Genomic DNA, 72089 nt, shown 5'->3' with positions numbered 1-72089 from the left:
CGGTGTCAAGACTGTTGTTGTTGTTGTTCTCTTCCGGAAAAGGGTCACGTGGTAAGGGGGTGACGAATCAGGGAACGACACGTCATAACTGCTAAGAACCAATCAAATAGTGAACGCCGGTGCCTACGTCATCGTTTTCGGACTTCTTCGTTTTCCGTCATCCACACTATCAGGAAAACGCAGCGTTTTCAAACTTCTCCGTCCTCGGGAGCGTTTTCAAACGTATTCGTTTTCGGTGCCCTAAAACGCTGTGTAGTGTGGACGCTCGGTGCAAACGCAGAAAAAGATATGCGGATTCATTTGCAAACGGGTTAGTGTGGACGTGGCCTGAGACAATAGAACCAGGTCGTCAGCGTAAAACAGACACTACACCTCTCTATGTGGGAGGGAGAGGCGAGGAACTGAACACGAGTTCATTTATATACACAGATTTAAATTACCCTGATGAACACTTCAGTTTGTTTGTCTGAACAGCACACTTATTTTTTAAATACATTGATTTAACCAGATCATACACTTTGCCTCCTTTACCACAATGTAGAAGTATTTCATAGAGCCCTTCACACTAAATAGAGTCCAAAGCTTTCTTGAAATCAATAAAACAAGTTGCTTGTTTGGTGTACGTGTTTGTTAATTAAAGCCTGAAGGGTATACATGGTTGGTGGTGCAGTTATTTGGGAGGGTGCCAATTACATTTTTGCAAGATGGAGTGTTCCTTTCCATCCTCTGTCAATCTCTCTCGCTGCAGAAATGCAGTATTAAACATTATCAGCAACAATGACCTCAGTTACATCACTTTGTCTGATGTTTTCTTCAGTACACTGCTGTTTGACCTTTGTCTCGTCATTTTTACCCTCTGATGCCTCACTTGCTGCTCTCTTTTCATCCAGTCTTTCAAGCTCCAGCCTCAGTTGCTCTTTCTCGTTCAGTATCATCTCTTCTTTGATGGCATTTTTCTGCTTTTCACTTTCTTCCCTATCTTTCTCAGCCTTTTCCTTTTTCTCCTGCTTCTTCAGCTTCCAGAAGAAGCGCAGGTTTTTCTCAGGGTAGGCGACTTCGGCCAGCGGCAGTTTGAAGATCTTGTTGGTCCCCGTGGTTAAGAGGAGGAAAGTGAGGGCAGAGAGACAGAACGGCCAAGTGCACGCTGGCAGACCAAACTGTAGATAAAAAAAAAAAATACCATTGCTGTATATAACTTGTGTTTATTATCGGCTGATTTAAAAATACGAGTGAGAAAAACCTTACCGTGGACATGATATTTGCAATGGCTGAGCCGAGGTATGCACAGAAAAAAGCTGTTCAGGATGAGAAGAGAGATAGTTAGATGACATTGATATATCTATACCTGCCATTGCTGCACGTGTCACATATCATCCTGTCTAAATAGATTTGTTTTTATAGATAGTGTTTTAACTTCCGGGTGTCTACTAACCACATGTGATGGCAAGCAGATGCACCTGCCAGGTGAGGGCGTAAAACATTCCTCCGATGGCAATGCAGGCTAACACACAGTTGTATCCCCAGAGGCCAAAGTAAATGTCTCCAAAAGGTGCTGCCAGTGCCAAGCCTGCAAAATGTTAAATCAGAGCAATCAAAGAAATTACACATTATGTTTAAGGTTGGATTATCTTAATAAATGATGACCCTCCTGGTAATATTTGCACGGATTTTGGGGGGATTTCATCTTGTGGTTGGAACATATTGATTGTGGCGTGAATTCATTCTGAAAGCACGCAAGGAAGCAAAATAAGTTGTTTTGAAGTTGTAAGCTGTTTAGGTGTATGGACAGAAGAACTTATGCATTCTTCTGCCGGGGTGTCGTTCTCTCACCTGAAACCATGCCCACGGCAGATCCAATGACAGCATGGGCGCAGGTGACAGGGGAGGAGATGAAGAGTGAGATAATGAAGATTCCTCCCGTCAACGGGTTGTCACAGCCGTAGACTTGGCCAATTCCCACAGGCACTGACATGAAGAGCTGTAGAGGTAAAGACAGAAAGGTTACATGCTTGGTCCATGATTTACAACCTAGGTGTTTTCACTAATTTTTTGATTGATTTCTGTCACTCTCCTGTCAGCTTTGATTCCCCTATACAACTCACACATGCACTTCATTATTGTACGATTGTAATTACACATGCTCCATAGAAAATTCTGATCAGATACCTTTTTAATTATATAATGTTGAAATGCCATCTGAACAAAGGTAATAAATCTGATCTTAAGGAACACAGTGTCTACAGTGTACCAGCCCACAAAGAGGTGTGTAGTGTGTATAAATAAATCCTGGCCTGTCACAGACCTGGCCTATGTCGATTTCAGCCCAGGTGATGTTGGGCAGCTCTGAGCGAGGCTGAATGAGGACCTGGGGGAAGTAGTGGTTGTAGTGTCCAGTGGCAACCATGTGGAGACACACCAGGATGTTGAAGGGCAGGGTGAACACTGGCAGATCCCATCGACTGTTGATGGATGCCAGGGCACTGGACACAATCGGGCTAATACACAAGGATACAACATCACCTGTACAAGATTTAATCCACATTTAACTCACATGATTATTTAAGTTTATTTATTTAAATGTCTGCTTGTATCTCAATCACCTTCATAGCTGCTTCAGCACATTTTGAGCATGACTGTAATACTGTCTACATGATCTCTCCACATAATATATCATCATTGGTTTGCTGCTTTATGGAATCAGCAATGTTTGACTGAGATCAGGTTAATGAAACCTGGATCTAGAGACACAAATGGAAGTGCTGGGACCTCAGGACATGTATACGGTCATATTACAGTAAATGATCAGTTTTGACATTTGAGATGTCATGTTTTGGTTCATTTATCTACTTTCTTACATCTACCTCTCATTTCTTATACAATGAAAACACGGCATCATTTTATAGTCACTATGGTTGCTCACCACATCATGGACATGAAGATGTTTGGTAGCAGGAGCCACCAGTACCAGTCTCCTTTGTTGGAGAACACCGCCATCAGCAGACCCACCAGGATCCCGTTGTAACCGTACAGTCCTGCAGCTATTGCACCCCTGAATGAAAAGTTAATTGAATTGATTAATTCAACATATCTTGCTATACAAAACTGTGTAAAATTGTCCTACACACTCATTCCACCTTCCTCTACCAAGAGAAAGGATCATCCAGTTGTGTTTATATTATTTTGCAAGATCTCATTTATTAATGTCTGAAGCATCAGTTTGTTCAAACCTGTTCTGTTGCAGAATAAGGGCAGAAATGGTGGCAAAGAGTGTGCCCACAAAGCCGTTGAGAGCCCACCAGTAGTTTTGCAGGATGAGGCCAGCAAAAATGATGAGGCCGCTAAGAGGGTTGTTGACGAACATCACCTGAGCAGCTCCACGCAAAACCCAGTCCAGCAACTGCAGCAAGATAAACTGCTCTGGAGGACACAAAGAAAGAACAGACAGACAGCGTTGACATTTGCCCAGAGCTGCTTGATAGATTTCCCACATTGAATGTTGTGCAAGCTTTAGTTCTCTAAGGCTCACAGTCTGGGACTCTGACATAAGTTATGCCAGCTGGTTCATCTGTATCACAAAGTTATTGTTTTTGATAACAGAAGCCGTATTGTTTATGAACAACAGGTCTGTCGACTGAAACAAAGATCAAACTTGTTGCACATTGTGTACTGGCGGTACAATGTATAAGTGTCAAGTCATATGTAACATCCAGCAATTATTTTATTTTATATTGTATTTTTGTTGGCCAGGAGAGCAAGTAAAAGAAAAAGAGTATTGACTTACTTTCCATCCATTTTCCAAACACCTTCATGTCTCCAGAGAAGTAGGAGACTCCTTTGAGGAAGCGAGCCCTGGCCGTCCGCAGGTTTCTTGTCCCTGGCTGCTCAGGGTCCTTTTGGTCCACCTGGGAGTTGTCATGCTCAGAGGGCAGGTCAGGGTTAGCCATCAGGGGCTGGAGCTCCTGCAGCCAGACATTTTGGTTAGAAATGAATTAGAGAATCTCATTCCAAGACAGTTTGAAGCAAGTAAAATACACACAGCATGGAACTTGTGCTGTGCATCTAAACTGTGAACACTGACTTACAGTGGATATGGTGGCAGGAGAAGTGGAACAGTTGATATTCGGATGAATATCCTGTGAAGAGAGAAGAATAAGCAGCGATGAGTCTTCATCAGTACTTATTATAAGCAATTAAAAAATATACATAAATGTGTAATATTTCAAAACGAAAGAAAAAGAAAGAAATGTTAAATATCCATTTTAAATTCAGATTTTGCTTTATTGTCTGCATATAATACTGTTCCTTTGGTACTAACTTTGGTCAATGAATTCAGTTCACTGAATTTGAATTACCATCCATCAAAATCAATGCTCTCAGATGAGGGAATTATACCTACAATAATTTTATACCTATGATCTTAAAATATTAGTTAATTTGAAGACTTTGAAAAAAAACTCTTACAAGTGCTCCTACCTTTGTGCAGTGGGATCCAGGCATGTGTCCTAGAATAGATGCAGGTCAGCTACCCTCAAGCACTGCTACTGATGTTTCAACTGACAGCTTTTATAGCAACTAACCGCAGAGAAAACCCCACCTCCCTCTCTAGAGGAATCCTTCACACTGTGCTCTAAACATTTTTGCCACACCCAAAAACATTCTAGGACTATCACTTCAAAAAAAAAGACAAGAGGCAAACATTACAGGGGGTCTGTTGGTTCTCCCTGGGGTCTTTTTGTCTTTATTTCAGCTGCCAAATGCCAATTTTCAAGCAATTTCATATGCAAAATATATGTCTTTCTAGAACACATTAAGGATAACACACTGTTTATCCCATTCAACATGCCTCACAGCATGGGGGTCCCTGGTTCAATTGTGGGCTGGACTGCCCTTTTGTTTGGAGTTTGCAGGTTCTTCCTATGTCAGTGTGGGTTTTCTCGAGGTTCTACGTCTTCCTCTCACAGTCCAAAACTTAGGTTGGTTGTGGAAATTAAATTGCCCGTAGGTGTGAAGGGTTGTCTGTCTCTATGTGTCTCCCCTGCGATATTTTTGCGACCTGTCCTTCGCCCAGTGTCAGCTCGGATTGGCTACAGCCCAACCACGTCAATGAATAGGATAATCGGTTACAGAAGATGGATGGATTTAGCCTGCACTTTATCAGAGGTGTGGACAATAAGATTAACAATAGTGAGATTTATGCATGATCAGATTATGATTTTCAGTACTGAATGACAGAGAGTCTCTGCATTATGTTCTTGTGTGGCTATAACTGTTACAGCTCTCCCATTTTTGTATCTTGACATGAAAGACTTCCTTTTCTTTTTCTCTGATCCTCCATAATGTTACGGCAAATGATAAGCTCCACAATATATCCTAGAAACACGTGGGCATTCACATCAAGGTGCATCTCTAAGACCAGGCGTCTTTAAGACTAGTCTTAAATTTGGTTGGTCCATTCTAAAGACTGGTCTTAACAAATACTGATAAAACCATGGCTTACATTACAGTCATTTAGCAGACACTTTTATCCAAAGCGACTTACAATCAGTAGTATATTACATATCATTCACCCATTCACACACTGATGACAGGCTACCATGCAAGGTGCCACCATCAGACTCTAACTAACATTCATCATCCAGTCCACACCGATCCTCTGATTGGAGAACTACCTTGCTCTCCACTACGCCACAGCCGCCCAGCTTACCATTTCTCCAGATGCTGGAGGATGAAATGAAGGGCTATGTTGACTGAGTCGTCTACAGACCTGTTGGCTCTGTAGGTGAATCTGTCTTTTAAACAGCCTGTTGACGTCTCTCTCCAGAATAGAGAACCGAGCTACTGTTCCTCCCGGGGAAGGGCTGCCCGCAACGAGACCTGTCCATCACCATTGATGATGCCGTGGTGACGCCAACTCGGACTGTGAGGAATCTGGGTGTGACCCTGGACGACCAACTGTCGCTCTACCCTGAGCCTTCCTCGTAGCACTTATTTGCATTCGTATTAGTTGTTGCATTTACTGTATTCGTATCAGTTCGCTGCACTTATTGAATTCGTATTTGTTTACTGCACTTATCCTATTCCTAGTGGTTTGTAGCACTTACTATATTCGGATTAGTCTGTTGCAATTATTGTTTTCGTAGTAATTTGCCTCTGCACTGTACTTTTGCTCTGGTTTATGCTTTGAGATGCTTGTTTAAGAAAGGAGATGCACTTATGACTTCTGGTGACTAGTAGTTCTCTTGAATACCTATGTTGAATACACTTCCTGTAAGTCGCTTTGGATAAAAGCGTCTGCTAAATGACTGTAGTGTAATGTAATGGTGGGTGGTGGGCTGTGCACAAGAAGCTGAGTCACTTGCTGAGAGCTATTGTTCTCAGAGTACTGTCATTTAGCATCTCCACAGGTTTAGCATGTATTGCTGAACCTGTATTTTGACATTTAAAAGGAGGGGTCACTACGTCATCCAGACTGCAAATTATACATTTGCATTTGGGCCAGACTGTTTTATTAAATGAAATAGGGCTGGGTGTGATCTGTCCCAATACCTTTGTTTGATTGTCATGATTCTGCAAATGAATTTAATGCCTTTAGCATTTATCTAGTCGTTAACCACAATTACAGTAAAGTTACAGAGCTGATGAGCAGCATTGATTGCTGCTGCAGACATCTTGTCATCGCTGAAGAAGGAAAAGCCTGAAAAAGATTTCCAACATTTTTCTTAAACTCGTTAAAAAAGGAACGAAGGACAAACAGCTATGTGTTTTTGTCATTTTTCAAATCTTGAAGAGGAAACATGAAACAGAATTTGACAATTGGATGGTGATCTAAGAGACATTGTAGCTTTTTTTTAATTTTACTGTTTACTGTAATTTTACCGGAATCTTTGAAGTTAAGTGTTCATAGGCACCTATGGCAACTGTTGGGTGACAGAATGTTCATCATGTTCTTAATCAGCAGATATTTAACCTGTCCATCCAGTTACCTTAAGCAGTTAACTTTTAACCTTACTATTTTGCTGCTTTTTGAAACCTGTCTCCCTGTATATAGCTGTCCTACAAGCAGAAACTCACACAAAACACTGGAGCGGTATGCGTTTCTTGACAAGAAAATAGGAATTTATGGAATTCTGTTGTGGTAACATGCTAATTTCTCTACGCGTGTAACACAACAGAAATTAACAAAGTTGAGGAAGTTTTTGTACTCAGTGGGATGTCTAATTTTAACATGGTGAAGCAAATATCTGTCTTGTTGTGCATACAGTTTGACAATAAATATCTCAAAACTTGAAACCAAACCATTGTATTGTACTTAGATTTACCGTACTTCCAGCTTTAGTGACAAAGTGGTATGTTTCAAGTAGCTTTACATGGAAGTTGTGTAGGCTTTAAAGTCAATGGTACACATCGACTTTGGAAAATCTGAGCACTGATTTGTTTAACAGCCACTTGAGCATCAGTGAACTTGAAGAGTAAGTTGACAGTGACATCTAGTGGAAAGATACGAAATGACACATCAACTGTGTCTTTATTTCCTTCCTCTCCTCATGATCACTTGACCTGTAGACCTCACACTGGATCAAACCAATAAACTCCTCTGGATCCATTCGTCTTTAAGCAGCTTCTTCACTACAGAGTGCGAAGGTTTTCTCATAGATAATACACAAAGTCTTGCAAAATCAAACTAATCATACCAAGCTGCATGCAGGATCAGACCCTTCTGCCTTTTTACTTCTACAGAAAGATCTGACAAGATTAGAAAAGGTAGCAATTCAGTGTTTTCATGCAGCTAACTCAGCATCATGCAGACACTAAAAGGACGGGGCTATAGTGTGCCCCTATGCCTGTGTGTGTGTGTGTGTGTGTGTGTGTGTGTGTGTGTGTGTGTGTGTGTGTGTGTGTGTGTGTGGGTGGTGGGTTGTGAGGGGGCTCTCCACTCTCTGCCAGAGTCTATGGAACCTGATACTTGATGACTCCCCATCTCAAGAATGTGAGTTTCCTTCTCTCGGAGCATCTGGCCCGACGCCCGACCACATCTCCATCTGTGTGTGTGTGTGTGTGTGTGTGTGTGTGTGTTCTTACTATTTTCCCCTTTTTCAGAATGAGCGGCCTCTTCAGCGCATTGATACATTCTTTGTATGATGGTTGTCTGATTTGTTTTCTTAGTTTTCTGCTAACATGCTGTCACTTAGGCTTTGAGCTCCAGGGATCTACATACAGGGGACAGACACTAGAAAACAGCCTCTAAGTGTTTCTAGCACATTTTCAGATTGTGTAAAAATTTCCAACAATAAATGCTGATATTTCTTTTCATCAAAACATGCGCCAGGAAGAGTTATAACATGGTATAAACTAACCCTTATCAGAAAAAATAACATTTTATATCCTTCACTAGACAATATTGCCTCATCTGACACATTCATATCTTCTTTTTAAATGGCTCAAACTATACTTTTATGGATTCCTAAACATAGTACTTAAAGCTTAGTCATTCACAACGAGGTTGATATATAATGTAAGGTAGTACGACAGAAAAATGATTATTTTAGAACCCTATTCTGATAGAAGGAAATGCTTTACATTTATGCTAAAAAGCAGAATATATTTCTACTGCCCTAAGAGGTACCCATTGATTCCAATCTGCTCATGCAAACAACTTGTCACTTGATACTGTTCTTTATTGGGACCTTAGAAATACACCTGCCATGACATAGTTGCGTCTCCTAGCAATACTGGAGTAGCCCCGACAATGGATGTATAGAGAGAACAGATTATACTCTTCATTTGGGTGCAAAAGCTCACAAACTCGTACGGAAAGCAAGCTGTACCCAGCATGCTGTTCGGTTGTGTAACAGTTAATAGGGGCCCCCTCTCAATACACAACACAGTGTGTACATAATGTACTGTAGGCTATATCAGAGGTGCTCTAAAACAATGATGACACATTACAAGCCCCGCCGATGGTTTGAAACAGTGTACAATAACCGTCTGCTGAACATTGTGCGGATGGATGAAAGCAGATTGGGTTGTGTTTGCATAATGTCACGGTTGGTGTGTGGACCCAAGAGCAGTACGACGAGGAGACAGATAAAGTTCTGGAGCTTTATTTGAAGCTGAGAACACAGCAGACAGACAGGCAGGATATGACTCACAGTGGGAAACAGGCAAGGGATCAGGCAGACGGAAACCAGAGGAAGCGGAGGCTAATCTCGTGGTCTGGGACAGAAGGCTGAGACTTTGACCGGGGCAGAGGCAAGGCAGGGAAGTCCAGACAGGCAGGGTCGGCAACGGGAAATCAGTCCACGGGAAAATTGCTGGAAAGTGTAGCATGAAAACAACGAACGATCTGGCAGCGAGTGTGTGAATGAGTGGGGCATTTATACTGCAGGGTGTAGGTGCAGCAGAGTGAGCAGGTGAGAGGGATGGTGCTGATGAGGTGGGTGTGGCAGACAGGTGCACTGCATGAAGCTGATTAGATGAGTGAGGGAGAGTGTGGTGAGAGAGAGGGGGCTGGGCTGTGAGCTGGAAGTGGAACTGGGAGTGGCCGGAGTGAACTGAAAGAGAGTGACAGGCAGGTGAACCGTATGGAGGAAGAACTGTTACACATAATGTATATATATATTTTTTATGCTAACATTAGATATTTACACAGCTAACAGGCATATCTAGCATTACAAAAATGTGTTAGCTAGGGCGTTTGAGAACGTAAGTCGGCAGATGGCGAAAGTGTGTTGCTGAGACAGAGAAAGGTCTCCAACAAGTTCTTATACTTCTGATTTGTCCAAAATGTGTCCGAATATTCGGAAGATATGTGGCGAAAAAGTGGATCCTATGTTTACTTTGTTGACTATTGAGTGAAATATTCGGTCAAAATCTGTGTTCACATCACTTCCCATTGGAGTTAAAAGACTCAACCTGCTGCTAGTCTCCCAGAGGTACGGGCCTGTGGTGAAACCCACCTGTTAGATTCCGGAAACTCTCTGTGGGCTGTCTCCTTTCTGAACGGCCTCTGACTAGATCTCAAGAACTCACACTCAACACTGAACTTCCCTGGGTCCTCAGCAATACTCCCGCCAAGTGTGAAGTTGATCAAATTAATGAATGAATTGGAGGACGTGTACTTTTTGAGATATTAAAGCTAAAGTAATAATACATATGATAAAAAAATCTTAAGGACCTTCTCCATTGCTGCGTCCTCCCTGTGGAACTCTCTCACTCAGCACCTCAGAAATTCCTCATCACTCACCACAAAACTGCACCTAAAACTCATCGATTTAAATCTGCTTTCAACCGGTGATGCTAGTCGTGTGTGTCTTTTTTTCTTGTTGTTGTTTTGTTTATTTCTGTTATAATGTCATCTCTCTGCCTTGTTTACATTGTTATTTCTAAATAACAATGTATTATCCTTATTATTATTATTACTAATAAAAAAAATATTATTAATAAAACATTTTGTTTTTACAGTTTTCTTCCACTATTTGTTCTGCAGTAGAGAATATTGAGAGAAAACTCCCCTTTGGCATTACCAATTGAAAAACATTAAGTGTGTGTGTGTGTGTGTGTGTGTGTGTGTATGTGTGACAGCCGGGAGGCGAGTGAGAGCAGGTATGAGTGAAGACAAAGGCTCACTTGTTCACAGCGATGCTTTATACTCATTACACTCCTCATTTGTTGACACTGTTAACTCTCTCACTTCCTCTATCCTTCACTGCCTCTCTCTCTCTCTCTCTCTCTCTCTCTCTCCCTCTCTCTTGCTGGTGACAGTCATTTAGCACACGATCTGTAACCAGTGTTTATACTCTGGCCTCCCCTCACTCATGACATGAGTTGCAGCTCAAACATGTTACTGTAAATTGGGCCGTACGCCGCGTTGGCAGGACACTCCCGCTTACAAACATTTCACATCTGAATCAATAAGCTGAGGTGCTAAGCAAGATGAGGAGAAGTCAGCAGACATCTTTTGGGGGATGATAAGGAGGGTGAAGTAGTGGAAGTGTGTTTGGTGGTGATGAGTTCTACCAGTTGGTGGAAGGGAGATGTGAGAGAGGGGGTTAACTGTGAAGCTGACTCTTGGTTCACAAAGAGAGACAGGCCCTTGCAAAATTAAAATCAGAACGTCAGAGAAAATGGGAGTAGAAGAGATAGATGAAGAGAACGCTAGAGAGGGAGGAGGGGAGAAAGAGGGAGAGCAAAGGAGAGCAAAAGACAGAAAGTAATTGGTTCTATGATGGCTTCCAGCTGCATGGCACTCAGCCAGAGACCAACTCTTCATGACACGCACTCACACAGACACACACACACACACACACACACACACACACACACACACACACACACACACACACACACACACACACACACACACACACACACACACACACACACACACACACATACTTCAAGTCAGTAGTGCAACATAAACATACGATCTTGGTATTTTCTGACAATATCTGTTAGCAAATGTGACATGCTCGGTCACTCAATGTAAAAAATCCATTTTGTGATTGAAATAATGGCCTGTTACTTCCAATAATTTCTTCCTGTTCTGGTGGCTGAAAATGTATCACACAAATACAAATGTGTGTGTGTGTGTGTCTATACTTACTATACGGGATACGAGAGCTATACCCCTGCAGCTTGAGGCATTACATCAGCTACCACAAGGATGCAGAGGACTGAGAACCACAATGACATGCAGCGTTATGAATCTATTCAATAGCTCACTTCTGAAATTACAACAGTACTTTATTTTAGCATAGAGATAGAAAGCAGTGCCCTGTATGTGCTGGTAAACACCTTTACACTTATGCTTAAATAAAGATTCTCCTGTGAAAAGTGGAGCTGAAGCTCAGCTTGAGATGTCAACACTTAGTGACAGTGATTCAGCGACAACCGTTTGTCATGTACACACATGTGGGCAGATGTGAACGGTTTGTTGGTGATATATGTTTGTGTGTATATGAGTGCCGGAGGCATAATGTGGCATCTGTTTGAGAGATAGTAAATTAGCAAGTTTCCTGCAAGGGAAGCGACAGAGTGTCACTCAAAACAAATAGCTCACTTTCGCACACATACACACATACTCATACAGATCGCACAGCACAACGAAACCACAATACACAAGCTATTATAAACATTAAAAAGTGGAATCATGGTAAATAAATTAGAGACAAATCAGGGCTCTGTGGCAGGAGATAATAACAGATAACAACAATTCTACAACTTACAAACACTGTCAACAAAAAAAGGATCAAAATGAATTATGATAGTGGAAACAAACAGAAATAATTATATTACAGTATTGTATATATTTTAAAACCACAGAAAATGTACCCTATTTATTCAAATAACACATGAAATCACTAGCAAGTTCCGACAGTGTTGGATTAACAATTAGGCAGGCAAAGAGATCAACTCAAAAATAAAAAGAAACTAATATTAAATCATTGCATATTATATGAATGAACAGTTTCCAACATGCCTCATTTGGGCATTTCAAGGTAAAGGACTTTTTTCTTTTACATTTGTGAACATTTCCAAAATGCCAATTCACTGTCACAGATTTCTACACATGACTTCTTAAACTTGACAAACGTAAAAGACGTCATTAGATATCCCTTTTCTTTATTTTATATGATGTGAACAAGCTTGGCTGAAATATTTATCAAGACAGAGAATTGGTCGGCCTGTTTAAGAGCTCAGTTTCAGCTCTAATGTCAATCTCTGAAGAGAGAATCTCTCTAATTGATATGCAGCTAACACTTTACTCTACTCTGCAGGTTAGTAAAACTGTAAGCCCTAAAATGAGGCTTTCAGATGACCAATCCATGTCTTGAGTCAGTAAAGCCGTCTGATGTTTGACATTCTCACAGCTTTTCGCTCTTTCCCTCCAACCCTATAGTTGCCTAGAGGCTTTATCCACTAAGTCAAAACATTGGCAGCTTCAATATTTTAATTCCTTTTTTTTTTTTCCTCTATGGCTCATGCTCATCTGTTTTTCATGTGGCCGTGACCAAGAGAATAATGTTATTAGAGTCCAGTAAAGACGAGAGCGTTGTTTGGATCAGATAGAGCTTGATGAGGGCTGGAAAAGAGCAAGTAAATTTGTGGTGAGCCAAATTTCCCCCGCTCCCTCTCCCCCTCTTGAGTTGATGGACGTCCACCGCTCTGCTCACAAACAGATGGTAGAGGCATTAGGACGGGGATCTTAAGAAACCAGAGAAGTAAAATTATTATCTCTGACATTTCAATACAGCTTTTAGTCCAAGCTTCCATGAAGGCTTCCAAATCCATTCAACCTAATCTAGACCCCTCTTCACACGGCTTACCCTTCTCAAGGCTCTTCCTTCTTAAACCCCTTGGATCGCTGCTCATCAAAATCATCTCATACAATTAACTGTGTAAAACACACCCGCAACATAAAGTCACTTTCGTGTAATGACTTTTAAGCCCTCAGATACTCACTGGAAGTGACTGTATCCATGTCTCTCTGTGTTTATGCTCACAGCAGGAGACGGGCAAAACCCAAGGCTATGGCATTAGCATTACATGAGTTGACTGTGGACTTCACTTTCGCAGCAATATGAACAGTTATCAGAATCACACAAGAGAGTCTTATTATGCATGCTAGTAAATGACTAATCTTTAATGAGACCCACATTTAACCTTCTAATGGCTCTTTATTAGACTAACAAGCTATGCCCCAGTGTGTATGCTCTGTGTGTGTGTGTGTGTGTGTGTGTGTGTGTGTGTGTGTGTGTGTGTGTGTGTGTGTGTGTGTGTGTGTGTGTGTGTGTGTGTGTGTGTAGGTGTGTGTAGGTGTGTGTGTAAGTGTATGAGAGCAGCAGTGAAACACTAATTAAGCTGTCGGATGGTGCAGCAGATTAGGCAGGCCCCCTGCAGAGTCTATGGCCCCGGTAGGCAAACAGGCTTCATCCCTTAGCCAGCCAACCCAAATACATGTGAGCCCAGCACTACCAAGAGCTCAGCAATAACATCGGTGCTCACTACACCCAAATATCTTCAGTCCAGTGAGGACGGATCAGATGTCCTGCCAGAGCCAACAGCCCAGACTGCTGCTTGACTCAGAGAGGGCTTGACAGAGATTTTAACTTCAGCTGAAGGGGAGATTGTTCACCCTTCTCTCTACACACACATTTATATGCATATAAATGTGTGTGTTCAAGTGCATTGAGCATGTACGCACACACAGATCAACATGCCAAAATGCTTAAACACAGAAACTTTGGTCAGAGATAAAATTTGGGAAGGAAAATAGGAGAAGATGAGTTTGAATTCTTTGCAGAGAGGAGAGTGTTGTTCATAGTTTCAAAAACCCCAAGGCTGTAAAGTTATTGTGTGATGTGTGTGTTTTTAGATGTAGTTACCCCACCACAAAAGGAAGGAAACTCTTGCCTCGGCTTTGCCCAAATAACAGTTGAAACTACAGTAAGAGGTTTGATTGGGTAAACACACACACACACACACACACACACACACACACACACACACACACACACACACACGCACACACACACACACACACACACACACACACACACACACACACACACACACACACACACACACACACACACAATTCATCTGCTGTCAGTTTACATAAATTAATGAGGTAAGTTCTGTTCTTTTTCTTCTCTTGTAGTCCAGCTCAGAGCTGAGATGTGCTGGGTGTCTTTGAAGGTTTTATGAGTCCTTCATCTTCGGCAACTCCACATCTTGACCTGGGTATAAATAAATGAATGAAGGAGGTTGATGCATATTTCCCACCATATGAATAACACATATTTTATGTGTCTCTATTGGATTTGTGGGTTTTTCACTCAGGGTGGCCACAGATTCTGATCTGGGCTTCTCTCACATTTAGTACAGCAACAACGGCCTCCTGTCCAAAGGGAGCACAGCAGTGTTACTACCCCTTACAGCGTGTGAACCAATGATAAACCACAAACAAGGAAAAGATTGTTTTCACCTTTTAAGTGATTTGTTAGATTGAGACTATTTCAGATGAAAGCCCGTCCCAGGCTGTGTGCTTGTACCTGCGTGCCTGTGCATGGCACTGTGTGTGACTGCGGCTCGTCCTGGAGGATGTGAGGCTGCTCTCCCAGGCTCTTAAAATGGCCGCCTGGAGGCATGAAGGAATAGGGCTCCTTTTATTAATGCTACACCTTTGATTAATCTGAGCAAATCTGTTCCCCATCCGATGGCTGACAGCTCTGGGGCCGAGGCAGGGACCCCAATACACACACACACACACACACACACACACACACACACACACACACAAACACTGTCTGTGAGTGTTGACACAGTCCAGATGTTGGCAGCTCTGTTCTAAATGAAAGCAGGGCAACCGGCCAACAACCTGAACCGCTCTCCCCATCAAATGATATGTTTACAATAATACTGTTCTGAGACTCGGGAGACACACGGACATGTGCACATGCGTGCACACAGAGTAACACAGTTTCATACATACAGCGTGCGCACACACACACACACACACACACACACACACACACACACACACACACACACACACACACACACACACACACACACACACACACACACACACAAACACACACACAAACCGTGCAAGCGCATTCTCAAAGCAGGGGAAATGAACTAATGGAAAGCTAGCGAACCACATGGGTGCAAAAGCGAACCAACTTGTGGTGTGGCAGAAAAAGAGAAAAATAGAGGGAGAGTTTGTAAAAGCCAAGAACAGAAGAAAAAGCTGAAATGGGGAGACAGGGTGTGACAAATAGACTGATCAAAAGAGAGGAGCGGATCATCATCATCGCCTTGTTTGGATCTGTATTTCCCCCGCTATGTCAGTCAGACAGAGAGAGACAGGAGATGGAAAAATAATAGTGTAGTTATGTAATGTGCCTTGGAGGGTTGGAGTTGAAACAGACAAGAGAGAAAAGAGAGCACCAGTGGTTCCACACAGAGGTGCAGCAGAGGCCAGACTATACTGTTCGCTTTAGCAGCCGCACTTGAGCATTGTCTACCTCTGGACCCCTAAAAACTATGTCACACACTTTTTGCATGACCACATATTGGAATCCACCACCAGCAGATGTTGAATCTTTTTCTTTTCTTTCCTTTATCAGGATGTTTCACTAAATTAATTATGGTGCGAGCCTAAGGGCTGTAAATACTCATTATTTCTCCAATATTAGCCATTTATCACAAAGAATTAAAAAACATGATCCTAAATTTATGCAATGCAGTTTTTTTCATAAGATTAATCATTTGGCAAACCTTTTTTTTTCTCACAAAGCTGCCTGAGGGGTTCTGAGCCCCGGGTAGAGAGCTGTTTTTCTTTTTTCACACACTGAAGTATCTGCCCAGGTGTTTTTATCTAATGACTGCCTGGGAATATTTCTATATGTTGGCAGATAACCAAACATCGTCAACGTGCGTCTAATGAGCAGCCACTCAGTTTCAGTCTGTTGACTCTAATCACTGGTTTGTTCTCAGCATGTTACTCTTGACTGTCACACAGTGTCAAACCTTCATGTGTAGCTGACAGCTCAAAGCTTCACTCTTCTTCATTAAGTTGACACACACATGCCAAATGCACACATTCAGGCGTGTGCATGTATGGCCCATATGTTCAGAAATGTGAACATTTGTTTGGATCACATCACATGCACAAACATACAGGTTTTGCAATAAACATGCTATTGTTGCTGTTCAGTTCCTGGCTAAATCCAACAATCAGATAATATCACCTTGTAGGCAAGCCACCGCAAGCATGAAAGAAGGGAGGAAAAACTACGTAATACAGTCCGATAAAGAACTAGATCCTTTCATCTGTTCCAACAAGACCAGACAACAAGAGAAGGGTCCTGACTGTTTGCCTCAGCTTGTTTGGAGGAAGTTTATATTCACAGTCAGCTCTCCTCCACATATGTTTGAAGCCCTTTGAAATATGACATTGTACTGTATTATTATGGTATATAAATACTGAATAATGATTAGTTTAATGTTATACAGAATATCCAACAAAGGTACTTAATTGACTTTTGGAAAAAGGCTATATGTCAAACATACCTGCCTTTACTGAGGAAAGATTATATCAATATGCAAATTTGAAAATGCTACTGTGGGGGAATGCGGCTTTCATTATTCGAGCCACACAGGGAACCTCCCAGACTGGTCAAAGTGTGTGTGTGTGTGTGTGTGTGTGTGTGTGTGTGTGTGTGTGTGTGTGTGTGTGTGTGTGTGTGTGTGTGTGTGTGTGTGTGTGAGAGAGAGAGAGAGAGAGAGAGAGAGAGAAAGAGAGAGAGTGATAGTGAGAGAGACTGATTATTGTTGTACCAAAAGTTGATTTTCAGAGTCATTGCGAGATTTGCCGTTTTGGACATGAATTAAAAATTGCTGGCATTAAAGAAAAACCCTCTCATTATTACAAATTCTTTGCAAAAATGGTAAATCACAGATGCAGTTAAACTAATATCAATCCACAACGTCCTGCACAATGAAAATCTATATATATATATATATATATATATATATATATATATATAAACAAAGGCATGGCTCTTTGGATGGCAATATGTTTCAATGTGTTCTCAGTTCGAGATTGAATAATCTGGAACAATCTTCGTGGTGAGGAAGAATACCAATAACTTCAATGATCCCCTGATCTTCCTTTAGCGCCACCATGAGGTTCACATTTGTAGTTTTGAGCTTTCTTGACCCTCCTCAGCAGAATGAAAACATTAAACTTTATTCAATGGTAATCGTACAACATATGTATGAAATTTGGCCTCTGCATTTAACCCATCCTAAGGAGCAGTTCTCAATTCTTCCAATACTTCGGTTTATCACCAAAAACATAAATACATGTAAAACTAACGGTGTTCCCATCAGCCTAAGCTGTATTTTGTGTTCAGTGCTCATATGTTAGCATGTTAGCTAAACTAAGATGGTGAACAAATTATACCTGCTCAACATCAACATGTTAACTTAACTCTTGTTGCTCAATAATATCATATATAAATGAAATAAGCCACACATAAAAGTACACTTTTAATACACTGCAGATATTCAAAAACAACTGAATTTGTTGGGTTATATATCATTGAAGCATTTGGGCAAATTAGTTTTGGAGGAGTACACTTCACCACAGAGCTTGAAATGCCTGGCACTGCTGAAACATATGGGATGAATTATTCGCACAACGCTGAGGAAGAGAGAGAGAGAGGCGGAGAGAGACAAGAATATTTCCACCAAATGATTAACTCAATAATTGAACGTTGCCTTTTATTTTGTTGTTTTCGGCCTTTTGAAGCTGCACTGTTCCATGCTATCACTGAGCTGATGGAAGTGTAATGGAGTGTGGAGGAACAGTGCCAACTTCAGCAGAAATGCCTGTGGTTTTGCCTTCCAGCCCAATACTAACAGCACAGCAGACAAACAGAGCAGATGAAAACCAACGGAGGAGTTGAAATCATTTTTAACACAGAGACACGCTCCCTGTGCGTCACATAATCTCATCCACTAAGGGGTGTGTGTGTTCGCTACGGGGGTCCATTAATAAAATATGACTGTATCATATAATAGACTCATCTGCCAAATTACAGGAGACAGAGAGACAGCTTATTAGGAGGATTGAGGGGGAGGTGTGTGTGTGTGAGAGAGAGAGAGAAAGAGTGTGTGTGCGAGCTGGAGCCTGAATAGAGAGATTAAGTGGCCTACTCTCATCAAAAAGGCACATTACCTAAGTGTTGGCATCATTAATAAGACTAAGGCAGAGCCAATCTGCTAACAAAAGCTTTAACTGTGACCAAGGAGACATGGGAGAGGTGGACAATTACTCCCTACTACTGTGCAGAGGAAATCATTTTATTATTTATTTTCTTTCTCATCCCACCAGCACACACATTTAAGCGTATATATTCATGCAGTTACATATACGCAGATATGTACATTTTCACACATACTTATGCGCATCCACACACACACCTCACACGCTCACACACAAAACAGGGCACCGCTCTAAATCCAAATCAAACTGCCATGAGTCACACTGTCACCGTGGCAACAGTGGCCAGCTCCATGCAGAACACATTCTGTCATATCACTGGTGTTTTTTTTCTTTTTTTCTTCTATGCGCCACACACAGACGTAACCAACTTTCAGCTACAGTAATTCCTTCACTGATCTCTCAAGTGGATCGATGAATAAAGCACTGGAGTGTGTAGGTTGGACTGCTTGAGGTCATAGTTCAGATTGTTATCATTCAGATCCATAAAAGACATTTCATCTCTCTTCATCTCAAACTGGAAAACTGCATCCGTGTAGCCGACCTGTCATATTTACTGTCTTGACTACAGTTAGAGATGGTGCTCTCTGTTCTGTGGATATGACATGAGGGCTTTGAGGGCTTTGAGACGCACTGATACATTTCACCACCAGGTGGTGTCTCCCATCGCTGTGCAGAGGAGAAAGAGAGAGGAGGGAGCTAAGAGTTGCCTGCTCTATCCATCTTCATAAACACAAGCAATAGTCATCCTCTGAAAACAGCAACAGAGATAGATTGGGCGGTTACATGGCAGGCTTCCTGGTTAGTTGTCCTGCACTGCAGGACTATCTCTTGTAAATGTATAGCTTTGTCTGTTGTTGGTGGTCTGGGTGTCACTGGCACTCACTCATACACCCTGACTCAAATTTGTATCGTTAAGACTTGGAGATAATCATAATTAGTAAGCGACAAAATTGGTTGAAATTCTGCATAATAAGCAATGTCAATTTTTTTTTTAGACAGTGATTCAATTCAATTCAGTTTATTTTGTATAGCCCAGAATCACAAATTACAAATTTGCCTCATAGTGAAGGGAGACCGGAAATGTGGAGAAAGTGAGTAGAGGAATGACATGTGGCAAATGGCCTGGTCAATCAACCTGCTTTGGGCATTTAAACTAACCACTCGGCTATCAGGTCGCCAGCACCAGTGTCACTTTTGAGAGTCTTCTTTTTGTCCTCTGCTTTTTTTCAGAAGGGAAACTGCAGCACTTGGAAATCAGGCAGTCACATTAGGAAAGTACTACATTTTATTTTTAAATAAAAGGTGAGATTGGGATGACATTCTGCGCCCATTAGAATAGGTAGATATAACAGTATATGTCTCTGATGGAAATGAATTGCCAAAAGGCAACACATACAACTATGACAGTTTACAGCAACTTCAGATAGCTGTTTATAGTAGGTAAGAATTATAGTTATAGTTCCACAAATTTGTCCTTTTGCCTTCCATTGTGTGCTACCAGGTCATATAGAGTAAAACGCTGATTTGTGCAGGTTTGATGAAGTGGGCAGAATTCGGGAGGAAGATTCAACAATTAGAGAGTATAATCACCAAAGGCTCGCTCACTTAATCTATTAAACACTTCAAAGCTGCCACCAAAGGAGGCTCATACTCTGGGCTGGCAGCGTTGTTAGGGATGCAGCTGGCTGTCGTTGGGCTGTGGTTAAATATCTTAAACTGTGACCGGTACTGCATCCTCTTGTTGGCTCTTGTTTGACCACCTTTTCACCTCTACAAACAAATGAGCAGTACAGACTGACAACAGCAGTAAAGCAAAGCAAAACTTTAGCATTTCAGCAGAATTACAGACATGCCTGTATTCTCAGCTCATAGGCATAATGTGAGAAAAACACAATGACAGAGTCAGGAAAATGTTTATGATGACTTGTTTGTGTTTTCTTTCAGCAAATTTTGAGGTAGCTAGTAATGTTTTTCTCACACAGGTAGAGAACCTATGTGCATGTTGATGGTCAATGTCATTAACTTTAGTCTTTGTCATGTGTTCAAGTGTGACTTGCCCCTCAACCCAAAATTCCTTCATCCTAAAGGAGTCTGGTCCACAGAGGATTGGGAGGAAGATCCTCCCAAATTCTTGGAACATTTTCCATAAAGGAGGATTTTTAAGTTTGTGAACAGAAAACCTACAGGCCCCAGCTGAACACTTTAATTTATAAGCTCTGTCGTCCTCCTACACTTTCTGAGTACATTACTCCACCACTACATTTAATTTACCGTCTGTATTTCTAGATAACATATCATAGCACCGATCCAGTTCTGCAAATACTTCATTCATATACCCTGCACCTTTTTATTATACTGAAATATTTCTGCCTTGCACAGATGTCACAGAAGATAAGATTTGTACGATTTTATAATAATGTCACGCTTGGAGCAACAAAAAGGCAAAACAATAGCTGGGAAGGTTTAAATTCAGTCCAGCATGGGGGCTCCACCTATTGACCAGGTGGAACATAATGTACATTTTCTATTTAAATGAAAAATGCAGTGTGGATATATTTAAATATGCATGTGCTCTTTATATTTCATGTGATTTTTTATATTCCCCCGTGTATTACTGATCCAGGAAACTGAAGAAACTTAATTTGACACTAAACCTGGTTTAAATCAACATTTTGCGCATCTAATTTATGACCGACACCTTTCATGCAGCATGTGTTTCATTGTGATCACAGGTGATACATCTCATCCTCTCTCGTGTGCTGAATATGAAGTGGGGCCATGTGGGGCTCATCTACAGGCATCATTAGAGAGTGATTTGGGTGCAGCCCCGACTTTTTTTCAGCATAGCACCGGTAGTGCCAACGGTTCCATCAGCACCACAGATACACTGAGACACATTTGGGCAGCTCACCCTGCAACCATGGTAACAGAAGAATTTTACTAGTTGGCAGCAGCCAATAGTGGGGCACTTCCCTCTCTGGCTCCGTCCAATAACCGAGCAGCCTGCAGCCCAGCCCACATAGAACAGACACTGATGGGCTAGTGCAAGGAGGATTTAGAGATGTAGGCTTGGCTAATGAACAAGTACGAGAGTAAGAGCGTGTAGGTATGTGTGTGTGTGCGTTTGACTGAGGCTGTAGCATAATCTAATGAGAGGATTCCCTCTCTTTTAACCGCAACAAGCGCACACATCGCAGGTTAGTACTCATTCATTGAGGCCATCTGACAGCCAGCACAAACAATACAGCAAACCCTTCTGTCATCTCGCTCCCACACACATCGACATGCATGCTGCACACACACACATTCACACACACAAACACTCACACATACAAGGTCTCAACTGGCTCTTGTCACAGAATAACGGCCTTATCTTGGCCTGTGACAAAGCAGTTTTAAGGAGATCAGAATATCAAATACGAACCAATCTTAAGCAGAAATAAGAAAATATGTGCCACCATCATCTGTCAATAAAGTCATTTATTATTTCACACAATGGATAACATGAACAACTTCAACTGTAGTTCTTCTTAATAAGTGCTCAACACTGCCAGCCAATAGAAGGGTAGCAAAAGAATGAGCTTTTCTTTCTGAGGAAAGAGAAATAAAAACAAAACAAAAAAATGAACCTACAAGATCATGAAAGATAAACATGACCAAAAGCATGCCAGCGGACATGGATATACACATATATTGCATGTATATATGTGCTTAAGACATATATCTGTATGCCAGCAAATGCAAATACAAAATATATGTGTACATTTACACATACATACTGTGAAGGATATATGCATATGCATGCGCATCTAGTATTTACTCTATATGTCAAATATTTGCAGTTTTTAATATTCATACAATGTACAAAAATGCTTCATGAATTAAAAAATTCATTACAAAAAGAAACATATCAAACAATGTACAAGTCTTGCTCCAAATTCAATTGAAATTCAACTTTCGGCTTGTCTAAAATATTTATGCATACAATCAAGTTGAGCATGCAAATAAAGGAAACCCACTCTAGAAAAAGTTTCAAATACACTATGTATACAAACTAAAATATGCCCACACTGTTAGAAGAGCTCAAGTTGTGCTCTAAAGAAGTACATTTATTGGTTTTCTCAATGCTTCAACTGCACTTTCAGCTTTGAACAACATTATAGCTTCTGTAACGTATGCTGTGAGGATGACTACATGTACATTTATGAGGTTCTGTCTAACGTGACCCCCTCACTCCATGTGTAGGACACTCATCACAGCATGCTACAAAGGGAATGGGGGGTGATCAAAATTTAGGTGCCAATATATCCCATTCTAGTTGTTGGAGTGAACTGGTGAGTGGTGGACTTCGGTAAATACACCCCAAACACTGATTTAAGGTCAAACGCTGCTGCGCTGCCCTTGATACTAGGACCAAAGACACGGTAAAAGATCCTTACATCAGTGCTTAGGGGCCTCCTGTAGCCACTGGTCCAGACCAGACTGGTTCTGAGTGCTAAGTACTAAACAACAGTGACCTGGAACCCTATTCACAGCCACATCCCCTCTGCAGTCTCTGTGTAGAGTGAAAGCTCTGGATTAGGACAATACTTGTCAGTGTTAGAAGGCACCGGAGCATTGGCTGGTAGGAGTGACAGACAGGACAGACGACACCCGGGGTCTTTAACTCTTACATCAGAAACCGCCGACTGACCACAGTACGGAGTAAGCTGCCAAGCGTGTAGTCTCTAAACCTCACGGACCACACATCTAGACCTCATCTTCACCACAACAGACTGCAGACCCACTGAACGTTATCTAGCAAAGCAAGGTTAAGCACACTAACTTTAGGACGAGTGTATTTTTGGCTATTTCCTCTGACAACTTCCCCCACACTCAACCTTCTCGCTTTCTCTTCATGCTACCACGCTGCCCCAACTGGCTGCAGGCGAAGAAGCTGCAAGTCAGCGGGGATTCCTATTTTTGGTCGAGTACACTACAGTGAGGCTTATATCCTCTTAGAACTTATGAAGGTGTGATAAGGCAAACTATTTTAGCATTCTGTGTAATTTAATGGACCGGAACGATGACTGTCGATGTACAGCAGAATTTGTCAAATAGGAAAATCAATTAGGGTAGTCTTTTATGTATGTTTTCTTGGGTCTTGAGCAGTCTTAATACAGAGAGAGAGAGAGTCTACTGTGGTTTTAGGAGACAGTCCCAGCATAGCCGAGCCCAACCGGTATCCATGCAGGATGGACATACTAACACTATTTACAACAAACACTTCAATACTGTAGTTTTACATCTGGTTAAGGCTGTACTGCATAGAGCTGCAGTAACTATAGTTTTTTATGAAATGATAGTCACTTTCTGCACAACTTATTACAAATTATTACTGGTATTATTCACAATTTTTGTTACATGAATTCATTTTATTCAGTAAATAAGACCACTTATTTCTCTTTGTCGAAGGGTGGACCCAGAACAGAAATTCCTTTTAAGGTCATTGCCAGGCATGGCCTGATGCATAGCAAACAACAATGTAGGAGAACGTGGTTTCCATGACAACATCCTCTGTTGCTCCTTTGCCAAGTACATAACCAGTTATCCGGTTTAAATAACAGGTTACATACTGGGCAGAGTAAATGATCTTCAATTATATCCGGGACATTCAGTACAATCAATATCTCTGGATAGAAACACATCTGATACAGTTGACCCTTCTGTTTCCATCGCTGCTGTGAAGCAGAATGTAGGCCAGTACATGGTGTGTATTCAATACAGTAATATCATATTATATTGATCTGTCCAGCCCTTCTAGTTCTGTTATGATGATGTGGGTCAGGGAACTAGGAAGGAGCAGGCAACAGAGGATGTTGACCATGGAAGCTTTGAAGGGACACAGGCAGTGTCAGGGCTCTGATGACTAAGACACGTGCGTCATATGCACAATCATGAATATTTTGGGTCAATTTCGGGGGCACTCTTTGCCACTTGATATTTTTCAGGTCAAATGTAACTGGTGAGAGAAAGAAACATAAGGCACAAGTTGAACTGCTGCAACTGAGAATCCCACCCAACCCAAAGAAAACTGAATCTCCTGAAACAAAACTTTAACAAAGTTGCTAAAGAAACACTGATCCATTGCTTGTGTTTTGAAATACTTATTTGAGAAAGTACCAACCACTACCCAAAGCCACAGATACTGTAGATATAGTTTAACAAAGGCTTGACATATTGACACAAAAATTCAAGATGGCTACATTCTAGAGTGCACATAGGAATTCTTTACATTGGTGCCAACATGGTGGAGAGTTTGTCGGACTCTGATTTAGATTCCTTTAAATAATACATCCTCACACTGAATACTGAGACTTTGGTTTCTAAATCTAAATACTGGATTTGCTTTCAAAAAAATATTTCCAAGGATATGGATTGAAAATCATGTTCAATCAAATCAGGGAGAACAACAGGGATTAGCTTTTCAAAACACTGACTGTGAGCCCTCTTTAGCTGAACTGACCAATCACAATTCAGACTTGGGCTTCAGTTTGACGCTTTTGGCTGCGCAGCCTGCATATACAAATTGATTAAAATAATGCGTGCTCTCTGGAATGGAAATCCACACCATTGAAGGCCAAAACATAAGGCTGGAACAAGCATGTAAGTGCTGCATTTGATTGATGCAAGTGTGTGGTTTTTCATAGTGCAATAAACCAATTTTAAGGTTTACCAGAAACACACCTGATATTTCTCCTGTATGCAATGCCCCCTGGATATAAACACAATAATGAGTGTATGAATGAATATATGTGGTTTTTCCTGTCTGAAAACAAACTTGTCTTGAGTCGCACCCATGTCTGTTTTTTGGTTATAAAACAATACACAACTCTCATTGTCTATGGTACAACAATACTATTTGATATACTGTATGTCATGTATACATGTCTATGAGCTGGTTTCTCATTGTACAAGGCAGGCAACAGTGGACTTTGTTTCTATGTACAGTCTGGGACAGTCTCATCCACCATATTGCCTATATGTCACTGCTCAGGACAGGCCTGAGCAGGGAGGGAGGATTAAATGAGACACAGGGGTAGGTTGAGGGAGCACAAGCGATGAGAGATGTAAAATATTATTTGGGAGTAGATGAGAGGATAAAGGGAGATGAAGTTGAGCGGCAGGCACCAGGGAGAGATAAAGAATTGGGGAGAGTGACCAGCGGGATGGGTGACTAGGGGTGAGGAGCTGCCAGCAAGTATCTGTTACTCCTCAGAAAGAGTAAGAAACCAAGGAAGGATACAGATGAGGGTTTGGGCAATACATAGGGGTAAGTAATGGGGTAAGGTGGCTTAATTACTGCTGTTTTATCCCACGTCTTTGACAAGCGTCCTCAGAAAGGCAAAAATAAGCAGAGCTGCACAGTTTAATATTAACCATTCCCCCTCCCCTTGCTGGTAAATATATGGCTAAAGCCACATTCAGATACAGTATCATAAAGTACCATACACATCACTGTATCAGACACATAAAGAATCACATAATATCCTACACTATCATAAGTACCACACACCTTTATAGCATCAGATTCAGTATCAAACAGTACCATATAGTGCCATTGCAAATGAAGGTCCAGTGAATCCTTGAAAGGCTCACGTCTGGTTGGGTTTAGCAAGCAGAGGGATGGTACCGTAAGAGTTACCTCCTCCTGTGACCCTCTGTAGTCCTCACAAATCAGACAGGAGAAACAAGTCAAAGTGCACCAAAGAGTCCCAGAATGAAGGGCACTGCATCTGAAACAGCACTGACGCCAACAACTGCTCTCTGTTCGGTCACAGAGTTAGTCTCTCCTGCAGGTTTATTGACTGGAAGGAGCCCATAACTCGTCCCTGCTGTGGCCCCTGCCTCTGCGTTTCCCCCTTTTGGCCAGTGGAGGCACAGATCGCGCTTGATGCACCACAGACTCAATCGTTGCTGAGATGGAATCGTGGTTTGAGAACTCCAGAGGCTCGGGGGTCAAGCTTGGTCTGAGGCTCTGCCTACCTGGCAGGTCATCACACCTTTCCAGGACAGGCATCCCCTGAGTCCTCCCATCACCCCTCCTAACGGCCAACATGTCCAAACCCCGACCGTCAGCCCGATTATCCGGCCTCCTATTTGTCGGCTCTGATGTTTCTATGGGTTGTTTTCGGGGCCGCCCAGGCCGTCTTTTGACGACATTGTTTCCTGTTTTGGCTTGTCGCTGCAGGCGCTTGGCACGGAGGATCTTCTGCACATGCTCAAAGTTCAATGAATGCATCCTCCTCACGTCCTTCTGGATCTGTTCCACCTCACGTCGCTTATACCTCCGCTTACTGGGAACATCTGGGAGAGGAGAGAGGGAGTATGATTGAGGTGAGACATCACAAGGTAAATAAATAGTAAAGTCTGTAAAGAGATAACGCGGTTTTATGCTTGCATGTCAGTCAAAATGGGCAGCCTTGGAAAGGCCAGGAAAGACATTATGCCAATTTAGCTCATGTTGAGAATGTCTTTTTTTTTGCTTCAAGAGCTTCCTGCTAATTTTGACATATTCATGTAAGCCTTTCAAAGCCCAGCTGAGCCAGGAGAGCAGATCCTATCCTGTAATTGTCTGCTACAGAGCAGAGAGGAGAGGGGAGAGGAGGAGATCCCATTCTGCTAGCAGGAAACCCACAGAAATGTCTCCTTCAACCATTTAATATGTCGCTGCACAATAACAACCCTGTGCATCTGGAGCACAGGCTGCCAAAGAGCCAAACACTCATATCGACACATTTATCCACATGCACATCCTCACACAGACACAAATACAAACACACACATACACGCACATGCCCATCATGCACAAATAATGAATTCAGCAGTTCAGAATGGCTGAGCAGAAGAAACTGGAGCCATATTGTTTCCTTCACACTGGTGAACTGGGCAGTATGCCCTTTACCCGCTGTTCTAGCCTGTCTCTTTCCTCTTTTCCCCATCACTCTCATTCTCTTTTCCACTCTACTCTTCATAGACGGCAACATGCTACTCTCTAATTTTCAATTAAACTGGTAACACTGCACCATTTCATTTCCGTCTCAATTTCAGAAACCGCTTCCTGGTCTTGGTCCATCGCTGTCATTCTTTTTGTTTCCCATCTCTGTCCCGTTTCGTAGCCCCCCCCCCCCCCCCCTCTCTGCCTGGGCACTGTTCCCGGGGCTCAGACTGAGCCACAGCCAAAATGGAGGAAAAGCACAATCAGCCACCAGTCCCCAAGCAGTGTGCATAAAAAAAAAATCCCTGGTATTTTTTTCTTGAGCTTTCCCTCCTATTTCTCGATTCCCTAACCATCTCCTCTCTTCGTTCTCTCCAGAATCCTGCTGATTCAATGAAGCAGGTTTCTGCCGTGCTCGACACATAGTGACTGCAATAAACTAGAACAGCTCGGAATTTTATACAACAAACATGGCGGAGCTGGATTGCAAGGTGTTTAAATAGTGATGCACACTTCTTATTTGTTTCATCAAACATGGCATCTTGGGTTAGAATAATTCACTTTGCAAAATGTTGCAAAAAGCAGATAGAGATTTGCGAAACTGTTTTTTTTTTACATTTAAGAAAACCAAATGGGAATGTTGAAGGGAAAACTAAAAGTTTTAAGAGGGTATAGGTCCATGGCAAGGTGTTTACTAATGAACTAAGTGTAAGGAAAATAAAGAGAAGCCTGACCGCCCTCCATTTAAAACCCAGCGGAACATCTCACTCTATTGTTGCTCAAGAATGCAGGGCAGACAGTGAAATTAGTCTAATGCAGTAAGCACTAAGCAGCAGTAGTTTATGAGCTGTGCACATGCTCAGGTCTCTCTCTCTCACACACACACACACACACACTCACGCACACACACTACAAAGTAGCAGAAATTTACGAGCTGCATACACGGAACATAAAACCAGTGACCTTCAGCAGTGTGAGGGGCCGTATAGCACTGAGGACCTGTTTCTCTGTGGAATAGGAAGTCACTACTACACAGAGATACATGCTCACAGACCAGGTTTCAGACGGGATAAAGTGTTTTCCTGCACGCAAGTGCATGCATGTGTTTTAACAAGTCATGTGACACAAAGACAATTATTCTCACTAAGTCAGTAGGAGATGACCTGCTTTTATGCAAATATGCATGTGAGAGATTGCTCTCAGCTGCAGTGAGACTTGCTGATTGCTGAAGAAACACACACACACACAAGCACAGACACACACATGCATAAAAAATCAAATCACTACAAAGTAGTTCAAGTGAAGAACGCTTTACAGACTCACAGTAACATGCTCAGACAATAATATTAATTTTGCATTTGTACAGCTTGTGGATGGGCACCTATCTAACTGTGTGTGTATATGTGTGAATATCAGAGTGGGTCTATGCGTGCATGTATACATGTATGCACGCGCGCCTGTGTTTTAATTGGGCTAAAGCTGTGAAGTGAGGCAGTAAGTCATGCTAGAGGAGGGCCAGTGAGAATGGGGAAAAGCGAGGGTAATGGGGGAACGAGGGGGAGGGGAGACAAGGGAAAAAGCAGAAAGAGAAAGGGAGGAAGGAAAGAGAGATAGAGGGGGAGGGGGAGGAAGAGGAACAAGGGGAAGTCTGAGAGTGTGGATTGTGGGAGAGAGGAAATGAGGAACGCAAGAGCAAGAACTGCAGAAGCAGCACAAGGGGAGAAGGGAAGGACATGGAAGGTAGAAGAGGAATAACAACACTGGAGGGATGGTGGGGGAGTGGGGGGGGGGTAGTGTGTATATGAGTCATCCGTCCTGGATCCCCTGGGGTGGGGGGTGTATTCTAACGGAGCCCCTGGCTTCTCCTCCCCACCACTGGACTAGGCCCCAGTCATTAAACCCCTGGCTGCCAGCCAGCTCTTTTAACACAGGCAAGGGCCTTTTACGGCGTGTCTGTAGAAAATAAATCACACTGTGTGAATAATATATCTCTGGCAAAGGCATTGGCAGGAGAGTCGGAAGGGAGGGCGGGAGGGGAGGAAGGAGAGATTGGTGAATTATAGTCGTCTCCATCCATGCATTACGTTCTCTCCATCCCCAGCCAGATGTGCTCAAAGACAGCAGAATACAGAATGTACCAAAATACACATGAGTCTGGAAGTGTGAATTTGGGGCTACCCTGCCTCTTTGTCTGCTCTAAGTCCTGATAATGCTGTACATAGCATATTTGTAATTAGGAATCACCTTGACGAGTATGCTGCCATCCACATATAAAAAAGGGAAACCCCAGTTAACTCTGGCTAAATATGTGATTAAGTCTCAACGCCAGCAAATAACAAGCCCTTCATCACTAGGGAACAGAATAATATGGTGGACAGCAATTCATTTTGCAAAACATGCTCCCGATTTGGCCATATTAACAGTTCTGCAACGTTGGCAGGTTAAGATTATATCTACCTGGCTTATAACGGAAAGATGCAAACAGTAAAGCCTGAGTGTGGCATCTTGTCCTGAACTGTACAGTTTGTTCATCCAGTGTTCCCTCACTGCAAGGAGCATTTGATGTGCATGCAGCAAACCATGTCAAAGCTATTCCAACATGATGTTAAACTCCCAGGCTAAATGTGTGGTCACGCAATGACTTATCTCAGTGTTTATCACCCGTGTACAGTAGAAGTCACTGTCAGTTTTAGTTTTGTTTCACTAATATAATCCTACTTTTCTCTAACAGATAGGTGTCTCACTGATTTATGATCTGCACTCCTTTGCCTTGCAATCAGATCTGTAATGAGGTCCATTGCTGTGTTAAGCTACTGTGAGTGTCAGCCAAACAGTCCCTGCTGATGTTTTTAATCAGAGACTTTCCACAGGTGAACCATGGGTGGCTTTTTATTGTGGGGTAGATACAGGAAGTCTCATCATAAGCGAACTGGTTAAATAAAGACAAGTAAGAAACAAGCGGTTATTGTAGTTTGGGCTAACCTCAAACCTCCAACACTTCATCAAAGTAAGTAAGTCTTGCTTTATCATCATGGCAAAGGGGCAGTGCACTCCTTTGTGGATACACAGTGCAGTTAAAATGAACAGGTAGACCTAAGGTAAGTGGTTCTTACCATTGTGAGAGGGACCAGAGCAGTTGTTCATGTGTCCTGGCTCCGGCCTGGCAGTTTGGAATGACATTAAGCCCTGATCTCCAAACACAGCGATCCTCGTCTTTCTGCTCCTCCCTCCACACTCGTCCTCCCGTGACCCCAGAAAGAGGTCAGAAGCTGATTCTGACCGCTGCGTTTGGCTACTGTAGCTGCTCATGAAGCTGTTTATTGGCTGTCGAGTCAGACGGGAGTGGAACTGGCTGTCGGCGAGAGAGTGTGTGGACAGCTGCTCCGACTCAAACATCCCTAAGCTGGATCCGAGGCTTGAGGCTCGACCACTGCCCCTCTGCTTCTCCAGATGCTTCGAAGGGCCCTGACTGACCAAGTCCCTCCTGTCACTCAGCATGCTAAGGCGTGCACTGGTCTTGGCTCCGCTGAAGAGTCCACCCAACTCCTGCCGGTCTCGCAGTGAAAGGAGGGGTTCGTCCTTGTGCTTATGTTTGTGCTTGTGCTTCCTCTTATGGAGGCGAACCCCAGCAAGACCACCTGCACTGCCACTGCCCAGGGATCCCAGGCCCTCTCCTCTTACAGAGGGCCCCTGGAGTGGGCCACTGGCACTGCGAAGCTTGGCCCCTGGTTGGAGCTTTGGGTGTCCACTGGAGTGGAAAGCCTTGGGAGGGGGGACAGCAGGCCTCATGAAGGGAGAAGGAGGTGCAGGTCCGAGCGAGTGATGGGGCAGGTAAAATGGGGCAGCAGGGGGAAAGTAGCCCAGACTCAGAGGAGGTGCGTAAGGCATCGCATACGGTGCTGCATAGTAATTTCCCCCTGCCAGCGGATAACCATATCCTTGAACGAAAGGCAGCTTCGATGTGATTGGCTCGCTGGCTTTGGCTGGACGGCCACGTCTCCTCTTAGCCTTCAGATCGGCGCTCCTGCGGAGGTACGAGCTGGAGTCACAGGGATAGGAGTCGTAGGTAACAGGATAGTAATGATGGAAGTTGAGGCGGAAAATGGAGGGATATGGCTGCTGGGGGAAGCAGGTGTATCGTCTGTGAGACACTCGTAGCTGCTGGAGCTTTACCACAACCTACAGGGAGGTTGAAAAAAGGAAACATTTAGAACAATACATCATACATACATCATATACAATGAAAGATAACACACAGAATGTATCATTGTGTTTCTAACCTCCTCCAGTTCTGAGAGAAAGTGAAGATGATCCCGGCTCTGTAGGCACTTCCTCTTCCGTCGATGATGTTTTTGCTTCTTTTCCTGTTGTGACAGGAAGTTGTCGACAGCAGTTACTTGCCGTTCACAGCGTGCCCTGCTGCCTCTGTTGGATGCTTCCAGGGCTGCTGCCTCCACAGCCTCAAACCCACACAGATCAAATGAGTACCTGTATGAACACGAGATGAAATATAAAATCGCACGTTTATGAATATATGACAATCTGAAATAAAATTCAACAAAAGCCTCAAAGTTAAGGTTCAAGATTGTAAAAGTACCTGCGTCGAGAGGCGGAGCCCTTCTCAGTTTGATCTGAGGTGCTGTTGTTGTCTGTCCCAATCCCACTGTCGCTTGGAATAGTCTCCTCGCTGTGGGACTCGCTGATGGGGGACAGGGTCACCTCCTTCACCGACGCCCCCTCTGACAGGTGGGAAGGTGAATTAGCCAGAAGGCGTGGAGGAGAGAGCTTCCATCCGCCAGAGAGGAAGCTCCTGCCTGGTGGTTTGGAGGGCATGGCTGAGATGGGCTGCAAACTGGGCATAGTGGCATCAGAGTGGCTGGTTCTTAAGGATGGAGCACTGGAGCTGGGGGACAAGGTGGCCGAAGGCACTACAGGGCTCTCGTAGAGACTGGATGCGGAGAGAGACAGGGGGGGCTTGTCCCTAGTGGTTTTGGGAGGGTTGGAGCCTTGGGTTTCTGCTCTGGGTTTCCGCCCTCTCTTCTTACCAATGTAGATGGTTCCTCTCTTGCTGACGTTTATCTGTTTTCCCAGCCGAGCCTCAATAGTGGACGCCATGGCACTCATAGCTGAGGTAACAGGGGCCGAAGATGATTTCAGAGCCAGAGTGCCATTCTGACTGGAGCCTGAAAGGATCTCATTCAGGATACTTTGCATTTTCCCAAGCTTCATCTTATTCACCGGCCTGGAAGGGCCCCTACCACGTTTTAGTTTCAGACTATTGGAATTGGAGCTGGTGGTCGTGGAGGCCATTTGCACTAATGTGTTGAGTGTGTGTGTCTTCCTCCTACGGTTTAACCCTGCAAAGGTTTCCTGTGCCAGTGGGCTTGGAGGCGAGGTGGAGGTGCCCTCATGGATGGTCTCCACTGTTAGGAGTGGCTGTTTCTTGGGTCGTCCTCGTTTCCTCTTAATGGGTGTGTGGACGGTCAGGCTGTCAGTGTTGGTGTAGAGGGGGCTAGAGGGGGTGATGGGGAAGGCTGAAGGTGGGTCAGCTAAGGTCAAGGGGCTTCCCCGGTTGTCTCTCTGGGGTGATGTGAGGCTCGCATGGCTTTTAGCTTTCAGGTAGGACCACCTGTCCTTGGCCTTGGTTGTTCTGGAACTGGATGTGGAGCTTGTGCTGTGGCAGGGGCTAGGACTCAAGGCCACCCTGGGTTTGGGGCTGAGACTGGGACTAATGTTAGCCCTCGGGATCGGACTGATGCTGCCCCTGGGGCTTGGGTTTGGGCTAGGGAGTCTGGGGTTTGTGTTCAGATTGGCTTTGTTGATGTGATTATGAGCCTGCTCTCTATGTTTAAAGGTGTCAGCACTGATCTTAGGACGACCCACAGGGTTCTTTTTCATTCTATTTGCACTCAAAGCTGACTCTGGGTCAGGCCCGCTTATAACTATCTCTCCTCTTTCTGCCCTGTCTACTCTCTCTCCTTTTTCTCTTTTATCGCCTTTATCTGTTCTCTCTGCTTTTTCGATCCGCTCTCTACTGACATCGGCAGGACTTGTGAGTCGAGGGTCGTTTTTGTGAGTCTCCATCTTATGTGCCACTTTGGGTTCTGGGGGCCCAGGCTGGTCCTTCTCTGTAGTGTCAGAGTCCTGCCGGTGCTGTAATTGCTCCTCTGCAGAAAACGTCTCGTCAAAAGAAGGCCTCCTCCGCCTCTTTCTTCCTTTCCCTTCCTCTGTCAACATGGGCATCCCTCTGTCTTCTTCATTTCCTCTCCTCCCAGCAATCGCCCGCTCTCGTTCCTCTTTTCTCCTTTCCTCTCGATCTTCATGGAACCGCTCAGCTGTCTCCTCTTGCCTGTACTTCTGCCTCTCCTCTGAATTAGTTGGGCTGTCCGATCCTTTCTCTGGCTGTCTTCCCCAAGGTGTATCAGCACTGTGGGGATTACAGAGCATCCTCTGGGAGTCCTTCCTGCCGTACTTCCTCTTGATGTTCCCAAAGAGCTGCTCACTGACCTCTTGCAACCCCCTCCCCCTGGAGAGATATATAAAGAGAAAGAATGGTGATAAGTGGAATGTAGGGAGAGATAATGAATGTTTTGTAAACACTTTACAACTTGTACCACCATTTACCAGAACATTTACTATTCTTTGTGTGTGACCATACATAGACAGTATTACTTGTATTGTGTTATACGATATAAGATATCCTGCAAGTAATTTCTTACCTAACTTGAATTATAATTGTTTCTGTTTTATCAAATTAAATTAAGTTCTTAATTCTCCCTTTAAATTGTCATTATTATATCTAATGAAACAAATAAAAAAAGATTCACAGTATAAAATATGGCTCCACAAAATATCACAATACAGCATTGTATCGACTCTCTCCCATCCCTAGTGCAGTGTTCAGTGTTTATGTTTGGCTCATGATAACATCCGCCTCACAAGAAAACGGTTCATACCTGCTGAGAGAGGTCAGGTTGAGAATACTGGCATCTGTAACCACTGGCAACTGCAGGTCTGGAGTCAGGGATCTCTGAGGTGAAGGGCTTTGTGTAGCTGTTCGTGAGAAAGGTTGGGTTGGATCAAGAGAAGAGCTCCTACCGGCTCCTGCAAGTTCTCTGGCTGGCTCAGAATCTGCAGGATTGGCCGGGGATGCAGAAGGTGCCGGAGACGTGATCCAGTCTGGATTAATTTGGTGTTGATGTCCATGAGCGTGTTGGAATTGTTGTGTGTGATGTGTTTGCTGTGCGTGTGCAGGAGGGAGGGAGCTGCGAAGCTGGTGTTTGGGCGGAGTGTGATCTCCCAGTAGTTGCAGCAGGCCTCCCTCTTTCTGCTCAGGCATTCTGAACTGGCGCTCGTATGTCTATGGACGACAGAAAAGAGAAACAAAGACTGGTTAGTACATACAAACTGCAATCACAAGACAGCTTTATATCGCTGCAGGGATAGACAAATGACATGTCAATGATGGGATCATAAAACTATGAATGCTCTATTTCATGTCTCCACATAGATAATAAATACAGTATGGCGCACATAATCCAGCTCTGCATCCAGTTTCTTTTTGTCAGCACATATCAAATACAACTCTCTTTGTCTTTTCACGGCAGGACTGAAGCTTTTAATACATCTTGTGTGCATGAGCAAACAGTGTGCAACTAAACAAAAGGCTTGTTTACAGAGCAATTAAATTCCTGTGGCAAGGATGTAGCATGCTGTGAGAGCTGGGGGGATGGAGTTGCGGGTGTCTGACTGCACACAGTATTAAACACAGTAGCCTAGGTCAGCCATGTCCCTGAGTGCCCTAGATGTATAATGATTTATTATAAATCTCTATTGTTTTGTTCACAATTGTAACTTAAACTATGGAACAATTTATACACATTTTTCCAGTCAGGGGCATCAAATCTAAAGTCAACCTTCGCTCAATACCCAATTTACATTTGTCCATGTAAAACTGAAAATGTAAGAGTTTAATATACTGTATTAGACAATATAACCCCGCTTAATGTATCACTGCTGCATAATCAGCGCACTGCTGGAAGATGAGAAATAGAGCAGCGGATGGCCTTTGTGGTTTAGCCTGTTATTAACAGACTCAGTACGACGCAACAAGACACTGTTCTGCCGCGCTGCAGGGAGATGTAACCTAACCACAGGCCTACCTCTCAGCATATACACACAGGCGTGCATGCGCACACACTCAGACACACTCACACATGCATACAGCAGATGTACACATTTGAAAGATTTTATCCAATCCTGGCCTCACACATAGTAGCACAAAATGCTAATGTATAAACACAGTCAGGCAACCAATTTTAGTCTCGATGGATCGGCAGCTTGCCAGGTAATTAGCTCTCTCTCTTTGCATATGCACACACACTTATCAACACACAGTAATGGAACATATAATGCACGTAGTTCACATCACAGTGCACATATTTGCAATAGAAAGCACTTCCTCGCTTCTATCTTTGATCCCGCCAATGTCCTGTTCTGCCTTAATTTAATCAGCCACTTTCGTGTCCTTTCTCTATAACTGTCCATTCCTCCATCTCTTTCTGCTGTCCCATCAGTAGTCATTCAGTTTGTTTCATTTTGTACTTCCAGACTGGCTGCAGAAGTTATTTATCGGCCAGATGCAAGCTGCACAAACTCACAAGCTCAAAATAACACACGTGAACGCTCTGCACATGGAAGAAAACCCACACAAGCAAACACTGAACGGCGTAAATGATTAACCATGGCTGCATGTGCTCATATGCACACTCATTTATCTCCTGAACACCGACTGCTGTGGTATCCTTTCAGCTCTGAGATGTATGTGCGTGTAGATAAGTGTGTACGTGTGTGTTTGTGTGTGCACAGTGACACTGGAGAGGAGACGCTGTGAGTCCACAGAAGGATAAGATGACAGACACTTGATACACACATGCTTTCTCATTTAACCTGTCCTAGAATACCTGCTGTTTCAGGTTCAAGGAGAGCACAGAAGAAGAGACGGACAGGGAGATTGAGGTGGTTAGAGTGAGACAGACATACACACACATATTTATATAAAACTGACCACAAAACCAACAAACAGAGAGATAATAAAGAAAAGAGGCATGGACACCTTTCCTGCTTGAGATAGTGAAAAAGCAGAAATAGTCAGCCCCCCTGCCCCCTGCCCGCCCCTTTGGTTGTGGTTAGGTTATTGGCACCAGTTCAGCTATTTGTTCTTAGTTTCCGCCCCTCTGCACACCCTCCCCACCCTCCCCCTCGCTTCTCTCAGCCTCTCACACTGCAAGAGGCATTTCAAGGAAAAATACACTCTGATATTTACACAAGCTGATATAAATAGTGGTCACATGGACTGAGGTACTCCCGTGGTTGTTGTAGTAAACATCTTATTCTCCTGGTCTTCCCCAGACAGAGTTCACCTAAATAGCTCATACATCTTGACAGGTTGTCATATGATAATTACTCAATCTTGTTATATGTGCACTTTTCTCTATTGCATGTTTTTAAATTGCCCTTTCACCACTGTATTGAAGGTTTTGTCCTCATAATGTGTTGTCTCCACACAGCTTCACAAATGCCACAGAAAAAAAATAAACAGATCTATTCAGATATTTCTCTGTTGTAAATACAGTACACTGCCCTGCTCCTGTCATGTGCTCAGTAAATAGGGACTGTGCTACTGGTGGCCTGCAGCAGGGGGCAGCGGTCAGGAGAATCGGCACTAGCCATGGACTCTGACCCTGGAGCGGCCCACAAGCACAAGAGCTGCAAGGTTTCAACCTTTTCCACACTGTCCTTCTTCTGAAGTCCCCTCTGATCAAATTTAGATAAGGAGAAAGGCCAGCAGAAAACAGACCCAAGGCATGTTTTCTCCTGAACCCATTTGATGCACTCTCCCTCCCTCGAGGCTCTCAGGGCTGCATTCAGGGGTTAAGGGTCGTACTCCACAGCTAGTTCAACAACCATTTCTAGGATGTCTTCCTCTGGGTCAGCACTGAAACAACACGGATTGGTCTCAGTCAGACACACAAAGGCTCTCCAACACCCGAATGCAGGCAGATATGGAGCTGCACATTCCTTTCCACTGGTGATGTAACCGTCAGATAAGGTCAGGGATAATATGTGACTAAGTGCTACAATCACCCAACTGAAAGGCACTTTACAAATGAGTCAGCATATATTTACTGACAAATTCATGCATGCGCGTGTCTGAATGTAACGGTTTGCACTCAGCCGGCTGTTGTAAATGGAGATCTGGATGTAAAAAGTTGAACTACTCTCTCCTCCAATTTGATGTGAGGGGAGGTATGTGACGGCCCCTCCTGTCCTTTCCTCTCCTGCAGCCTCTCGTTTTCCACTGTTGAATAAACTGAAACTCTGAGTGGAACTTCTCCCTCACACATACACACACACACACACACAAACACACACAGACACATAAACACACCGAGCACCCTGGCTGCACCATTATACTGGGAAAGAACACCCTAAACAGGCACACCCAAATCTCACAACCCAGCACACATACACACCAACAAACATATACACAAACTCCATGCACACACACACACACACACACACACACACACACACACACACACACACACACACACACACACACACACACAAACACGCTGCCCTTCAAATAGTTTTTCGCAGCCTTTTATTTGGCTGCACGCCCGGTGGTTAGAGTGTTTCATTTTTCCCTGTGTATGGAACTGGGCAGCTGTCCAGACAGACACACAAAGAGAAAGAGAGAGAGAGAGAGAGAGAGAGAGAGACAGAGGGAGGGAGAGAGAGAGAGAGAGAGGGAGAAATGGGGAGGGTGGGGGTTACTGAAAGAATGAGAGTAGCAGAGAGGGAGGGAATAAGAGGACCAGCAGAAAAACAAGAAGAGAGGTGCCTAGACCCGTTAACAACTAGTTCCCTCCTAAACCTTATGATTGATATTATCCTCCCTCTCTCTCTCCCTCTCTAAGCTTGTCACCAACACTCACACACACTCTCCTTGGCTTTGACACCACGCTGTCTCCCTCTGCCCCTGTGGCCTTGTGCACTGCCCCCCCCCCCCCTTATCACATCCCTCCTTTTCTTCTTCTTTTCTCCTTTCTGGAGCTGACCATTCTCCCCTGTGGGAACTAGACCCCCACCCCCTTCTCTTCAGCTCCATTCAGAGCGCCGCTTTGCTGTGATCTGTGTTTCTGACAGCTCCACACACACACACACACACACACACACACACACACACACACACACACACACACACACACACACACACACACACACACACACACACACACACACAGCTCCTCTGCAAACAAACACCATGAATACTAACACAGCTTTGTGTCCACAGCACTTAAAACGGGGTAGAAGGCGAGGGAGGGAGGGGGGTTGGGGGGATGCAGAGAAAAGGAGGGAAAAGCGGTGGAGGAGAAAAGAGGCACTGTGTTGATCTTGTGGCCACTCTCACAGACCTCCCCCTCCCTCCCTCCCTGCCAGCCCCCTCATCCATGTTTCTCGTTCTCTCGTTCTTCCCACCAGTTCTCCCGGGAATAAAGACTTCCATTCATGCGCCTGAGGAGACCCACAGCAGGGGAGAGAAAAAGGGGGAGGAGAAGGGGGGACGACGACAGACGAGGGGGTGTCAAGGTGGGACAGTTTGTGGATCACTGGGATCAGGCCCACTGCCTAAAATTGTGTGAATGTGTGTGTCTGTATGTCTATTTTCACTCAGCGTGTGCAGTTTCATCCAACGCTTCGCTATGTCACAGATCTGGAGGCATCTGTGCCAGACAAAGCATCTTCTGGGAAAGTTTGGAAATTGGGCTCCATTCAAAACCTCTACTCTTGGACTATTGCTGCTATTCTACAGCTATGTGTTCAGCCTACAGACACAGTTAAACAAACAGGGGCTTGATTACTCTAGCCAAAATGTAACTTTTTCTGCATCACTTTCTTTTCTATAAGCTGTTATGTTATGTTCCCTCCCTGCTGGTTATGATCAAGCAAACTCTACAGCACATTTGTCCTTTAACTAACTGTAAGGCAGAAGCCAGATTAAATGCACAGCGGTAGGTCCCGAGCAAAATGTTCCCTCCTACGTCCGTAACAGTAATCCTTCAGATTGGAGTGCTCCTAAAGATAGCAGCGAAACACCCAAGAGTCTCCTTGTCACACTCTCTTCAGACACGCTCAGACGTAGATGACTCAATCTGAACAAAAGCCTGTGATTGGCTGAACAGAAGCATGTTATTACGGTGCAATTGGAGGTTTTCACCCGCTCAGTAATGACAGAAACATTTACATGCTACACAAAGTATACCTCTAATCCCCGCTATTAGCATTAATGGTGTGTGTGCAGGCACATGTGTGTCCTGATGGTGAATGGCGCTAAGAGCCACATTAAAGGAGTTTTTTCATAGTGATTATTGCAGCGATTATGTACCAATTGTTCCTTTCATGGATGTGGCCGAACCTCCGGTGACAGCATGCTCAGCACAAATAAAATATACACAAGGAAAGAGACTGGCCACATACACACACATACTGTCGCTCTCTCTATGGGGAAGCATATGAACAAGTGTCATACAAGTTGGGAGTGTTTCATGAATAGACTGAAGGCTGTTTAAGTAAATTACACAAACCTGCATACACGTGCACAGCAGACACTACACAACCAAAGGAACGTGTTGTTCACAGTGCTCTGTGCACCATATGACCCAATCGTACCACTTCTGTACAACAGGAAACAATTAACAGCCAATGAGCTGCTCTAAATCCTAAGGGATGGCTTCCTGTGTGGAATGATGGGTAATTCAAGACAGAAGCTGTGCTGAGATTAAACACTTCCTCTCTGGCAAACAGTGGTCTGCAACAGCGAAGCCTCACTCACTGACTAGTTAATCGTAAATAATGCACTACTCATCGTTGGCTAGTTACTGACATTACCTGTACGCATCTGTACAGATTTGGGATATAAAAACTGGTTTCTCCATTGTCATATGATGCTCAATTACACTAAAATAATTGAATGTAAAAACATTAAAGAAGAAACACATAGTCACATTGGATAGTTCCTCCTTAGTTTCAGTTTCAAGGAATTAGTTTATGTTTTTGTTTTATAGTTTATTATAACAAATAGTGTCACAACAATGCTCATGCTCGTTTCAGTCATTTTTTATCCAGCAAAAATGCCATGCTGTCATGAGATTTGCAAATGTGAGGATTTATAATTTTCTCTATTTTATATCATTAACATTGAATATCTTTGGACTGTTGGCTGAAAAGAAAAGCAATTTGAAGATGCTACCTTGGGCTTTAGGACATTTTCATAAATATTTAATAAGAATAACTGTTTTGAAAGATGACTCTTGATTCTGCACTTCAAGATTAAAGCTTGTGAAGTAACACTTTCATCGCTTTGTCTGTGAATATCTTAAGTCCTCAGATGATCCCCAGCTTGCAAGAGAGAGAGTTAGAGAGCCACTTTATGACATCCTCAGCAGAGAGAATGGACTAAAGTGAGACACAATAGTCTTAACCAATCAGACGGCCTGCCTCCCCTCAGGCCCCCTCGTACCAACAATAACGTCTTTGTATAAGGCTGCACTCTGCTCGCACGTTCACACACACACACAGAGACCAAAGCATAGCTTACTACACTTTCTCAGACAGTCACAAAGAGAGGTGGGAGAAGCAGTGCACCACATCTAGAGCTGCATCAGTGCCTAAAAAACTATGTCAGAATTAGAGTGTGTGTATTTTGGCTAATAACGTGGCTGTGTGTGCGTTTGTGTGTGTGTGTGTGTGTGTGTGTGTACGTGTCTGTGTGTTTCTTTCCAGCCCTGGGCACATGACTGCAGCTGCACCCTCGCTCCCTTGTCTAAACCGGCACCCCTCCTTGTTGTAGGTGAGAGGTCACACGGAGTGGCATTCCTCTCGGTCTGAGAGCTAGCGAGTGAGCGAGCACTACGCTTAGCAGAGTGGCAGAGAGAGAGAGGGAGACCGAGCAGGGCAAAAACGCAACAGAGCAGGGCAGGTAAAAGATGAGGAGCACAGGGAGTTCGGGAGTGTGTGTGTGTGTGTGTGTGTGTGTGCGCATGTGAGCATATGTGTGTGTGTGTGTTGAAATGGACCACTAAACAGAAGACCCTTGTGGCTCTTCCCTGCTTCATAAACACAGCTGTTTGTTTAGTCGGAGTCGCCCCAAGGGACTGACACACTGACAGAAGGACAGACAGACACATTTATATGATTTATTCATGTCCACATCCATACTTAAGAGACAACGAGCATGAATAAACAGCACAACCACAGACTGATTATTTTACAAAGCCTCGTACAAAGACGTAAAAAACTGGGCAGAATGACACACAAATGTCTTAAAGCCCCAGCTTAGCAACTTTTTAATGATCTGTATGATTAATTGTTTTTAGTGTAAAATGTTTTATACCATGTAGTGGTGATTGTGTCTGTGTAAGGACCACGCTGCATGGTGATTCCAAACTTTAAATAAAATTGATTAGTTGATTGAATACAGTATGTTTTCAAACCAACTAATCAAAAATATTAACATGGTTATTAAAAAATATTGTTGTAAACATCAGTAATGCCAATCAAGCCGTTAAAAAGTGACATCCTGAAAAAAAGAGGGGAGTCGGACACCAACTCTCCTCTGTCATCTCTCTTACTTTCAACACACACACACACACACACACACACACACACACACACACACACACACACACACACACACACACACTTCACACACACCTTCTGACAGGCGCGACCCAGACAGCTGATGGGGCCATCAGATTTCACTGACAAACACACTTACGCTTCAAGTGAGACACAGTGAAAGTCAATACTCTGCGCCTGCTTCTCCTTTCCTTTGACTCCAATCATCCCCTTTTCTTTCACCTATAACATCCCCCTCTATCTCTGCTGGACCTCCTCTCAACAACCACAGAATACACGCCTCCTCGTACACGCACTCATACACGCAGGCACACATGTACACACCGACTAACCACAGAGGCAGAGGCATGATGGAGCCACACTAACAGAGCGGCCACCAGGAACACATGATGCTGTGACTCAACATCACCCGTGACCACAGAGGACATCAAACATGGCCGCCCTCCAGATAATCCCACAGTTATGTGAGTCACAGTCAACCGCCTTCCAAAAAGCAAATTCAGAGTCTTCACTTACATTGATGTTGCCATGTCAAACCTATGGATACTTGGAATGAATTGGGGCGGCTGTGGCACACGAGGTAGAGCACTCGTCCCGCAACCACAAGGTTGGTGGTTCGAACCCCTCTACAACATGCCGAGGTGTCCTTGAGCAAGACACCTAACCCCAAGTTGCTCCCCGGGCGCTTCATTGCAGCCCACTGCTCCTCCGGGATGGGTTAAATGCAGAGAATTGTAATTTCCCCATTGTGGGACTAATAAAGGATTGATGATTATTATTATTATTATTAGGCTTTCCATATTGTTGTTTTCTTTCAGCTGTAAAACATCCTGTAAATCTTATTAAGATTCTTAAGGGCTAAATATTCGTTGCCAATGTAAAATGCCTTAACGTTCATTGGTAGCTGCTCCCTCACTGAGCCAATGACTTTTTTTTAAGTAGCTGCTTAGGATCTTCAATAAATTGTAACTTGAGCTAGACTGGCTATTATAGTCTGCCTGCATCTGCCCAAAGAGGAACAGCAACCCACTGGGACTGGGCACAATAGTGAATGAATAGGGCTTGACCTTTGGGACGGATTGAGAAGATGGTATGTGTGTGTCTGATTGAGAAATTAGCTACAGTTCCAACCAAATGGTCAGCACAAACACACACTCATAGACACCAAATCCAGCCCCGAGGGGAAGAAAGCAAAGGCAAGACTCCTGTTGTCTCAACCCTGACCCACTCGCACAAACAAATACAGCACACACACACACACACACACACACACACACAAAAACACACACACACACACACACACACACACACACACACACACACACACACACACACACACACACACACACACACACACACACACACACACACACACACACACACACACAAACACAGCTTACACAACTGTGTGGAGTCCAGCTATCACCTCGACTTCTGAATGTCCGGCCGGGTCAAAGTTCATCTCTTCTTCTGCCAGCCTCCAGGGTTTCTTTGTGTGACTGTGTGTGTCTGGGTGTGTGCATGTACGTGTGCTCACTAGGAGTGACCTTGCAGAGTCGTTCATTGTGGAATCACTGCAGCAGCAGCAGCAGAACTACTGCAGAGCTGATTAGGGAGCAATCTTACTAAGGTGTAATGTAGAGTGTGTGTATATTTGTGTGTGTGTGTTTGGTGGGAGAAAGACCAGATGAACAGATTGTGTTTTGTCTGGACTTTCTTCAGGTTTGAGCGACACTCATGAGCAGATCAGAGGTTAGATGTGTGTGTATGTCTGTGCGTGTGCGAGTGTGTGTGTGCGGGTGTCGGTGTGTGTTTCAAGTGTGTACAGGGTGTGTATGGGGGTCAGACACAGATGGACAGCTGGTGTTTCAGTGGTGCTAAATCACTCACCCCTCCCCAATGTGCAGGCACACACACACACACACACACACACACACACACACACACACACACACACACACACACACACACACACACACACACACACACACAAATATACACATGTCCCATCCCCCATCGACCACAGGAAAACGCCCCTTAAAGCATTCCCAGCTCATACTCTCAAAGACTGCACACTGAGGACACACACACACACACACCAAAATAAAAGCCTGGTTATTTTCTACGCAATGAGAGACACCAAAATAACTCCAATATGACAGTTGGTCAGGCTATATTAGAGGTGATCATTTCATGTTATTACACTTTCATAAATCAGTCAGGGATTGCTCCCTGTGTGTAAGCACAATGTTTCACATACACACAAGCAGAAACACACACGCACGCACACACACACACACACGCTCCTGTTTTATGAGCTCATCAAGTCCCCCAGGTCACCAACCGCCATCTCAGCCAGGGATAAAAAAGCTCACATCAAAAGGCTAACCATTTCACACACGCGCATGCGTGTGCGTATAGCGTGCGCACACACTTGGCGTGGCAACTGTGGCAGCATTAATTTCCTTGTGAATGCACTTGACTAACACATAATAATCCCAAACACTGCTGGGAGACCACCAAGCAGCACACAGACAGACAGACAGACAGACACACACAGACACACACACACACACACACACACACACACACACACACACACACACACACACACACACACACACACACACACACACACACACACACACACACACACACACACACACAGCCAGGGGGACCACCAAGCAGAGGGGCTGTCAAGACAAGATAAGTGTGTGTCTAGCATCAGGGTTTTGCGTACACCCACCACTACACAAATGTACACACACACACACACACACACAAACACACACACACACACACACACACACGACAACAACAACAACGCACAGCCTGGCCTGTACTCCTGGAAAAGCTCTGGCTTATCTCTCCCCACAGATAGTGAAATGGATTAAGAGCCACATTTGGCACGTCCAGAGAACTGGACAGATAACCAGGAAAACACTCTCTCTAACTGCAATCACTGCTCGACATGATTTGTGTGTGTCTTTCTCTCTATGTGTGTGTGAGAAAGAGAGGATGCATTTTAGCTTGCATATGCTCCCCCTTGTGTAGGCATCGGATCAATAGCCGTGTCTATGTGTGAGCGTGCGGGCATGTGTGTCTGGAGGAGTGATGCAGTGGTTGACCCGGGACCCAATCCGTTAGAACACACACATTCATCTTGCAAACACACACGGCTTGCCCAGACAAAGAGCTGTGTGTGAGGGGACGTTCAGCATGTGTGTGATGTCAGCTGGAGACAGAGAAGGGGAGCCCATCATATCCCGTTCATGTGTGTCTGTGTGTGTGTGTGTTTGGGTCTGTCCCCTGACACAAGGCGCCTGCTCACTGACCTCCCTGGTTATAGATGCCTGCTATGAGGATGATAGCTGGGTGAGATTACCTTTAGGACTGGGAAATTACATCCTTTACTCTTCTCCTCCGTATGAATGTTCAAAATCATTCACTCGTTCACTACGCTGTCATCATGGACACTCAGTAGTTTACTCTAAAGTGAGCAGTCAATTGAGATCTTCACTTTATGTCATCACTGGTATAACGTTACTTCATCTATAAAATGCAACTCACTCCATTGTTTGAATCTTGAGAGCACTATATGCTACATACATCTCACGGAATTTGGACATTCACATATAATGGCGAGGTGTAAATGTAGTGCACTGTATAGTAAATAGGAAGTGATTTCGGACACAGCCTGGGTTTAAATCCATACATTTTCTAACACTGTGCAAGCACCAATTCTGCCTTGTCTTCCCTGAATAAGTCAGTTGTGAACACCAACATATCCCCTATTTGCATCTTTTAAGTGTTTATTCTAGTTGAACTATTGTTGTTGCTGCAACATGCCAGTTTTGCTACATGAGGAACAGTTATTATAAGTCAGAGAAGAGAAGCAGCCAATTCTTCAAAAGAAAAACTGCCTAAAGAGTGCCACTTGCATGTCTTACTTTGCGCCATTCTGCATGTTTGCCTACTCTGTCTGTCTGTCTGTCTCTGCCCTTCTCTGTCTATTAGAGTCAAATCTCTGTCTTAATGGACATCTATTGTATGCTACCTCTCCCCCTTCTCCATTCACCATACTACCACACGCACATACACACTCCCTGTGAGGGGGCCCCTTAACCAGGCTCTCCATATGCCTGACCCCCTCCTCCTTTCTCCTCCTCCTCTTTCCACAACCCCCTTCTCCTCTCCCCATCTCTCCTGCTCACACTCTGGCTTCTGCTCTGTTGCTGCTGCTGCCCCACGCTGCCATCTGCTACAAGACAACAGAGGGTGAAAGAGGGAGGAAGAGGGAGAAAAGAGTGGTGAAAAAGAGTGAGTGAAAAGTGGAAGACACGAGGGGAAGAAAAGACTGAGGGGAAAAGCGGAGAAAGAGGGACGGATAAAAGATAAAGAGAGAAAGAGGGAGAGAGTAGATGTGAACACAATACAGCAGAGAGCAGAGAGGCTGTCCATCTGCTCCCTCTCTCGCCTCCCCTCCCTCTCTGACACACAGCCGCACACACACCACAAAGAGAGTATTTAACCTCAACGCACACACACATACACACATATGAGAGGGAGACAGAGAGACAGAAAGCAGCCCAGCCTCTCTCTTTAACCCGTTCCTCTCTAGTGAGCCTGCCTGTATTACACCCTTGGGGTGGCAGGTGATGGGTGGATGGGGGGAAAGGATGGGGGGAGGCGTGATTGAGGGACAGAATGTAGGGGATGAGGGGTTGAAACTGATCTGAATCAACACCAACACATCCTTTACTCCCTCCCCCCCCCACCTCAAATCTTAATAGAGACCAGCTTGCTACCCCTGTCACTATGACAACCTCTGTCAATCATACTGTAGCGGTGGGTTTCCAAATGGGGGTCGATGGCGGATTAGGAATGGCTGCCCAAATATAAGAGTGCAGGGTTCAGCCCACTTATGGATTTAAACATTTTTAATAGTAAACACGCCTTATCATACTTTATTTACAGACAGATGACAGCAAGTCAGACATACTCATAATCTACTCTGTGGTGAGAAAACACATGCTGCAGATGACTAGCTGAAACTGTGGATGACGTCAAAATCTGCCCATATGACAAACAAACACCCCCATGCTTTCTTTCCAATTAGGTTGCAACATTTGAATCATCACTCAGACTTAAGTGTCAGATGTGGTTTGTGATTTCAACTAATGTTCTAATTGTTTGAAAAAACAAACATACATGTAGAGCAGCGGTTTCTAGTCCTTTACGGCTTATGAATTAATGAGTTTCTAACCTCTTGTCCCCAGCTCCAAATGCTAACAGTTTTGTTTTTTTTGTTTGTTTTTAAAGGATTCACCTAAATCTGGTTTTCCTTTTTTATTTGAAGATTTTTTTTAGAGTCTCGCAAAACAAAAATTATCCCGTAGTTCGTTGGAAAAAATGATTAGCTTTGCATAGCAGAAATGTGGTTTTTTTTCTGCCTCTACTGTTAATTATCATGTGATCCTTTAAGATTTATCTTTCAATGCCTTTATTTGGGTTCCGAAACCCAAGTTGTGAAACAGGAACGTAATGTAGGTTCAGTATCTGTAAACAGCTGGCTTCATGACACTGCAGAATGTCAAACTGAGAGGATGAGTGGCATGCAGCCTCTAATTGGCATACTACTGTATTTCTGTTGAAACGGGGTGTTTGATATTACAGGTTAGACTTGAGCAATAACAAATCCTTGATGACTGCCGATAGTTCTTTTAAATTAGAACAGACATAGAGCAGAAATACATTAAATCTGTCTATGCAATAACCTTGTGAGCCCTGTGAATTTGAGTTAAAACCACAAGACTGAAGCACGACAGAACAAAACGCGTCCCAGCATCATGTTGACATGATCCTGCTGGGCCTGTCGAGCTTAGTGCCATCGAGATGGCTGTCAGGTTTGGACACACACACACCACTGTGTAGGTCAACACACACTACAAACACTAGATTCCCCCAAGGACCTTTACGTACACAGTGTCACACACACGAAACACCAGTGTAGTGTGTAAAAGGTGTGATGGAGGAGGGGGATGAAGGGCGTGACCCACAAGAGCTGATTTCATGAGAGGAGAGGAGAGTTGACAGGAAAGGTCTCTGTGTATATGACCACAAATGGAGAGAGCAGACACCAGCTGTCACTTGCTTATGTCAGCCCTATTCTCAGCTCTTATGAGTGTGAGTTTGTATGTTGTGTGCTTCTGGTGTGTGTGGTGTGTGTGTGTGTGTCACTCTGTGATCTCAGCTAGCCACGACTGGTTTCAATTACGCAGCAAACTTTGACCCTGTGTAACCAAGCAGGGAAACGAGCTACTGAGAGAGAGAGAGAGAGAGAGAGGTAGAGAAAGAGGTGGAGCGTATCAGAGAAGGAGCGCTCAATTCAAAGATGTTGGGATAGAAAAGAGTTTTTCACTCAGTGTGAACTCAAAGTTATGAAAAAACATACTGTATAGGAAAACTACACACCTCCTAAAATCACACATAATGGGCAGTACTTCCAGGGATGGTGACTTACCCTTTTTCTGGGGGGTCCTCGTTCTTCATCTTTCTGGCCCCGCCCTGCCCCGCCTCCTGTTCGTCCCTGCCGCCCCCCTTTGCCCTCTCCAACTTGGGGTCTGATGGTCATCCTGATTTCAGGTGGGCAAATGTAGTTCTCAAGGTTCTTGGGGGGCTTCTTGGTGCGCTTGGTGGTCTGAATCTTCAGCTTTAGACTTCCTTCCTGGAAACTTGCTTCCTTGATGGAGAACTCCTGCTCCTCCAGGAGCCCCTCCCCCTGCTCCTCTAGCCCCTCCCCTTCGCTTATGGCACCGTTAATCACATCATCACTGCGCGCCAAACCGTTGGCCCCAGATCCTTCCCGGACCCCTTCATTCGGCCCAACCCTGCCTCCCGGTAACTCCGCCTCTTTGGGTCGGGCCGTGCCAACCAGATCCCTTGGCTCCATCCACGCTCCCGCCAGAGCCAGTCAGGACGGGGAAGCTGTGGCAGCCAGCCAATAGGAAGATAGAGAACAGTAGTCTGTCGGGCCGGTTGGTTGTTGTCACTCAGCTACTGGGGTTGGGTTGGGTGCCCCACAGTAACACAGCGAAGCCAGGGACAGTCTGCCGAGAGAACAGGTGAATGATACGATTAGTAAAAGAAGGGCGACTAAAAACAGAGTTCTTTCATCCACATATCTTCCATTCCAGTGCAACCTCTCAGCACAGGCCTGTCTGCTGTCATCAACATCATTAGCTGCCTGTTACGTATGTAGACAAACACACAAGCTCATCACAGAGCTGTGGGGGCATGCTGCAGCGCTCTCATTTGCATTTTGTACCTTGCATAAACTCGTTTTTCACACCCACTACCACTCGCCTCCCTCTCTCTCTCTCTCTCTCTCTCTACTCTCTTCTTTACTCACTCTTTGCTAATCTTCTCTCCCTCCCTTTCGTTCTTTCCCCCACGACAGATCTGAAGCAGAGTCGAGCAGACACTAGAGTGATCAGTGCAAAATAAGACATTCCTCTTCTCTGCTCTAAAACCAGGCTGAAGTTAGCCCGAGGACACAAGACAGAAAAAAATGAGAGAAGCTGACTTCTGTTTTTCTTTTCTTTTCACCAGAGCAGGCAAGGAGGGAGGGAATCACGCATGGGGAGAAGGGAAGGCAGCAGAGAAAGACAGAGGGAAGAAATCTAAATTCTTTCCCCAGATGTGGTTTACGAGCTGGTCTGGAAAAACCAGTCCGAACCATTTTACACACGAATGCAGTTGCATTGATACACACATGCATGAAAAACTCCATGCACATTAACACACATACAAATGACAGTGTTGCAGAGCACACTATTGCACCCTGCTGCTATTTCTGCTGTCTAGAGAAAACGTAGTGTGTTAGCCATTTCTCACAGGATTCAGGTTTTCCTTTTTGGATCATTGCACATGCCGGCGCAGATATATATTACACACTTACAGTGCATCAACACTCATACTTACACAGTCTTACTTACACACACAGGCCCATAATCAGAAAGCAACCAAAACAAACACTGGACTACACTTCTCACTACAGCTCCAGGGAATCCCATCAGTCAATATGACATGAGGCATGACTGAGCTGGAAGTGGGGAATGCTGTCTCACACACTGAGCCTAGACTGACTCCATTTACACTGATGTGAACCCAGACTAGACACTACCTGTGGACATGACTCAAGTAAAAGCTTACTGCAGACTTACAATGCCTACAGACCCGAGAGCATAAAGGGTTTACAGAATATACTGAGAATAACCCACCTCCTACACTCTGCTAATACACTCTCTGACATTCTCAAAGAAGATATGTGTGTGTGTGTGTGTGTGTGTGTGTGTGTGTGTGTGTGTGTGTGTGTGTGTGTGTGTGTGTGTGTGTGTGTGTGTGTGTGTGTGTTTTCTCTGTGTACACTCCTGTACACTCCTGTACCAGCCCCCGCTACTGTACTAACAGCTGATCCCCATCATAATACCCGACAGGCCTCACAGCACATGCTTACAGTTCATCCATCCAGCTACACCCGCTTATCCTTTTAGAGGGTCCCAGCTGAAATTGGGCAAAAGGTGATGTACAGGATGTGTCGCCAATCAATTACAGGGCACACATTGGCAATTTAGAGATGCCAATTAACCTAACCTGCGTGTGGGAGGGAGGGAACCCAGAACCTTCTCGCTGTGAGACAAAAGCGCTAAATACTGTACTGCCATGCTGCCCCGTGCTTACAGTGTGATGGAATAATCATAATCCACAGCGGTATTTCGGTGCAAGACTGCACATAAACGGCGTCCAACCCTAAGGTCAAAGTCAAAGGTTAGTCATTTTTCTTCTGCATTTGCTAGATTAAATAAAAAGGAAAAGGTTTGTTTCTAATAAATCCTCTCTTTAGCTGTAAAGTTTGCCAATCTGAAACCACAGTTTTTCAAAGCTGACTCATGAGGGTTATTGATGTAGGTTCTGGTAGCCCCATGGCGGTTAAGAATGAAAAGGACTTAAAGGACCATCCAGTGGTTTTGCATGTTTAAGCTTGTGAACTCCAAGTCACTTATACTACACAGCCAACTTTTTACTGCCAGTCATTTTCCAAAACATACTTATATGCGTTCAGATTGATTTCAAACTTTCCTGGAAGTCATTGATTTTAATTTATTAAGTGCAGTATGAAAAGGAACTTGAGTCTTAACTCTGCTTTTTTATGTCCTAGTCACATTATTTTCACATGGTAATACATTTCTTAGGAGGGACTGTTCCATGTGGCTGCCTTTGGGAAATCTTCCCAAAGGTGGGATTTTCAAGTTAGCTGTCCAACAGTAACATCAGTGATTCCAGTTATTCTTTCTACACTGTTATTGTTTGTCTTTTGAGTTTGATGTCAAGACAACAAAGAGTGTAATACTGGTTGACAGTCTAAAATCTTGATTTAACTCTTCTACTACAAAGTTTTGAAACACTGCTTGCTGCATTAACACAGGACGACGAGGGTTACATCAATCAGTAAAACTGAGGCACAAATAGAGGAGGCTAAATGTTCTGTTTGATGGATTACAAGATGATTTTCATACCCCATTAAGACCAATAGAAACCATTGGGTGCCTGGAAGTTGGGAAATCAGTCCAAAAACATATGGTATGCTTCAGAAAAAAGTCAGCAGTGATGTACAGCGTAGACGATTTGCATTTAATGGGCTATAACATGTAAAACCACCACTGTGGTCCCTCAGTAACTCTTCAGAATTCAAAGTTTCACAGGGATAACCAAAAGATAGAGAGTCCAGGCTCAGTCCCGACCTGGTCGTACAGTGCCCGCACCACGATGTTTGGCCCTCCAGGAACCTCCCAGTCCCTAATGTCAGCCCTGTGACTCGCTCTCATGGCATGTGTGTAAGCCACCCTGTCTGTCATGTGACTTAGGACAATGACAGGAAAAAGAGACAGCTGCCAACTACAACACAACACCCACACACAAAATGAAACGCTCCACTTTGGGTGGTGCTCTTAAGACTCAGTGCCCCCGCACACATATAAGCCAGTGTGACAAGAAAATGGTGTCATACATTAGCACAATCTTCCTTCTGGCTCATTAACGTGTAAACCACTTAGTTGGGTCATATCCCCCTCCGCCCGTTGATCGCTGCCCAAAGCTGTGTTAGTTCTCTGTTACTGGCAGTCAGGCTGAGAGTTTATGTAAGTCTGACCCCTCCTCGGGCCTCCCTTGCCTTGCCTGAGCCTCACTGTCTCCTCTCTCTCTTACACACTGACAGACACACACACACATACACACCTCGACTAGCCTCAGACAGCAGGATGATTGTGAGAGGCCAGACTCACTGCATAAATAGCTTTATTATGTTCTCAAAACTACCAGTGCTAACCAGCTTCCCTCTCAAAAAAGCATAAGGTCATCCGCTGAGCTGGATGTGAGAGGCTGTGAGCGAGACACTCCTCCAACGTGTTGCCTTGCCCTTTGAAAACAATTATGATAAAGCATCGATAATGAAATACAGATGGACAGAAGAGAGATGGTGACTGATACAGACAAAACAGAGGGAGACAGAGTCTGAGTGTGAGTGAGAAACACAGAGTGAGAGGGAGAGAGAGAGATGGCAGCAGAAACACCACCTTTTAAGGCTGCATACCCAGCAGCCCAGTGCCTGAGGTGGACTCACAAATAGCTCATAGCAGACAGATGCACACACACACACACACACACACACACACACACACACACACACACACACACACACACACACACACACACACACACACACACACACACACACACACACACACACATTTACACATCCACGAGCATGCCAAACGCCCGTGTGATTGCAGAAGGTGAAGAGTCTCTTTTTCTCCTTTTCTTTGATGTGAGAGTGCAGTAGAGGCTCGGCCATCCCCGGCTGTAGATGAGTATCTCAGAGGGATGATGAACATTGTCTGTCTGCCATTTTCATTTTTCATTTATCTCTTTTTCTCTTTTATTCAAGCCCTCTAGTGAAAGGGGCAATCACGCAAACCAATGTTTCTAGAAGGATCCAATCTTTGGTTGGAGACAAATCAAAAGGAATAGCCCCGGTCTTCTAATACTTCCAAATCCAGTGGGCACGAGCATGAGTTTTCAAACTGGAAGTCTATTAGTCCTCTGCCTCAGAGCAGAGCATGTTGAACGAAGCCATCTTTTCACCCCGTCCACATCAAAGAGCCTATTCTGTTTTTTTAAGTGAAAACTAAGAACTTCTATTTGGATTTGAAAAGCAGAATAAACCCCTTTCCCTCCCCAGCTTCTGAAGGATGGCACAAGCATGTGTTCAGCTGTAGGGCAGCTAGAAGGACAATCATAAAGTACCATGTGTGGGACAGCCGTAATAGAAAATGATGGCCGTGCAGGCGCTCTGTGCAGTCCCACACGCACACACTCCTCTGGATGAGCCATATGCCAGGTAGCACTAAAGCCATCCTCACCTAACTACCCCGCAGAAGCAGATGAATGTTAAACCATTTTAACTGCAGCAGAAGCCACAAAATGGCTGTCAGCAAAAACACCTCCCCTTCTCCCCAACTGTCTTCCTCCTTCCCCTCACCTCACCCCCTCCCCAAACCTCTGTTCTCTCCCCTCTTCTCCGTGCTACCTCTTTCCTTTACCCTCCCTACCTCTCTCTCCCTCCCTCCCTCCCTCCCTCCCTCGGTCTGTGTGCTCTGCCAAAAGGTGCTCCAGTGCTGATATTCTGTTAAGAGAGCCTGCCAACAGTTAGATTTGTCCTTGGATCCCATTCACATTCCCTCCTCCCCCTCTCTGTGATCCTACTTCGACCCGAGGTATCCAGCTCGGAAGGGGATACACCTAATCGATTTCTCATGCTTTCGTTTAAAGGTGGCATGGGCATCTCATTACCTAATAGGTGGTTTAATAGTCTGCTTCATACTTTTACGCCACGAAAACGCTGCCGGAGTTTCAACTCCCTCAAACCTGTTAACAAGACGAAATCGATGGTTCTGTCCAAGTCTGAATCACCTCTATTATCAATCCCTCAACCTCAATCTTTCCATCTAGTCATGCACTTCTCTTACAATTGCCTTTTCCCATGCCCTTTTTCATCCAGCACTCATTTCCACACCGATATTCCCTGAACATTTTTCCACACTTTCACTCACTCAGCTGGGCTGGTCTATTTATCTTCTGGTTCTGTGGTTGCTGCTGAGGTTTTGGGGGCTGCTGATATCTGGCATACCGATATTCACTTCCTCCTGCATCGTTCTCCACACAGCCAAAGTGAAAGTGATCAGCTATTAATAAATGTAACCAGATCAAGACCACTACGTGTAATTTGTATGTATGCTGGCATCTCTGCACTCATGCTATAGTGGCATGTGTGGACTTTGTGCCACAAATGAAAAACAAACCCGAATGAACGCAAAGTGAGGAATGAAACACACTGAGAGTGCTTCAAATAGCAACTTCCACAGCACTTGACATCATTCATGTGGCAGTTGAGTTGTCCCTCTCCAGCCTCTACACCTCAACCAGAACAAGTAGATCCATCCAAGCACAGATATATTTCAAATATGCTATAGGGTACAGTTCAATATGACATAACTCTTGACAGCCTGAAGCAGAAACAACCATCGGCTCTCTGCATGTCCCAGACTGTGATGCTATGTGACTAAGAAGATGCAGGATCCAGTAGAACAACATTTTATCTAAGTGTGAACAGCACTGGTTGAACTGGTCCTTGACCAACGTGTAGTGGACACTTCACTCCATTAGACCTAATTAACTGTTTTATCTTACTGCCACCTAATTACCATGGTATTACACATTATGCATGGACACTGAGTGGTTCAGCTTTGTTTTGGGCGGTCTGTGTCTACGGAATTTGTTGGCATGTGACTACAAGCAATTCCACATATTTCACGTCAATTACACAACGAAACCGGCAGAGACATAGCATAAATAAATACAAAAAAAGGTTCAGGTAGCATGTATAAAGCAAGCATGGAAAGCAGACACACATCATGTACTAACATCAGGAACATGGAACACATTTATAGGTGAAAGGTGTATTTAGGTGTGGAATGTGGCCAGTCAAGGGACTACTTACCCATGTCTAATGTTGTCACACACTCGGCTCTAACCTGTAAATATTTTATATGTATCATTTACAATCCATTTAGACACATTTTACACCAGCGACGGATGGGATGACAGCCTCCCGGGGAGCTGTCAAACTGTGCCAGAATATATATATGTAAGCTATATATATATATTTTTTGACAGAAAACCCCGAGGAAAATGGCGTCAACGGTGCTTAGGAAAAGGGGAAAAAAAAAAAAAGCGAAAAATAGGATTTGCAGCCGATCCGATGACAGAAGCAAGGTAGACACACAGGAGGGGAGGAAAAAAAAAAGAAAAATCCAATTGGAAACTTGGTGCTGATGTTCAATTCCTCACAGAAATAAGAGCTTTAGAGGCGCGTCTCCGGTGCAGAGCGCGTCTCCGGTGCCGAGCAGGGTCGCTGGTCACTCGGGGAGCTGTGCAGAGAGGAGATCCCTCGCAAATACTCGGTTGGTGAGGGAGGAGGAAGAGGAGGAGGAGGAGGAGGACTATTACTGCAGTCAAAACAAGCCCGCATCCGACTGCAAGCCCAAATCCAGCGGGGAAATGTCAGTACTGGAGACTGAGGATCCGAGGTCGCTTCCCCTCGCCGGTTGCATCGGATCAGGGTTTTCTCTCTCTCTTTTACTCTCTCTCTGCTTTTTCCAATCGGTGAATGTCAGGTCCCGGAGCCTGGTGTCTGGTAATGATCTCACCCAGCAGACTGAGAGCTCAGAGAGGAGAGGAGAGAGGAGAGAGGAGAGGAGAGGAGGAGCGACATCGCCTCCAGCTGGCAGCAAACTCCTTTTGCAACCTTCCCCTAATTCCCATGGCCTTCTCCTGTGGGACTGGAACACAAAGGGTGAAAGCACAACTGGCAAAATGCCTGCTGTTTTGACTGAGTCACTGCTGTAGGGACTTAAGTTTTGCACTTTTCAACAAATACTGATACATGCTTGTATAAGCCTTGCAGAACTTTATAGTGTGTGATATGTGTTTTTTTTATTTATTATAAATGTTTATTGGATGAACGTGTAGAATAATCATACATATTGGATTTTGGTTTAAAATGTATGAAATCACAACAATTTAATATTTGATTAGCTAACATAAATTATATATTACATTACAGTCATTTAGCAGACGCTTTTATCCAAAGCGACTTACAGTCAGTAGTATATTACATATCATTCACCCATTCACACACTGATGACAGGCTACCATGCAAGGTGCCACCATCAGACTCTAACTAACATTCATTCACATCCAGTCCACACCGATGGCAAGCCTTTGGGAGCAACTTGGGGTTAAGTGTCTTGCCCAAGGACACATCGACTGCCGAGGCCGGGTATCGAACCACCGACCCTCTGATTGGAGAACTACCTTGCTCTCCACTACGCCACAGCTGCCCGTATATATGACTTTGTCAATGGCAGTTCAAGAGATGTTGAGCTTTACCAAATCAGAGGCTTGAAACCTGCTCAATATGGTTTGGGTCAGTCTCTACGCCACTTTGCTGCGACATTGACCAGATAAAAGTCTTATACCAGAGAAAACTAGACTGCATTTGAATACCATGGTCCTTCTTGGTAAAGTCACAGGGACCTCCCAGAAATATGAGCTGGTAAATTACCTCACTTAACTCAGAAGAAAAGTTTCAGTCGTAGCCAAGATAGCATCACCGCATTTTACATTCAACACAGGGTTTATAAAACACATAACACAGAATTAGATTCAATATGAAGATAATAGTTAAGGTTAACAAAACTCATAAACTTACTGCTAAATTATGAATTTAACTATGAATGTAGGAGACACACAGTGGATTCAAAAAACAGATATAACTGACAATCACAAAATAGGCCTTTCTTACTCCAAATAATTCTAATAAATAGTTTTGAAACACTGACCGTTAGATCTAGCTTTTTTCCAAGTCAAAGAGAATGGATGTAAAGTTTGAGAAAGAATATAATCAGTGGTTCCACTCTCTCATCAACTCTAGACAACCACGCAAACCTCTGCTGAGTCATTACTAGATACATAAATCTAATCAGATGCTTTATTGCACATCCTCAGGGGAGTTTTGACATTAAACATTTTTTCAAACCCGTGGGGTTACCTATAAATAAAGTTTATCACCGTTGTCTTAATACGAAATGGTTTGCCCATAAACCAAAAGCACTTTGACGACTTGGGATGATGTTATTTGACAGGGGCAGTATAATTAAGTCAAATTTAACATGTGTGTTCAGTGAGTTAAAAGCTGCCACAACACACTTTTGCTTGAGAAGAAGAGTGTGAGTGGGGTTAAGTGGATGAATAAAGGTAGATTGATGTGTGTATTTGTGAGTGTGTGCTGGTGCTTTCCCCTTAATATGTCAAATTACAGCAGGGTGGAAAACCCACATCAACCAACCTTGAACAAGCCACAGTTGTTCCATTACACTAATTCATCATTGTCAGAGGATGTGTTTATATCGTGTCTCCATGCAAACCTTGACCTTCCCTGTATGGAAAACATTCTTTAACATTAACAAGTAATGCAAATGATGTCAGATGACCTTTTCCTCTTGGTGCCCCACAGTTACTAGCTGTTTCTCATCCCTGGCGTGTGAGTGTGTGTGTGGATGTGCGTTCGCATGCCCACGTGTAGAGCACCCACTGGGAGGTATTTCATTAGCCGGGGCGGTATTTGTGATTGTGTGCTCAGTAGCATGTAAACACTCAGCACAGTTTTAAACAAAAAAAATGTGCAATGCCATCAGTGGTTTGGGTGTTGTTACTTTTTCACTTCCCCTGCTGTGGCACATTGATTAGACTCACCAGTGTGTTATGTGTGTGTATAAATGTGTGTACACTGGAGTCTGTATTTCATTGGGAGTGTTTTCATAACAGCAACTCTGTATCGCCCATTTACTCATTTCTCTACTTAAGGGCACGGCGCCTTTATTGTATTATTCCATGTGTGTGTTTGTGTGCATTTTAACTATATCTTTATGAGGTCCAAATGCCTTGACAATGATTGTGAGTTAAGAAAATACTTTCAAAATGATGATCACTATTGCTCCTTGCTTTTAAGATAATTCTGGGTTATTTCAGGGAATGATGTTCAATAAAGAACTAGAGTTACAACATTGTTTATATTGAGCTAAACATTTAAACTAGGCTCATGGTTAATGGGGATTGTAGGGTTTTGGAAATAAATTCTAAGACCGCACAAATATAGAGTGTGTGTTTGTGTGTGTGTTCACATTCATGTGTGTCTATTGATTTGGGATGTGTGCAAAAATACAAAGAGACCCCTGAGAGTGAGGGGTCAACAGCTGCTCCCCAACAACCAATCAATTGCAGTGTATCAGTAAACATTACACATAGACACACATGCAAACACACACACACACGGCAAGATACAGACGGCACTCTGTTCTTGAATCTGTTGCCATGGATACAAGATACAGGCAGCCAAGAGGGAGCAGTTTTCCAGCTTAAACTGTAAATATTGAATTATGATGGGGAAGAAAGAGACAGCAGTGCAGGGCAACGTTCCTGTCTGAATGATCTAAATATCTAGATAATCCTTTCATCTCTATTCACCGCTACAGGAAATCTGTTGCATCATTCATATTCATCAAGTTCAACGTAAAAAGATGAATCTGTCTTCAAGATCTAGCCATTTATCTTACTCTCTATGATACAGACGGAGAGCTGGCCCCATTCCTTCATGTCTCCTTGCCTTTTTGTCTGGAAGATCTTCACTCCCTCAAGTGGGATGCAAAGTAAATGCTTCCCCATGCCTGATTTGCAATACATAAAAGTGAATCTCATTCAAACCACTTTACTGAATGCTGAAGCTTTTATGTGGCAACGGTTCCTCTGTGGTTTCGTCGATGGGGAGGAAAGAGATTGAGATGAAGAAGTGAAGAAAAAAACAGGTTTAACAATTAATAAATGCTTTGGCAAATGTTTTAAGTGGGGCCACAGGAGAGACGGATTAAGAGAGGGAGAAAAGGTGAAAGTCAATAATTGGTTGACAGTCTTTATGAATAATATAAGCAGTGGAGTCAGCAGAGCTTAAATAATAATAACACACATGTATTCATAACAAAGCTACAGCACTTCCCTGCGCCGGGAGAGACAGCGGCGAGAGTCAACGTGCTAACCTTGAGCTGACATTGCGAGCAGGAGAGGCTCACGTTCGATCAATGAAGGGCTTCTCACAGGGAGTCCACTAATCTCACAGGGCAGCAGAGGGTTCATCAGCGCTGAGAGACCCCTGGGACTGACAGAGGTAATGGGGTTAGCTGAGAGAGAGGGAGTGTGCATGTGTGTGTGTGTGCACGAGAAAAGGTTGTCTCCTTGAGTGAGACAGTGAAAGCATGCAAGGAACAAGCAATTGTGTGTGTGATAGCGTGCCTTTGTGTGTTGCAGATACGGATGTGAGTAGCAGTGCTTACGTTTGTGTGTGTGTGTGTGTCAGAAGGAGCAAGGGCCATGCTGATAGAGTGAGAAGTTAATGGAACGTGTGACAAGGTTGATTACTGAGGCCTCAGTGATCTGGCTGGGTTAATGAAGTAAACGACTTCTTGGATAACACACTACTCGGCCAATCTCCTGCTCCTGATACACTCTGATAAACCAGAATGGCCTTCTCTTCTCCCTAATTTACCTTCCAAAGACGACTGGCTTGAACTCCCTGATGCCCATAGCTGCTTAAGACACACAGTGTACCTTTGACATCATGTGGTTGAAACCATCCTGGACAACACATTTCACACATCCTCTATTTCTATCTCCAAATGTATTTCCCTACTATTCAGCATCAATTAAGACAAATCCGTATAGGCAACATACAGCAATTCATTAAAACAGAACTGCTCAGCACACAGTGTACAGTCTCTCTGAAGGACTGGAGTGGCCACCTGCTGTTTGCACATGCAGTCACACTTGCATATACAGTGCTAGACACACACACAAACAAAGGGAGAGAAATAGTTATTGGAAGACTTTGTTCTTTATTTGGTGCTGAGATAGAGATTCTCCTAATGAGAGCAATAACGACGGCTGAGAGGAGATGCAGACCAGAACAAAACAACAACGCAGATGGGAGCTAAGACAACAACAAAGACGGCCCTAAATGCAGTTGACTGCGGACTCCCTGCTGGCTCTGTCTATGTGAAGAGATGACACTGCGCCCATCCCCCTGCTACTTATAGGGACATTATCATAATGTTGTCTCTGTATGAGCCGAGCTATCAAGTGGACTCATCTTGAAGTCCTCCACAAGCCCCGGCGTATGCTGATGCCTCAGATGCTGGAGGGAGACAATAGGGAGCAAAAAGAATAAATTCTGCCCTAATATTTATTCAAACTGACAGTTCTGGCGTCTAACAATGCAGCCCCGGATTGACAGCACCAATTTGATGAATCTCTGCGTTGGTTGTAAACAAGCGGCAGCAAGGAAGATAATGGTTGTCCTTCTGTTTGTCCTTCTGCTTTCGTATCGTCCTGTCACTACAAACATCTGCAAAGAATAAAACGTGAAATGAGCAAAGTGGATATTGCTGTGGGCTGTGAGTGGTTGCAGTAAGTCACTGTCAGAAACTACATATTTGGGTTCAATCCGTAGCTTTTGTGCTTCACTAAGGAAAAAACAAGCCACACATTAAGAACGAAAGCATCCATCATACACATGAATAATGAATAATTAGTTCTCAGAAACCGATATTGTTTGTCACGTCTTGTGTGAACCTTCACACCTCAAACATCCACCCTACAACATCCTGTTGTGTTATAACTGTGCATGTGGTCAGATACAGCTGCCTTTGTGTGCGTGTGTTTGTGTGGGCCTGTGTGAGAGAGTCAGAAACAGAAACAAAGAGGAAAACTCCCTTGATGAAAGAACACTGCCACTTCCCCTGAGACTCTGTGAGTAAAACGAAGACAGACACGTACAGCAGGTGTATGATACGGCTGGCTGCGATAGCGCTGAATCATTTTTCACCTCCAAATTTAGCCAGTGTATTGAATTTCCTTTTAACCATATCTTTCCGATATATTGACCTATTAGGGCATGTAATATGACTAAAATGTCCAATAGAGCAATATGACCAACTAAAACAGAAAGAGGAGGTCAATATACAATAACCAAAATTCTGTCCAAAATCCATTTAGATATTTTTAGATGTGCTAAGTGCAAACTGAAGCTTTGGACAGTTTCATTTTCTCAGAAATGGCCTTTTGGATTTTTAGATCTAGTTTTCTGCATTTTGATGTGACATTGATTGTGACATGCATGATTTGTGGATGGTGTTGTTGATGGATTAAACAAATCAGCCAGTTGTACGTGTGGATGACAGAATAAGTGTTTGACAGGGCTATGCAAGGACGAAATGAACTGTAAAAAAACCACATCGTCAGGGACCAACCAAAGGCCTCCTCTTCTCTCTCTCAAAGACCACTGGCCAGATTATCACGGCTTAAAATCAGTGTACAGTGCTGAATGAAGTGGCCACATACCACAGGCACACACAAACACACATAAGACACCTGGCCAGCATTTGTTGTTTACTGTACATTGTGTGAACACTGTCCCGTCTGAAGCTGCCTCCCAGCAGCAGGATGTGGTAGTACGACACGTCCTCGCTCAACAACACCCACTTCCTATGAGTTTGATAAACAGCCCTGTGGTTTCACTCTCCTCCTGCCCGTCGAACAGAGGTAGGCCTACACACACACACACACACACACACACACACACACACACACACACACACACACACACACACACACACACACACACACACACACACACACACACACACACACACACACACACACCAGCTCAACAGCATCACCATCTGCTAATGTGACATATAACCACAGTGAGTTATTGTGTGTAATGTTAGCCATGCTATCATAAGATTTACTGTGAAAAACTGTGTAAACGCCACCAGAATCACTTATGTCTCCATAACTCAGGTCACTCTCCTCATCCAACGCCTCAGCAAGAGGCGAGAGGAATGAGCACAAGAATGCCCTCAAATCATATCAGAATTAGAGGAGGATATCAAGATGTCACATTTGTTTTAGAGCAATGATGTAAGTGGGTCTGAGTTATGTCTGCCACTGGACAGTTATGTTCCACATTAAAGCCAACTGTGCATCCCTAAATGTTGATGATACAATGCCAGTAAAGATTTAGACTGCTGTAGTCCCTTCTCTTTGCTTCTCTTGTCTTGTATGCATGGTTACATGGGCACACACGGTCCTGTCAGTCAAATCTGTGAGCTGTCAGGATATGAATGGGCATGACTTCGCCACGACTGACTTGCGCGCCAAATTTCAAGATTTGACCAGTAGCCCAAGCACATCCTTTAAGATATATATGATATAAAAAAGGTCCTCCGCTCCGACTTTGTCACTGCTTGGGCCCTAATGAAGTCAGTGAGAGATAGAAAGGGTGCATGCGTGCTTGGTGATGTGTGAATTTGTGTGTTTGTGTGTGTGTGTGTGTGTGTGTGTGTGTGTGTGTGTGTGTGTGTGTGTGTGTGTGTGTGTGTGTGTGTGTGTGTGTGTGTGTGTGTTTGTGTAAGTGTATGTGTATGTGAGGGAGGGAGGGTCAAAGTAGAGGAGCCGTGCCTAATCCTGTGGGATGTGAGGGTATCTACTATGTATGGAGATGGGATGTAGAGATGTGTTCAGCGGTGCATGGATCACAAAGCCTTCCTAACTGACAGAAGAGACTCCCAAGAGACCGATGTCAAACTGATAACTGCAAAAATAAAAAATGAAAAAGAGGCAAACTGTCTGGAACAAAACAGTACCGCATATTGCATCATATCTGTGAAATGTTACAGGACTTTGAGAACAGATAAGATCTAAATTGAGATTAGTTTTTTGTTCTGTCATTAATTAAGAAATGATACGAAGTTCACTATGATTTTTTTACTGTATTAAATTCACAGTATTAATTGTCTTATTTGCAGTGGTTGTAGTTATAGTCGTATAAATAAACCCTATATGACATACTGTATGTCATTTAATATAATATGAACCTGCTACATAAATTTACCAAATTGTCCATTTTAAACTGAGATTTTTTTAAGTAGCATTAGAAATAATCTGTGTAAATTGGCAAATATTTTAATATTAGTTATATATTATTATCATTTTTATTTTTTTACGCTCTCAGTAGAAAAAAAAATCATAATCAGAACACAACTTTATTTACACATTCCATGACCAAGAAGGAGCAGGAAGCAGATCGTAAATAACTTTTTACATAAATTCTAATAATCATAATCATATTATTATTGTTATTATTATTTGTAGGAGTATTAAAAGTTCTGTGTTACCGTCATAATAAAGTAATGTTAATAACAATAACGTTTACGAGGAAAACATACATCATTAAATTATACAGTTAAATAATTGTGGCAAGGCCTCCACAATATAAATGAGTTTAAAGATAATTCACTGTATTCCTAAAAATGAAATAGAATGTATCATGATATTTCTATACAAGTTGATTTAGTGTACAATTGTCTCTGTGTAGTTGTATAGTATGTTTTTTTTTTTTTTGTTGTATAGTATGTGTATTTATTGTCTTGTCTGTGTAGTTGTATAGTATGTGTATTTATTGTCTGTGTAGTTGTATAGTATGTGTATTTATTGTCTGTGTAGTTGTATAGTATGTGTATTTATTGTCTGTGTAGTTGTATAGTATGTGTATTTATTGTCTGTGTAGTTGTATGTATGTGTATTTATTGTCTGTGTAGTTGTATAGTATAGTATGTGTATTTATTGTCTGTGTAGTTGTATAGTATGTGTATTTATTGTCTGTGTAGTTGTATAGTATGTGTATTTATTGTCTGTGTAGTTGTATAGTATGTGTATTTATTGTCTGTGTAGTTGTATAGTATGTGTATTTATTGTCTGTGTAGTTGTATAGTATGTGTATTTATTGTCTGTGTAGTTGTATAGTATGTGTATAGTATGTGTAGTATTGTTAGTATTGTATTGTCTGTGTAGTTGTATAGTATGTGTATTTATTGTCTGTGTAGTTGTATAGTATGTGTATTTATTGTCTGTGTAGTTGTATAGTATAGTATGTGTATTTATTGTCTGTGTCTGTGTAGTTGAGCTGCTGCAACACTTGAATTCCCCCATGGGGATCAATAAAGGAATATAATAATAATAACTGAACCGGTAGGTGGCGGTGTTGGTCAATACAAAACCTCCTTTAACCCGGAAACAGAACACATGGACCTTTAACTAGACAGGAAGTGTCCTCTTGATACTGACAGGCAGCTACCATGGCGCATGATGTGAAATCCAGAAACAAACGATACGAGAAACTGGATTTCCTGGGAGAGGGTCAGGTAGGAAGAGGCAACAATCAGTCATTTCTGTCTCAATATATCTCCACGTTGTTCTGACTGGCTGAGCAGGAAGCATGTTCACAACACGACACAAGCGTGGGCTGGTTGTTAATGTCAACAAAGCCTCGTTGCTTCAGCCTGTTGTGCTGGTTGAATATAGATATTTGGGTGCTGTGTTTCTGTTCTTATTGCTTTTTGTTTCTCTTCTCCAGTTCGCCACAGTGTACAAAGCCAGGGACAAAACCACTGATACCATAGTTGCCATTAAAAAGGTACAATCAATGAAATGTAGACATCTGTTCGCATCTGTATGCAATGCAGAGGTTAACCACCAAGCTGTTGTCTCTGTTTTTCCTGGCAGATTAAGGTTGGCCACAGAACTGAGGCTAAAGATGGTAATAATATGCTGACTGACTTATTTGCACATATTTGATGTTTTAACCAAACAGTGCAGTTGATTGTTAATGATTTCTTATCAATAGGTATTAATAGGACTGCTCTTCGAGAGATCAAACTGCTGCAGGAACTGCATCATCCAAACATCATTGGGGTTGGTAAACATTCATTAATTCAGGTTTTAAATGTTCTTATTATTATGTTTATGGTATTACTTGTAAGGGGAAAACAAGGTTGTTGTAAATATTCTTCTAATTTGCTCTAAACATTAACATTACATTACATTACATTACATTACAGTCATTTAGCAGACGCTTTTATCCAAAGCGACTTACAGGAAGTGTATTCAACATAGGTATTCAAGAGAACTACTAGTCACCAGAAGTCATAAGTGCATCTCCTTTCTTAAACAAGCATCTCAAAGCATAAACCAGAGCAAAAGTATAGTGCAGAGGCAAATTACTACGAAAACAATAATTGCAACAGACTAATCCGAATATAGTAAGTGCTACAAACTACTACGAATAGGATAAGTGCAGTAAACAAATACAAATTCAATAAGTGCAGCGAACTGATACGAATACAGTAAATGCAACAACTAATACGAGTGCAATAACATGTCATGTTCTGTGTGTTTTTAGCTGCTGGATGCCTTCGGACACAAATCTAACATCAGCCTGGTGTTTGATTTCATGGAAACAGACTTGGAGGTGAGACAGTTTCTAGCCTTTTTTTAGAAATTCTCTGTCCGAATGGGTTTTTCAAGAGATAGACCGGAATAACATGGTACAATATTATGAAGTCCATTACAATAACTAATTGAGAAATCATTCTAATTTTGATTTGGTTAAATTGTAAGAGTTTGTGGTCACTTCACATTTCCTTAATAATTTGTCTTGACAGGGATTGAAAATGTTTTTTCCTGAAACCTTTCATGTCTCAAACAGTCTTATTTGCATTTCCTGAGTGTGTCTTAAATAACCTTTTTCAGGAACGATATTAACTATGACTTAAAATAGGCAAACCAGTCGAGCTTTACTGTCATTTATATGGATGCACGAATATCGGAGATCAGGCTGGATTGGGTATTGGTGATAATTGTGCCGATCTATTCAATTCAATCCTTGGTTTATATTTATTAACATCATATCCTGGACATTTTAATTCCTGTTTAGGATTTGACCAAGTTGTTGCAGCATTAATATTGTGTACACTTGCATTGTAATTCCTGTTAACGTTAAGGATTGTTTGCCAAGTTCCTGGTGAACGATTCATTATTTAAATAATAAATAACAGTTCAGCTAATTTATGTCAATACATTTATTTGTTACATGTTGTTTTGCAGAGTAAGGAAAGCAATGTTTTAAGTCAAGCCTGATGTTTCATTGCACATTAAAGAATAATCCCAGCAGTTTATTCATTTAGCACTGGTATCTGATGGGTAATCTATACACTGTCTCTGTGTGGAGATTTTACAACACTCATTCATGGTCGTAAAATAGCTTTATGTTGCATTTCATTAGTGGGCCACCAGATGAAAATTACCGTCTTTATTACTTCCCACTTAATTGAGATCAGGGAGAGAGCATTTAAAGGCTAGGTTTCATTAGCAATTTTCTTTCCCAACAAATGTCAACTTTAGGTGTTTGGCAACTCTGATAGCATTTTATTTGATGCTTTCAATCTGGGAAAGGCCGAGCTGGCCAAAGAATGAGCGAATATATGAAAAATAAACTTGTAATTGAGGGATGTGGGGTCAGATGACCTACAGAGTAGCGTACTGAAAATATGAGCAGGATGACGAAGATAGCGGCGTGAGTGCTCCCGTTTAACCATTAAGTGGTTCTGTGAGGTCACTGAGGCTTTTATTTTCCTCCTCTGGTTTGTTTTAGCATACAAGGCTCCAGATGGGCGCCCTCTACCAATATATCAGACTCTAATAGAACGATGCAAAACAAGATAAATACGCTTTAGACAAAATCAATAACACTCCACTCTTGGCTCTCACGGTGCATTGATGCCATTAGTGTCTCACAGGCAGCAGACAGACATGAGGATGAAATATGACACTCATCTTATTACTGGTGCTGAAAGACTATTCTTAGTCCACAAGGTTACATTTGGCTGCATAAGCGTATCAACTACAGATGCTCGATGCTTTTATTACCAATAAAATTACGTAGCAGTATGGTGAAGTCAGTGATTGTGGAGCTGGTGGAACAATGGAGATCCTGGGTGAGAGGTTCAATCTGGGTTGTGCTGTTTAGTTTGGCTGCAGCTGTGTCTACGTCTTCAGAGATATATTTCCCCTTTGTTTTTAGTTAGTCTTATTTAATCTGGTAGGAGTAATTCGATTTTTAATGTGTGTTGTCAGATATCCGACTTTATTTAAGCCTCTTGGTTTTCCTTAAGGTGATCATCAAAGACACCAGCCTAGTCCTGACTCCAGCCAACATCAAAGCCTACATACTCATGACTCTTCAGGGATTAGAGTATATGCACCACCACTGGGTCCTACACAGGGTAAGAGCACTTACACACGCACACGCACATACAAGCACACACAAAAACATAGTCAGTAATGTACATTTTGCTGCTTTGTATCTACAGGATCTGAAGCCCAATAATCTGCTGTTAGACGGTAGTGGAGTGTTGAAGTTGGCTGATTTTGGTTTGGCCAAAGCATTTGGCAGCCCCAACAGAGTCTACACACATCAAGTTGTTACCAGGTCTGTGCTTTTTGTCCATCTTATTGTGTTAGTAATACAGATCTTATACTTATAAGTACATAACCTTGTGTTTTTAGTTCACTCAACGGAATTCTCCTGAACCAAATCAATTTAGATAAATTACATCATGTGCTTAATTTCATTAAATTAAATGCTTGTCATTAGGAGATACATTTGAGACTGAGTAATTCAATTCATCCTAATTTGAAACACATGGGTTATGTAAGACATGTGTGACAGCACATATTTAAAAAAAAAAAAAAAAAAAAAAAAAAAAAAAATTGTTAGACTCATGGAAATCTCTTCCCTTATTGGCTAAAGAATCTCAAGGTTTCCCAGCTGTTGTTGACTTCATTCTAGTTCAACAGGATTAATCTTTTCTCTGGAGGCGTAGCGTACTGAATGCCTGGCTAACAGTTGTACAAAGTAACTCTGTTTATTGATCCTTTCCTAGATGGTACCGCTCCCCTGAGCTCCTGTTTGGTGCCAGAATGTATGGTGTGGGTGTCGACATGTGGGCAGTAGGATGCATCTTGGCAGAGTTACTCCTTCGGGTGGGCAAACCTCACTTCAAAGATATATTCATACTGTAACAAGGAATGCCCTTATTTTTGGTTCCTCGCTTATGTCTCTGTATGTCTCCTTTGCTTTAGATACCATTCCTTGCTGGAGACTCCGATCTGGACCAGCTGACAAAGATCTTTGAGGCTCTTGGGACGCCTACAGAAGAGACATGGCCTGTAGGTATTTGTTTTTTCCCAGTGATGGAAGTTTTTGCTCACAAGTGAAGTGCCTTGTGTAATTTGTATGTCCTATGTGTCTGCAGGGAATGAGTAGTCTACCAGATTATGTGTCCTTCAAAATATTTCCTGGCACACCACTGGAACATATATTTAGTGCAGCTGGAGACGACCTACTAGAGCTGCTACAGGGTCTGTTCACCTTTAACCCCTCGACGAGGACCACAGCTACACAGGTAATACACCACTATAGCACAGTAGCTATTCTCATTGCCACATTATAAGATTAATGTGCTATGTTTAATTGTGTGCCGACACTGAAGACTAAAAGTTAAACATTTCAATAAAACAATTTCCTAATGGTGAGTTTGATGAACATGATGTCTTTTAATCTACACATTTTCCAATTATCAGCATTATGCTATTTATAGATATTTTATAGACAAAGATAGACGCATACAAGATGATACTCTTGTACATAAATACTTGCAGTATACGTTTGTTTGGCATGATCTCCCTTCAGCAGGTGATGACATGTTTATACTGTTGTCTGTTGCTCTATAGGCTCTGAAAATGAGGTACTTCAGTAATCGACCTGGTCCCACACCTGGTCAACAACTCCCCCGACCCAACTGTTCAGCTGAGGCTCTGAGGGAGAAGGACACAATCGGGCTCAAGAGGAAATGCGAGGGCCTGGAGACAAGTAATCAACAAATATTACATTATAGTACTAAATGTACCTCTAATCTACCAAATACCACCTTGACCTTGATGTACCCAAAGTTAAATAAACCCTGTCAATGTTATTTTGGTAAAACTGTTTGGATTGTGGTTTTAAAAAGTGTCTGCCACAAAACGTTAGGGACAGATTTAGAAAGCGCTGGACATTTTAGAACATCCCACTTAGATCAAACTTGCATAAAGCATAGTATGAATTTTAGCCCAGTGAACCGATCCTGTGTTCTCATGGATATGAACACCACGGTCAGAAATCTAGAATAGCACTTGATTGAACCTAGCAATTCAAAGGGTGTTGGCTGCTCATTTAACTGCAGTTAGAAATTCAGAATATAGCAAACTAAAACACACACACACACACACACACACACACACACACACACACACACACACACACACACAAACACACACACACACATACAGTTTAGTGGATTGTGGTGTGTTTTACTGGAGGAGGACCTTGGTGTTACTGGGAGGTTCAAAGCTTTTCCAGCTCCTGTGGTTTGGAAAATGTCTGGGTTGACTATACGCTATGCTCTATGCTACAGTATGTTAGGGAGAGATTTCCAAATACTAAAATTAGATGTAAACTTTAGTGGTTAGCGGATTGCCAATTATAGACATGTTTTACTTGCACATGTAGTGTACATCAAGTTTTTCTCTGTATTCTAAAAAAGTTTTTCTTTTAAAGTTTTGTAACAACAGTCTTTGTATTATTTTCAGCTGTGATGAAGAAGAAGCTCATTTTCTGACCACATGGGACCTTGATAAATGAGATTATCGCCATTTTCACACTGAGTGGCTCAGCTTTCCCGCATTGCTCAGGATCTTCCACTGGAATGGAAGAAAAAAACAAGTCCAGCACAGAGAACTAACGGCTCGGATGTGTTTGACTTTAGGACATTTTAGAGGTAGTTGCTGTTAAATCAGTTGAGAACCGTGCCTCAGAGGTCAATAGCGTCTGGTCTTCCTTCATTGTAACAATAATGCCCAAGCTCTGGGAGCCTGTTGTAATATGTATATTTATGTGCCTGAAAATAAGAACGACCAAACAAGCAAGCCTGATTTATTTCATGTGTGTATATTTAAATAGTGCAAATGCATATATGGGATTTTCACGCCTGGTCTAACTGCCTTAAATTTACTATGAAACTATATTGGATTATATTATTAGTAAGAAATAATTGTCCTCAGTGATAGTAAGACATGGTTGTGAGAATGTTTCTGCTGGTTCATATAATGATGTCTATACTTTCCAGCTTTCATAGACTGATTTCATGTAAGAAGAATTCACGGGGTCGACTTTTTCACCTGTTGAATATGTGTGGACAGAAATATACTCGTGCTTTATTTACTCAGCATGTGTCAGAGGGAAAGATTGTGTGTTTCTGTGGCATAAGCCTTGTCTTCAGGGCAGACAGTGACAACGTGTCACTGTGCATATCGTTTCCTTCCTGTCCCTTCTCTTCAACATTACTGCGATTCAACGCAGTCTGACATGTCGGAGGCCTGATGCTCTGGCAGGTGTTCTGCTGCTCTTTTGGTTTTTCTGTCAAACAGTATCAGATTGGAGAAGAAGAGCAAGAGATGAGTATTCCACAGTTTTAGCAACAAAAGAAAAATCTTTATATTTAACCCAAATCAAATTCTTTAACAAAAAAACAGTGCAGATTTCTATTTTCTGTTAAATGTCATCTGCTTCTGTTTTTACAATGAGACCATCCTTAAATCTCCATTTAGGGATATCTGACTAGTTTAAGTTAAAGAAATCCCAAACATGAAGGCAATAATTTAACCTTCCTCTTGGTTAGTGTGAGCACTTTTTCAGTCTGGGCACAGAGGGTTTCCATTTGAGGTCATGGTGCATTAAGTTCAGAGAGAAGGCAGCCTGTGTGATTTGTGCCTATATTCATAAATGCTCACAATACAGCACTGAGTGGGGACACAATGACTTTGTGTGGTGGCGATGAGTGACTACAGTGTGTGTGTGTGTGTGTGTTGGGTGCCTGGGTCAGATGACAGATCTGGCAAATAGCAGCACAGTCATGGAGTGCTACAGTAGCAGCCTTATCAGCTCATGCAAAGGCTGTTTCAGGGCCAGGAAAGCCACTGTTGGAACCTACACCCTGTTGTCCTCATGCTATGAATATGAGCACAGGGTTTGTGGGAGAAAGTCATACTTGCTCATAAATCTGAATCAGCAAGATAAGCATGTGGGATTCTCTGCAGAGGGATGATAAAGACCTTGGTATGATTGATACAGCATAGAGCCTTGTGTAAAGCGGAAATTAAAAGAAAAGTCAAAAGACCTCTGTTCACACATTTACTGTGCGTCAAGGTCAACTACTGTTTGCTGTCGAAGCAGCGAGTTTACTGGTCTCACTTAATACAAAGTGCATGACACAGAAACATAAAATAACGCCAAACAAAACACAGGTTCAAATTCCTTACCAAGACATAACCCCCCCCCCCCCCAAAAAAAATACAACAGCTCCACAATTAAGGGTGAATTGAACA

General features: G+C 43.1%; 3 protein-coding genes across 3 annotated transcripts; 1 reads left to right on the top strand and 2 right to left on the bottom strand.

Moving 5' to 3' along the window:
- Positions 1-758: 758 nt before the first annotated feature.
- slc14a2 (solute carrier family 14 member 2) lies at positions 759-4497 on the bottom strand. The gene is made up of 9 exons (XM_054611756.1): positions 4474-4497; positions 3782-3959; positions 3228-3417; positions 2921-3049; positions 2303-2495; positions 1831-1978; positions 1433-1567; positions 1246-1295; positions 759-1157 (listed from the first exon to the last, which is right to left on the bottom strand). The coding sequence occupies exons 1-9, from the start codon at positions 4495-4497 to the stop codon at positions 759-761; spliced, it is 1446 nt and encodes a 481-aa protein (XP_054467731.1).
- Positions 4498-22267: 17770 nt separating this feature from the next.
- Positions 22268-49470, bottom strand: setbp1 (SET binding protein 1). Its single transcript, XM_054611032.1, has 6 exons — positions 49003-49470; positions 34733-35136; positions 32374-34302; positions 32057-32264; positions 30890-31955; positions 22268-27145 (listed from the first exon to the last, which is right to left on the bottom strand). Exons 1-6 carry the CDS (start codon positions 49429-49431, stop codon positions 26640-26642), a joined length of 4542 nt encoding a protein of 1513 aa, XP_054467007.1. The 5' UTR covers positions 49432-49470; the 3' UTR covers positions 22268-26639.
- Positions 49471-64843: 15373 nt separating this feature from the next.
- On the top strand, positions 64844-71839 carry cdk7 (cyclin-dependent kinase 7). Its single transcript, XM_054610578.1, has 12 exons — positions 64844-64969; positions 65182-65241; positions 65331-65364; positions 65452-65519; positions 66007-66075; positions 67778-67888; positions 67976-68094; positions 68549-68648; positions 68748-68834; positions 68921-69070; positions 69399-69537; positions 70296-71839. The coding sequence occupies exons 1-12, from the start codon at positions 64904-64906 to the stop codon at positions 70322-70324; spliced, it is 1032 nt and encodes a 343-aa protein (XP_054466553.1). The 5' UTR covers positions 64844-64903; the 3' UTR covers positions 70325-71839.
- The last annotated feature ends 250 nt before the right edge of the window (positions 71840-72089 follow it).

Source organism: Anoplopoma fimbria, chromosome 13 (genome assembly GCF_027596085.1).
Source record: "Anoplopoma fimbria isolate UVic2021 breed Golden Eagle Sablefish chromosome 13, Afim_UVic_2022, whole genome shotgun sequence".
Taxonomy (NCBI): Eukaryota; Metazoa; Chordata; class Actinopteri; order Perciformes; family Anoplopomatidae; genus Anoplopoma; species Anoplopoma fimbria.
Note: the sequence above shows the minus strand (reverse complement) of the source record. Positions and strands in the feature narration are given on the sequence as shown.

Excerpts from the sequence above, each read along its gene's own strand:
- slc14a2 (XM_054611756.1), bottom strand. The coding sequence starts at position 4,497 with ATGCCTGGATCCCACTGCACAAAG. Across the intron at positions 1,568-1,830 it reads TGCCGTGGGCATGGTTTCAG|GCTTGGCACTGGCAGCACCT; the intron begins GTGAGAGAACGA and ends AACATTTTGCAG. Across the intron at positions 1,158-1,245 it reads TTGCAAATATCATGTCCACG|TTTGGTCTGCCAGCGTGCAC; the intron begins GTAAGGTTTTTC and ends TTTTATCTACAG.
- setbp1 (XM_054611032.1), bottom strand. The coding sequence starts at position 49,431 with ATGGAGCCAAGGGATCTGGTTGGCACGGCCCGACCCAAAGAGGCGGAG. Across the intron at positions 32,265-32,373 it reads GGCTCCGCCTCTCGACGCAG|GTACTCATTTGATCTGTGTG; the intron begins GTACTTTTACAA and ends GTGTTCATACAG. Across the intron at positions 27,146-30,889 it reads CTCTGGTCCCTCTCACAATG|ATGTTCCCAGTAAGCGGAGG; the intron begins GTAAGAACCACT and ends CTCCTCTCCCAG.
- cdk7 (XM_054610578.1), top strand. The coding sequence starts at position 64,904 with ATGGCGCATGATGTGAAATCCAGAAACAAACGATACGAGAAACTGGAT. Across the intron at positions 65,520-66,006 it reads ATCATCCAAACATCATTGGG|CTGCTGGATGCCTTCGGACA; the intron begins GTTGGTAAACAT and ends GTGTGTTTTTAG. Across the intron at positions 69,071-69,398 it reads CGAGGACCACAGCTACACAG|GCTCTGAAAATGAGGTACTT; the intron begins GTAATACACCAC and ends GTTGCTCTATAG.